The sequence below is a fragment of the Lactuca saligna genome, chromosome 5 (genome assembly GCF_052625555.1).
Source record: "Lactuca saligna cultivar CGN05327 chromosome 5, ASM5262555v1, whole genome shotgun sequence".
Taxonomy (NCBI): Eukaryota; Viridiplantae; Streptophyta; class Magnoliopsida; order Asterales; family Asteraceae; genus Lactuca; species Lactuca saligna.
This window is the reverse complement of record NC_136421.1, coordinates 191,639,109-191,711,197: the sequence shown is the minus strand read 5'-3', so window position 1 is coordinate 191,711,197 and position 72,089 is coordinate 191,639,109. Positions and strand designations below refer to the sequence as shown.

Here is a 72,089-nt window from a genome sequence, read left to right as displayed (position 1 = left end):
TTTATGGTTATTATATGCATATATTCATAAATGAAAAAAAACCAAAAAAACATAAATAAATAAATAACCCTAAATGTCTTTTGTGATTGAGCAACTGCAATTCTTACTGGACATGTACGTAAATTTTGAGGAACTCGTTTTCCACATCCTGAACACATTCTATGTTCTTTTTTAGAATTTTTCATATACTAATTCACCTGTACTTGGAATTCTTTTCTTGATTCAAGAAGCTTTATTGCTTTGAACTTGAGTAACATGATATTAATCTCGAATAGGAATAGAAACACCCATAAGCTTGCATACGACTTCACCATCGGTCTTGCTTTTCAATCCAGCAAATGTATAATCACTCTCACTCTCAAATTCCTTCAACAGCATCTGTTGTTTCTCAACAAACAAAGCCAATTTCTTTTTGTCATCTCTTACAATATCCAAACATGATTCAAAATTATAATATGAATCATTGAATAGCTTCACATTCTCACAATCCCCTGAATCAGATTGAAGAGAACTAAAACGATAATTTCTTGATATCACATCCTTTCTCCATCTTTTCAGAATGTACCTGTAGCACCTGGTTCCTGTTACGTAAATCTTATTTGAGTATTTTCCATTTTTAGCCTTGGACTCGGCAAGTCATAGGTCCGACTCACCGAGTAGAGACGGGACCCGGGACACGTTTAAGCTGACTACTCGGCGAGTCACCGCTGTTGGATGAAACCCTAAGTTTCAGGGGTTTGCAACCTATTTAAGCCCTCATTTCCGCCCCAAGCCAGCCCCCCTTCACCCTCAGAAGCTCTCCTTACGTTCTAGCTCTTGTTCTTGTGAGTTTGAGGCATTTTAGTGTGTGTTCTTGAAGATTTTGAGAAGGAAGTGGAGTAGATCAAGAGGAAGGGAAGGAAGCCAAGCATCTTAGTGTTCTCTCAATGATTTCTTTGAGGTAAAACTCGTTTTCCCCCTGTTTCTATGCTTGTTACTCCATTAAAGTCTTTCTTGAGCCCTTCCCCAAGCTTGTATGTGCATTATAATTCATAATAAGCTGATTGGCCTCTACTGCCTTTATGGACCCATGCTCCAGCAGCAGTAGATAGTCAATTCCCACACAAACTAGCAGCTACTTCGAGGTGAGTTTTCCTACCAGTAGGAACAGGTCTATAGCACCAAGGCCGAACTATGTAGACGAGATGTTAGCACTAGAGTGTAGGTCGAGCCCGTATCTCTTGGGTTAGTTGATTATGATATATGTGTCAGTATGATAGAGTTGTCTATACTTGTTGTCTGTGTGATACCTGTATGTTATGGGTTAGTGGTTGAGTGTGGGCAAGGCCGGTATCTCTCCGAGGGTGGATTGTGGGCTAGGCCTGTATCTCCCAGGTAGTAGAGTGTGGGCGAGGCCCGTATCTCCCAGCTAGCGAAGTGTGGGCAACGCCCGTATCTTCATGAGTGTGGGCGAGGCCCGTAACTCCTAGCTGAATGTTGTATGTTATATGCTTGCATGGTATGTGGTATTATGGGGGAGCTCACTAAGCTTCGTGCTTACGGTTTTCAGTTTTGGTTTCAGGTACCTCTTCAGCTAAGGGAAAAGAGTCGGCGCGGTAGCAGCATATCACACATACGCTTTTGTTTTTTCCGCACTATGGATTTTCTAGGATGTACTCTGAATTCTTATTATGATGTCACCGGTTTTCAGACGTGGATTATTATCATGAATGTTTTATAATGATGTTTTATGTTTTAACCTAAATTAAAATTGAAATTTTTAACCGGTAATTTTGGGGTGTTACAAGTTGGTATCAGAGCCCTGGTTTGAGGGATTCGGACACACCTTCAGGGGTGTCTGAACTCAAATCGAAGGATTAAAAGATTTTCTAAAAGAAAATGTTTTCTAAAAATTGAGAAAAGAGTTTGAGAAAGAACGAAGTGTGTGATGTGCGCGACCGGCTGAGCTCAAGTAAGTATTCCCCAAAATACCCATACAAGTTTATGTTATGTTTATCAGCTTTTTTAGAACAACATGCTAGAATAGGAATAAGGATCTAGGAGTGATGCCTTATGTGCTTGCTTTATATGTCTCAGTTGTATGAGAATTGCATGCTAGTATTGAGTAGACAGCAAGTAGGATAGCCTGATTAGGTTATGCCTGATGGTATGAGCTTAGCATTGTATGCTAGTACAATTCTTGTAAGCAGATAGAGTTGATTAAGATTGTTACCCTTGTCTGAATGTTGATTGCTTTGTGCTATGTGGGACTCTGAATAATGGGAGTTATCCATTAGGAGAATACGTCACATCACATGTGATCAGGGTTGAATAATCTTAGAGTGTCGGATTTGATCCTACTGCGTAGCTCTTGTTGGAGTCCAACCGTTGTAGGGACGAGTCAGGTACTCGAAGGATTATATGAGCCTCATCACATGTGATGGTATTCGGGTAGTGGCTAATTGGCATTACAAGGAGGCCTGCAGCAGCTGAGGACTGGATAGGGAAGAATCAGAGATTTCCCTAGGGCAAGCCTAGGATGAGTATAGCAGTGCTCAGTGGTAGTGAAAGGGACCTGGTGGAGTCGAGGCAGTCCTTGAAGAATGTACGGATAGATGTGTAGTATGGGCCCGTACTACTAAAAGCGGAGGATCCGTACCCGAACCAAGGAAGGCCAAGATAAGACCAGGGAACTTGTGGTATTTGTAATCCCTCAAGAAGTATCAGTATCACTAACGATTGTTATTTATGTATTGCAGAATGGTGGTACTATGATCGAGGCCGATAGATGGCGGTTCAGGAGAGGGGTCATGTTCGGGATCAGGTTTCGAGCCAGTGGATGAGGGACTACGCGAGTTCATCGCGTCAGAGATCACCAGGGGTATCCTTGAGTCGACCCCCATTATCTTCGGGTCGATCAAGGAAGGGATAATTAAGATGATGGAAGATCGCCTTCGGGAATTCAGGAGTGATATGGCATCTAGCCAGTCAGGATCTCGCACACTGTCCTTCAAGGACTTCAGGGGCAGTGGTGCACCGGATTTTCACGGGCGAAAGACCCCATAGCTGCTAGACGATGGATTGCCGACATTGAGTCTACACAGATGATTAGCTTCTGCCCTGAGGGATCGAAGGTGAGGTTCGCAGCGGGGTGTTTACGAGATCGAGCTAGGGATTGGTGGGAGTCCGTGGGGGACTCATTGGGAGCCTCGGCTATCGAGGCTATGACCTGGTTAGACTTTGCGACCAGGTTCAGGGCGGTGTTCGCGCCAGTCATCGAGCTTCAGCAGCTGGCCAGGGAGTTCTTGGATATGAGGCAGACGATGGAGACTGTGGCAGAGATCACCGCCAAGTTCCAGGAGAGGGCTTTGTTGGTGCCCCAGTATGCGGGTGATGAGGATATGAGGAGGACTCGTTATCATGACATGCTACGGGCTGACATCCGGGAGCATGTTAGCTTTTCAGCTTGCCCTACCCTGGACTCCATGATTGCCAGGGTGAGAGAAAGGGAGATCGATTTAGAGCACATCCGGAAAAGGAAAGCAGAGGTTGGGCAGGCGGTTGGGGCTTCGGGGAAGAAGCCCAAGGGATCAGATGGGAGGCCGAAAGGCCAAGGGGGACCGGGCAGCTGCGGGAAATGCGGCAGGACACATGATGGAGCATGTCGGATGGGATCAGCAGGCTGCTACAAGTGCGGCAAGGCAGGGCACTTTAGCAGGGATTGTACTATTCCTATTTCGGCTATACAGACATCTGAGTTGTTGTGTTTCCATTGCAACCAGAGGGGCCACAAGAAGGCTAATTGCCCCCAGTTGACAGTTTCAGCATCAGTGAAGGCGTCAGCTCCAGCGACCCTGCGGATCATGGATGGTCAGCAGGGCAAGGCAGAGGCTCCAGTGGTGAGGAGCCGGGCATTTCAGCTGACTACCGAGGAGGCACGCGCCGCACCCGATGTGGTGACGGGTATGATTTTTCCCTCTATTTTATTTTTATGATGTTATGATATTGATATGTGCTCTGTGTGTATATGTATGCATTAGGATCGTTCCATGTGAACGGCATCCCAGTTCAGGTGTTGTTCGACTCGGGTGCATCACGATCATTTGTTTCACTTGCGCTTAGAAAGAAGTTTCTTGAGTCATCGGGCGAGTTAGATTGCCCTTTAGACGTAGAGATTGCTGATGATCAATCGGTGTGAGCATCGATGGTATTTCGAGATTACGTATTGCGTTTGTTTGAGGAGCGCTACTTGGTAGACTTGGTTCTCATTCCGTTGCGTGGGAACAAGGTGATTATAGGCATGGATTGGTTGAGCCCTAACGGGGCGGTGATAGATTGTGCACAGCAACTAGTGCGAGTCAGAACCCCAGGTGGGGAAGAGTTAGTGATTCATGGCGAGAGGCCACAGTGTGGACCCACAGTTTGCTCAGCAGCGAGGGCTAGACGATACCTTCAGCAGGGATGCGCAGGTTATGTCGCGTACGTGATGGATACCCAGGAGGCGGGTAAGGCGATGGTGAGCGAGGTTCCAGTGGTGCGATATTTCGCAGATGTCTTTCCGGAGGCGCTTCCTGGGATACCTCTGGAGCGACAGGTGGAGTTCAGGATTGACCTCGTTCCTGGTGCGGCTCCGATAGCCAAGGCACCATATCGGTTGGCTCCTCCTGAGATGCAGGAGTTGTCTACATAACTGCATGAGTTGTTAGACAAGGGATTCATTCGACCGAGTAGTTCGCCTTGGGGAGCCCCGATTCTGTTCGTGAAAAAGAAGGACGGGTCGCATCGGATGTGTATAGATTACCGAAGCTGAACAAGGTAACGGTGAAGAACCATTACCCACTCCCGAGGATTGATGATCTCTTTGACCAGCTTCAAGGGTTCTCCAAGATTGATTTGCGTTCGGGTTATCATCAGATGAGGGTCAGGGAGGAGGATACGCAGAAGACCGCGTTTCGGATGCGCTATGGCCATTATGAGTTCGTGGTGATACCGTTTGGGCTCACCAATGCTCCTGCCGCATTCATTGACCTCATGAACCGCGTATGCAGACCGATGCTGGATTGGTCTGTGATAGTCTTTATCGATGACATCTTGGTTTATTCCAAGACGCAGGAAGAGCATGAGGAGCACCTGAGAGAGGTATTGGAGACCCTGAGGAGGGAGAGCTTGTATGCCAAGTTCTCCAAGTGTGAGTTTTGGTTGCGCGAGGTGCAATTTCTCGGACACCTTGTCAACCAAAACGGGATTCTTGTCGATCCGGCCAAGGTCGAGGTCGTGATGAGATGGGAGGTTCCGAAGTCTCCATCTGAGATTCGGAGTTTCCTAGGATTGGCAGACTATTATCGGAGGTTCATTCAGGATTTCTCCAAGATAGCCGTACCCCTGACACGGTTGACGAAGAAAGTCGTGGTCTTTCCATAGGGACCCGAGCAGTAGGTTGCGTTTGAGACACTGAGACAGAGATTGTGTGATGCGCCGATCTTAGCCCTGCCAGAGGGCGTAGAGGATTTTGTGGTTTATTGGGACGCGTCCATTTTAGGGTTGGGCGCAGTACTGATGCAGAGGGGGCATGTCATTGCCTACGCTTCAAGGCAGCTCAAGTCTCACGAGCGAACTACCCGACACATGATCTGGAATTGGGGGCGGTGGTTTTTCCCCTTAAGATTTGGCGGCATTACCTCTACGGGGTTCGATGTACCATCTACACGGACCACAAGAGTTTGAGGTACCTCATGGATCAGCCGAATCTGAACATGAGGCAGCGTTGGTGGTTGGACGTGGTGAAGGATTATGATTGTGAGATCCTTTACCACCCGGGGAAGGCCAACGTGGTGTCTGATGCGCTTAGCCGCAAGGCGGCACCGATTAGGGATATTTGCATGAGGATGATCGTAGTGACTCCCCTGTTGGAGCAGATACGGGAGACTCCACAGGAGGCTATCAAGGAGGAACATCGAAAGAGAGAGCATGTGGTGGGTCAGGTTTCCTCCTTTGATTACGATAGCCGATGACTATTGACACTACACCGTAGGGTGTGGGTGCCGTATCACGGGGGTGTGCACCAGATCTTGATGGAGGAGGCGCACAAGTCCCGATTCTCTATTCATCCCGGGGCGACGAAGATGTATAGGGATCTTCGTCCAGATTATTGGTGGCCCTGCATGAAGCGGGATGCGGCATGGTACATCGAGCGGTGCCTGACCTGCAGGAAGGTCAAGGCCGAACATCAGAGACCGCATGGCAAGATGCAGCCGTTGGACATCCCGTTGTGGAAATGGGAAGATATCACGATGGATTTTATCACGAAGCTTCCCAGGACCGCGCGGGGAGTGGATTCGATCTGGGTCATCGTGGATCGATTGACCAAGAGTGCTCACTTTATCCCGATTCAGGAGAGCATATCGGCCGAGAAATTGGCCGGCATCTATATCAGGGAGATCGTGGCGCGGCACGGGGTGCCAGTATCGGTTATCTCGGACAGGGATGTGCATTTTACTTCCAGGTTTTGGAAGAGATTTCATGACGATTTGGGCACTCATTTACATTTTAGCACCCCCTTTCACCCACAGACGGATGGTCAGAGCGAGCGGACCATCCATACTTTGGAGGATATGTTGCGGGCATGCGTGTTGGATTTCGGTGGTAGCTGGGATACCTATCTTCCCTTGGACGAGTTCTCATACAACAATAGCTACCACGCGAGTATTGACCGTCCCCCATTTGAGATGTTGTACGGTCGGAGGTGCAGGACCCCGATATGTTGGGGTGAAGTTGGCCAGAGATTCATGGGGAGCACCGAAGTGGTGCTCAAGACGACCGAGAGGATCCAGCAGGATTCAGACTGCTCAAAGTCGACAGAAAAGTTACGCCGACAAGCGTTGATCCGACTTGGAGTTCCAAGTCGGGGACATGGTTCTCCTGAAGGTGTCGCCCTGGAAAGACGTCATTCGATTCAGGAAGCGGGGCAAGTTGGGCCCGAGATTCATCGAACCGTTCAAGGTTGTAGCCCAGGTGGGCAAGGTGGCGTATAAGCTGGATCTGCCAGTCGAGCTCAGCCAGATCCACAGCACCTTCCATGTCTCTCAGATGCAGAAGTGCCTAGTGGACGATTCAGCAGTAGTGCCGTTAGAGGATATACAGGTTGATAACAGCCTGAATTACATTGAGCGCCCAGTCGCAATCCTTGACCGGAAGTCGAAGGATTTAAGGAACAAGAGGGTGGAGCTAGTGAAGGTGCAATGGCAGCACCGCAAGGGTTCGGAATAGACTTGGGAGCTGGTTGAAGAGATGATGGAGCATTACCCCGAGCTGTTTCAGGATCGAGCAACAGACTTCGAGGACGCAGTCTAAAATAAGTGGGGGAGATTTATAGCACCTGCTTCCTGGTACGTAAATCTTATTTGAGTATTTTCCATTTTTAGCCTTGGACTCGGTGAGTCATAGGTCCGACTCACCGAGTAGAGACGGGACCCGGGACATGTTTAAGTTGGCGACTCGGCGAGTCACCGTTGTTGAATGAAACCCAAAGTTTCAGGCGTTTGCACCCTATTTAAGCCCTCATTTCCGCCCCAAGCTAGCCCCCTTTCACCCTCAGAAGCTCTCCTTACGTTCTAGCTCTTGTTCTTGTGAGTTTGAGGCATTTTAGTGTGTGTTCTTGAAGATTTTGAGAAGGAAGGGAGTAGATCAAGAGGAAGGGAAGGAAGCCAAGCATCTTAGTGTTCTCTCAGTGATTTCTTTGAGGTAAAACTTGTTTTCCCCCTGTTTCTATGCTTGTCAGTCCATTAAAGTCTTTCTTGAGCCCTTCCCCAAGCTTGTATGTGCATTATAATTCGTAATAAGCTGATTGGCCTCTAGATCTAGGCATGGTTGAGCTCCAGCAGCTCAGATCTACTACCTTTATGGACCCATGTTGCATGAAGACCTTAGACCTACTCTTTTGGTGCATTTTGAACCCTAAAACCCTCATGGATGAATATTTACACGTAAAGTTGAAACTTTACGTGTTATTCATGCTCTAGGAACCTAGATCTAGGAATGGCATGGACTGGATTCGAGCAAAATCGCGTATATGGCTCTTGCATGAAGCAGACTCGGCGAGTCGCTCATCTGACTCGGCGAGTCTAGTCGCGAGTCTCCGAGTTGTCCCCTTTTTCGTTGTGCCGAGTTGTGTAGTGAGTCCAGGGTGGACTCGGTGAGTTGGAAGCCAAAACTCACCCATACGGGAACTCGGCGAGTCGATGCCCAGACTCGGCGAGTTCAAGGCAATCTTCTGAGAATCAAGGACAGACTCAGCGAGTTGTTCATACAACTCGGCGAGTCACAGCATAAATTGTTCATCGGATGAAGATGAACTCGGCGAGTTGTTCATACAACTCGACGAGTAGGATGAAGGACTTGGACATCAGTTTAGAAGGAGAACTCGTCGAGTCAACGCCCAACTCGACGAGTTGAGACGGGTTGCAGAACAATTGTTTGGACAAGGACTCGGCAAGTTGTAGAGCTAACTCGACGAGTCGGGTTGACTGAAAGTTGACTCTGGCTTTGACTTTTAACTTGATCAAGGGTAAAATGGTCAATTTACCTGAGGGTCAGTTAGCGGTGTTTGATTGAGAGCAGCAGCACACAGTCAATTCCCACACAGACCAGCAGCTACTTTGAGGTGAGTTTTCCTACCAGTAGGAACGGGTCTACGGCACCAAGGCCGACCTGTGTAGATGAGATGTTAGCACTAGAGTGTGGGTCGAGCCCGTATCTCTTGGGTTAGTTGATTATGATATATGTATCAGTATGAGAGAGTTGTCTATACTTGTTGTCTGTGTGATACCTGTATGTTATGGGTTAGCGGTTGAGTGTGGGCAAGGCCCGTATCTCTCCGAGGGTGGAGTGTGGGCTAGGCCCGTATCTCCTAGGTAGTAGAGTGTGGGCGAGGCCCGTATCTCCCGGCTAGCGAAGTGTGGGCAGGGCCTATATCTTCATGAGTGTGGGTGAGGCCCGTAACTCCTAGCTGAATGTTGTATGTTATATGCTTACATGGTATGTGGTATTATGGGGGAGCTCACTAAGCTTCGTGCTTACGGTTTTTAGTTTTGGTTTCAGGTACCTCTTCAGCTAAGGGAAAAGAGCCGGCGCGGTAGCAGCATATCACACATACGCTTTTGTTTTTTCCGCACTATGGATTTTCTGGGATGTACTTTGAATTCTTATTATGATGTCACCGGTTTTCATACATGGATTATTATCATGAATGTTTTATAATGATGTTTTATGTTTTAACCTAAATTAAAAATGAAATTTTTAACCGGTAATTTTGGGGTGTTACAGTACCTTTCAGGAATTTCTTTCACACCACATCTCATCATTATTGTAAAAGCATGTCTGCATAAAACACCCATACGCTTGAAATGTTCACAACTCCAATTTATTTTTTTCTCTTCAGCTTTTATTCCAACCTGATAAAAAACATAATACAAATGAAAAAAACAGTTTAAACAAAAATTAAACATTTACATTCATATATGAATACTCATATATGAACAATCATATATAAGTATTCATATATGAATATATATATATATATATATATATATATATATATATATATATATATATATATATAAACATTACATCTTTCATAAAAAAATAACTATTAAATTACCTTAAATTCATTTTTAGATTCGCTTTTAGTGTTGTTGTGTTGCACAATATAAACTTCCCACCCATCTTCAATACCAACATACGAGTATGTATAGAAAAAACTTGCTTTATATATATCCTTTTGCACCTCAAAAAATAATGTACTTGTATAAACCTTTGATGCTTGTAGTTCTATTTCTCGAGGTGTTTGCATTTTATATGATGCTTTCTTTGATGCCTTATCAAGCTCTCGTTGAGTATTCCTTTGCTTTTGAATGGCAGTGTCGTAATTCATCATGAAATTCAAAAGTGAATTACCACTTTCTTAGTAGGTATTAAAGAATGAATTCATACTCTCTAACCTCGACGTAGTCTTCATCAACCCACACATTGCAATATCATTAAAATATCCAGGTATCCATGAATCATGTTTTGTAAACATGTCTTTAAACCATCTCGTGTCTTCCAGATTGAATTCCTTCATAAGAAAACCCCATTTCACCTCAAATACATCAGGTTTCATATTAATGTCCCAAACAAACTTCGAGAATCTTTTCCTAAAGTTTGTGTTCGTAAATAAATCAGCTGATATTTGTATTAAAACAAACATAATATAAACTTCTATATTTATTCATAAACGAATAAATATGAATAAGTAAAATATCAATAAATATTCATAAATGAATAAGCTAATATTTGAAAAAAATAGTATATTTATTTATGAATAACTAAATACTATGTATGTAATACCCCGAGTTCAGAAGTGCGAGTTCAGGGTTCTTAGTGTAAATAAGAAAGGCCGACTCGGCGAGTCGATGGATAGACTCAGCGAGTCGAGTCGCGATTCCGGTCACACATTAAGTGACCAACTCGGCGAGTCAGAGGATGGACTCGGCGAGTTGGTGCTGAAGAGAGAAAACCATAATCCCGAGGGTTGTGCCCTATATAAAGAACATAACACCTCTTCCCCGGCCTCTTTACCTTCCCTTTGAGTTCCAGAAGCCCTAGATTCATGTGAGCTTTCCTTTGTGAGAAATTAGAGCCTTGGAGGAGGGAATCTTGGAGGGGAATTGAAGAGAAAGAAGATTTGGAGCAAGGGGATTTACAGATATTTGGTTCATTCTTCAGTGGGAGCTTGCATTGGAGGTAATAGATATGTTCTTAAGCTTTTGTGCATCTAGATTTATCAATTGTGGGGTTTTTGGGGCATAAATGAGGTCCATCTCGAGTTTGGTGTAAGATTTGAGGTTGCTACCTCAGATCTAGGCTTGTAATGACCCTAAGATCCATAAAGTCTATGATCAAGAGATGTAGGTGAAGCTCTTTTGTCCCAAGCCTTAGCCCAAGGGTGTATTATGCTTAGATCTCTTTGGATTCACGTAAAGTTTGCAACTTTACATGAGGAATAGCTTGTAGAAGGATAGATCTATGGATTGGAGCCCCTGCATGGCTTGGAAAGCCATTATATGGATTAAGAGCTAGAGGTACTCGGCGAGTCACATAGGTGAACTCAGCAAGTTGGATGAAGATAGGCAGGAACTCGACGAGTTGCAAGAACACGACGAGTCTGATGAATGTTGCCTTGGACTCGGCGAGTCTGTTCTTGGACTTGGCGAGCCTGGTAGAGGAATCCTTACCTTTTCTGGTTAAGTCGTGAATCGGTGAGTCGAAGAATGACTCGGTAAGTTGAGCATGAAGGGACTTAGAGTTCGTGGGACTCGGCGAGTCTTGGGGCGACTCGGCGAGTTGGGTCACGATATGGGAGTTTTCAGAGCCTAGGGACTCGACGAGTCAGCAGGCTGACTCGGCGAGTAGAGTCAGTCAGGAAGTTTGACTTTGACTGAGGACTTTGAATTTGACCAAGAGTTGACCAGTTGACTTCCAAGGGTATTTTGGTAATTATTGGTATTTATTGAGTTCAGACATTTGGTATTAATCAGTGGTGGAGTTCGTGTCGGAGGTTGGAGCAGCGTGATCTTATCTCTTCAGTCAACAGTTGCAAGGTGAGTTATCATCACTATATCGACAGGGTCTAAGGCACCAAGGTCGGCCCTTTATCGGATGGAAATCCGGGTAGTTGTTATTTGCTATGTTATTGCTTTGCTATATGCTTGCATCTTGGTAGTTAGGATGGTATATGTTAGAGACCTGGTTAAGGATGATGCTATATTAGTGACCGGTTAGGTCGGTATCTTGTTTAGAGTATGCTATGTATGTGATCTGCTAGATCGGTTGATTGGTGATTAATTGTTACATGGTTATATATTTATGTGTACATGGTTGGTTGACTGGGGTTGGGTTGAGGCGGGTCCTGCTTTGTGTTGTAGGCCAACATACACAGGGCGGACGGATATTCCCAGCGAGCGGTCCGGAAAGGCTGTAGGCCCCACGAGGGCGGACCAAACGTGCCGAGGCTCGGAGAGTGGACCAGGCCGACTGAATTCCCGGTGTGGGGGGACCAATCATACTATAGACTCAGAGAGTGGACCAGGTTAGTTGAAGGCCTGGTGCAGGCGGACCAACCACACTGCATACTCGATGGATATGGCTAGACTCGGAGGGTGGACCAGGTGGACTGAAGGCCCAGTGCGGCGGACCAGTCACACAGTAGACCCGAAGTGCATGGTTGTTCTGCTTATGATATGTTATGTGCATGGTATATGTGGTTGGTATTTTGGGGGTATCTCACTAAGCTTTCGGGCTTACAGTTGTGGTTTAATGTTTCAGGTACTTCAGGAGACCGTAGCAAGGCAAAGGCGTGATCGTACCACTCCTCATGTTCTTGTTTTATGATATGGTTCTGGGAATACTCTGATAATAAATGTATTGAAAACCTTTTTGTAATGAATTAATGAAATTGGGTTGTTTTTGAAAAGTTTAAAATTGGTTGAAATTTTTTGGACGTTACAATGTAACATATTTGAAATATATTAAAATAATACCTTGTTTTTCAACTTCTTCATTATATGCCCCATACATAATCGGTACTTTGAATTAGGAAAAGCATTCTCAATAGCTTGTTTTATTGTTGCATCTTGATCAGTTAAAACACGTGTTGGTTATTTCCCATGAGTTTTAAGAAACGCTTTAAGCAACCAAGAGTAGGACTCAATGCTTTCATTGCTTAGCGAACCCACTCCAACAGTAACTGATTTTTTATGATGGTCAATAGCAGTAAATGGAACAAAAACCATTTGATACCTAACACACACAAAAAAAATGTTCATTTTTTGATGTATTCATAAGTAAAAATAAAAATATTCATCTATCAATACAATTACAGTATATTATTAGAATAATTTCAACAATAAAAACTGAACATGAAACGTAAAAGTTAAAATATTCATATATGAATAATCAATAAAAAAATTAGATAGAATAACTTACTTGTTTGTTCGGAAAGTCGCATCAAACATCACCAAATTCAGCATAATACGCCTTCTCCATTTCATCAGCCCAAAACATACAGTCCAAAACATCATCTTGATAGTTAAACTCAAATGAGTAATTTAGATAGTGAGCTCGACGGTAATTCATTGTGTTTACTATCATTTAGGTATCTTTATAACCTATAACCTTGTTGATATCTCTCCTTAAATTTTTATAGTCAACTACTTTGGGCTTTACAAACTCATACCAACCTCTCAGACTTGTTCTCAACTTATGAGCCATAGTTGGTCCTATTTTTGATGTGGAAGCACACACTATAAACTCTTTTTCTGAATATGACATTTGTCTCGCTTTTTTTAAATCACTTCTCTTCTCAAGTGGATGGTTGTGAAATTCATTAAACTGAAAAACTTTATAATCTGGAGTTCCATACACAGATTCAAATATAATATTTGCTTGACAACCAAAACTCTTGAATTTGAATTTTGGTTTCCTCCTGACACCACTTGTACCCAATGTGTCACAAGATTTCTTTTTCAGTTTGCCACCATGATTACATATAGAGTCAACTACATAAACTGTCCCTGTGGTTTGGTTAAAATTGCACGTTTGGTCCCTAACTTTGTTTTGCACTCGGATCGTCCCTATGGTTTGATTTTGTTGGTTTTTCGTCCTTGTATTTTGATTTTGTTGCATTTTTCGTCCCTTACATAAATAAAGTTATGGACCAAAGATGCAACTTTTACCAAACCATAGGGATGAAAAACGCAACAAAATCAAACCATAGGGACGACCGAGTGTAAAAAAAAAGTTAGGGACCAAACGTGCAATTTTGACCAAACCACAGGGATGATTTCAGTAATTTACTCTTACATATAACATGTTTGTTCTTTATAATCTTGTTAGCAAACCTTAACTGCGTGCTCAGTCTCACATCAAAACCACCAATTTCAGCATACTCGGAATACATTTGATGGCCAACTTTAATGATTTGAATATTAAACATTTAAATGGAATAAGTTGAACAGGTACATCTGGCTTACAGATATGTTCTCCAATTATATCACCACAATATTGTGCATCATCTACTGAACTCGAAGATTCACCACCTAAAAAATATTAAATTTAAATCAATATAATAATGCATGAATAAAACAATTATATATGAATACATGAAATTCATATGAATAAAACAAAAAAAACAATGTTTATTAATCGATTAATAAAACATTCATATATGAATACATAAAATTCATGAGGATTCAAAATATATAAAATAAACATAACTTATTTATATATAAATAAAACGAAAATACAATTATCACACGTTTATTCATATATGAATAAGACAACAAATTATTCATATCAACATATTCATATGTCAATAAATGATAATCAACAAAATTAAAAAAAAAAACAAAAAAAAACAAAAAAAAAATAATAATTCAATAACCTATACCTTCAAAAAATTAGTTCTCAAGATCTTCTTCTTCACTCTCACACATAGAAGAATACAAATCACCATCAATAAACTAGAATTCAACATAATAAACCAAATGATCTGTATAATCAAGGTTCTAAATAACGTAAGGCGTGACTTGGCGACAAAGTCAAGCCTCAAACTTTTCCGAGCCTTGTCGAGTCATGACGTTTGTAAGGCGTGACTTAAGGCGTCAATTTTCTATATAATTAATATTTTTAAATGTATTTTCATCTATTATTCATTTTAATACACATATATGAGTTAACCACTTGGGTTGTGGTGACTTGGTAAGGCATGTGGAAGATATGGTGGATAACCTATTAACCCATGTTCAAATCCTGGCACCACTCAGCCCTTGTGGCCATGGAGGTTCGCCTGCAGTGACTCCAAGGCATGAAGCAAAGCTTTATGTTTGCAGCGGGGGATTAGTCGGTGCGCGAAAGCTGGCCCGGAAACCCTCGTTAGGGAAGCTTCCTTTCAAAAAAAAATACACATATATGAGTTAAGACGGCGTTTTGGCAAAGCTTAGCGGCATGTACAAGCCTTGGAAGAAACTTAAATCAGCTCGATCAGATGATGTAATTAAGCAATCACTCTTAGTTCAGAGCGTAAAAACTACAACGATATATCCGAATGAAAATTAAATCAACTCCGATTTGAAATAAATATCTCAAACTACATAACAAAAATCCGATGAAACAACGCCAATACATATTCGAAACTTGATAATCTTGATAATGAACTCCAATGAAACAACTCCAAAATAAAAATAATACACGTAATTCAAAACAAATTATATAAAGCAATAATCTTGATAATGAACTCCGATATATCCGATTCAAACGATATATATACCTGATCAAATCGGAAACTGAATACGAAGAAGAAAACTGAAACACAGATGCGAAACTTCACGATTAATGGAAAAAATACATATAATTGTTAACGAGTTATATAAACAAAAAATCTTGATAATGAATTCATCATATCCGATTCAAACGAGCTAAAGATATCATCAAATTTGAAACTGATAACAACGAACAGATAAGTTCTATATAAAAACGTTGCTAATTTACAAAGATGTCCTTAATGAAAAATGGACACACGCATTTTTTAAGGCGAAGATGTTAGATAAATGATTGGTTGAGAATGATTCTTCCATTCTCAACTTTTTTTATTTTCTCAATTGAACTTACCTATATATATATATATATATATATATATATATATATATATATATATATATATATATATATATATGAGCTTAGGGAATATGTGTCTGTCATGTACCTAATGTTAGGTATAGAACCATCAAAGTTTGAGAATGATATATATATATATATATATATATATATATATATATATATATATATATATATATATATATATATATATATATATATATATATATATATATATATATATATATATATATATATATATATATATATATATATATCAGTTTCTCATATCTTATTGGAAATAAGATGTGTTATTTTTTATTTCATAGGTAAAGAGGCCACATGCTTAATTTATAGTGGAAATATAATCAAGGATTCAAAGTTTGAAGTTCATTAAACCTTCAAAGACGGTCTACTTTTGGGTCATAATCAAAGTTTAAAAGTTTGAAAAGTCAAAACTGAAAAGTTTAATACTATTGTGGGTCTAGTTCTAAAGTACATTGCTATTATGGGTATTGGTGAAGCAGTTTCTCTCACCCGTTGATTCCATCTGTTTTAGGTTCTGAATTAAAGGTTAAATTTTAAAAATCAAAACATTTATTGAAACGCCAATGTTGTTGAAACTTACTGATTTGATTGTAGATATATTGAACAAATCATAGCTTAATGTATATGTTTGATTCAAGTATCTAAAATATGACTTAAAAGACCTACTGTTTGAAAAGCTAGTAGTGTTCATTTCTATTTCTATGCCCAAATGTTATATGTTATGCTGATGTATATGGATACATGAATTCAAAAGCTACTTTTAATATTTAAGAGTGGTATATATTGAAACATATAGCACCCATATTGTTCATATTCACAACTTTTATAAGTGCTATTATTCTCCAAAAGGTACCTCTAACGTTTAAATTTTACCTTATCCCAAGAGATAATATATATATTCCCTTAATATCTCAAATATGTCATCTTTGTGTCATGTGTGTTTGATTCAAATTGTTTGGTTTCATAAAGTTATGTATCTATTTTTCCTTGATTAAAAGAAAGTTGTGACCTTTGTAATTGTTTGATTTGCCTTTCGTGATTTAAGCAATACTTGAATTTACATTGTGGTAAGGTTGTGAAAATCATTTGGTAACTCAGCAGTCAACTGACGTTAAGTGAGTAATCGGGGATTAACTGAGAACCCTAAATTATTAATAAAATTACTTACAAAAAATTAATATATCCAAAAAAAATAACTATTTGAAATTTTTAAATTTTAAATTTTAAAAATTTTAGTATAATATTTTAAATTTTGAAAACTTAAAATTTTGGTGTAATATTTGAAAATTAAAATTTTTGATTTTTTTAAATATTTTCCGCCTATGACCGTTAAGCCCGACTTTGATCGATTTTGACCAATTTCCACCAAGCACTCTAATCGTAATCGGTTCAAGACCGTCAATTGATTAATCGCCCTTGGTGGCCGATTTCTGCAACACTTAACTGTGGTGTTCCTTTTTTTAGTTTAATATTCAAATACCACCTTCCAACAGTTTTTCTAAGTAGATGCTTTGCATTGAATATACACAAAGACATTGTTTTAAGTCACTCTGAAGTATTGTATTATAAATTATAAAATACCGAACTATTATATTATGAATTATGTTGTATTGGTTCGAACATAACGGTCTTATTAACTTAGTATGTTCTAAAAAACTATTCAACCGGCCCTGAAAAAACTTAAAAGGAAGAGCTCATTGACGATACAATAGCTTTTCTAAATTGCCTTTTATGTATTCGTTTAAAAGAGTTGTCTAATAACAATTTGTTGAAAAATGCAAACATCAATTGGTTGAAAATACATATGGGTTGAATAGTTTCTTACTTAACAAACTCTAAAAATCTTACATTTAAAAATGCTACTCCACTTGCTTTTTCAGTTTTCATGAACCTCCAAAAAAAACCTCCTATTTTAGATACTATTATTAGAACCCAAAAAAGAACTATAATAAACATATATTTTCCGACTCTTTCATTAAACTCATGAATTTTTTTAAGAAAAATTTTGTCAACATATTTTACATAAATAAATATGAAATATTATATTACAACCTTTATCGTTTCCATTATAAAATGATAAAAATATGCGATGACTAATCATTAATCAATGAAAATTAACAAAAGAAAACTAAGCATGTAAACTGTGAAATGAAAGTTAACAAGAAAAGAAACACTAAACAGACTCCTTCAAGAATATTTCGTCCACTCCATTAAAAAACATTCTAATCGACTACGCAAAACCACAAACTCAAATCTAAAAAAGCACAACTCACGTTACTAAAACCTATTTATTTCCATATCATTTACAAATGATCAAAACCGAATTAAAAAAACAAAATTCAGATATCAAACTCCAAAACTAAATCGGAAATTCCATCTTCACATTCGACTCCATACTCTCCACCCCTTCACAACGCATCCAATCTTTCGCACAAAAAAGCGCCTCCACCATCTCCGGACTCAACTCGCACCGATACCGGTCCATTTCCTTCGCACCCTTCTCAAACACCGATTCCGGGCCCACACTCGACACCGGAATCATCAAAATATCATGAGCCATCTTCGATAAAGTCGGGTACTTACTCTTATTCAATTTCCACCACCCCATAACATCAAACTCATGAATCCTTGGCAAAAGCGACTCCTCCAAATACTGATCCAATTCCGACTTCGCTTGCTGACTCGTACTCTCCATTATAAAAACATCAAAATCCGTAAGCCCAACCCCGTTCCCTAAACCTCCCACACCCGCACCATCTTCTTGTTTCACAACTCCGGAATCACCGATTCCGGAGTCACCATTTAGTAAAGTGAGTGGCAAAGGAAGTCCGGAATACTTTGAAAAAAGCTCATGAATCCCTTCATCCACAGTCTTTACATAAGAAACCGCCTGTTCCCCATAAATCTTTGTGAAACTGAATTCAACTAACTTCATCTTAAACCTCGGATCCATAACCACTGCAATCGCTAAAACCAAACAACAATTATTCCAATATTTATCGAAATTTTCTTGAATCGGTTTTGTCATGTTGCTAATGACATCATCTTCACTCGTGGAGGCCCGGGCAAGCTCTAACTGAATCTTCCATGCTTCATGAAAGAACATATTAGTCGTAGGTATACTCGATGATGTCAGCAGATTTGCAGTATTATAAAATAGCTTTAAATACGTGCAAAGATTATCGATAACTTTCCAATCTTCATGAGTTGGGATTTTATTGTAATCGGGCTCTAAAGTATCCAAACAAGAAAACACTTCTTTCAACTCCGATGCCGAAACCAACATTTCATAAGTTGAATTCCATTGTGTTTGATCATCGAGTGATAAAGATTTAGTACTCATTACTTGAAGTTGTTGTTTTAAAGCAACAAACTTTTCTTCTAATGATTCCGATGTTTTCACATACTTCACACACTCTCTAACTTTCTTCACGGTTTCTTGGCCCGCGTTTATCGCGCCTTGCACGATAAACGTTAAAGAACGGGCCAAGCAGTCTGTGAGGAGTAATTGACCGTTAAGGACATTCGGGTTCTTTTCAGAGAGTAAATTCCGAAGACTATCGAGGCCAGAATCACTAACGCGCTGGCTTATAGTGATGGAGAATAGTTTCCCTTGGATGTTCCAATCGGAAAGACAAGCGGAAACGGCTTGGGAGAAGGCGGAATCGGAATCAGGGTACGGTTCCATTACAACGTTTAGTAGCTTCCGATGCATTTTCCAGTCGCTATCGATGAATTGTCCGGTTACGAAAACGTAACCGGTTGTATGTGAAGAGTTCCATAAGTCAAGTGTGAGTGAAATATTCCCAGGCATTCCTTCAATCAGATTCCAAATCCTTTCCTTTTCTTTCAAATAAGTCGCCCCACAATCCCCTTGAATTCTACCAAAATTACCAATTTCAAAACCAGGATTTAAGTTATGAACAAAAGCCATGAACCCTGGATGTTCCACCATCTCAAGTGGGTAGTCATGGAGTATGATCATCCGGGCCATTTCCTGGCGGCACGTGGCGGGGTTGAAGGCGGTGGAAGTGGTGGTTCTGTACCGGCGTTTTGGTCTGTCCAATTTGGGAATCCTGGGGGTCTTTGGAGTCAACGTGTCCAATGAGTCATGGTTTTGGTTACGGAGGCACCTGGTGACGTGGCGTTTGAGGTGACTGGTGCCTGAAACTTTTGGGCCATTAACGTATGATAGTAAATGTTTGCATTGTTTACAGCAGGCTTTTCTAATCTCTTCACTCACGTTTACAATTGTGAAATGTTCCCAAACTATTGATTTCTTTTTTCTTCTTTTAGTAGGTTGTTCTGTTTCCATGTCAATATCATCCAATGGTATGTCAAAATATTCTGGTTGGAATTGTATGTTGACCAATGGGTCACTTTCCATTGGTGTAGTCTCCATGAGGTCCTGGTTTAAAGCAGAAGATGAAACAGATACAGAAAGATTAAAAACAAGTTAGACTTAAAAGTGGTGAAAAACTTAGAAACGTTAAGTAGATTGAACATCTTCCGTATGGTGTTTCGAATTGGAATTTAGAAATAAGTTTTTATCTATCCTAATCTTTTCGTCATTCTAAGCAATCTGATTTCTATTCATCATCAAAACTTGGGTACATAAGAAATCCAAATCGGCAAAATCCGAGCGATATGACTAAACAAATCAAGACACCTCATAATCGAAAATTTTAGATGAACATGGATTATTGACATGAATCGATGAACCCAAACAGAAAATAATTAGAAACATGAACAAGAAACACGAGTTCTGTAATAAACAAAAGGCATAATCGCGAACGACATTAACAAATAGTATACGAGACTAAAGTGTTTGAGAGTATATTAGATATAATATATACCGTGATGGCTGAGGTCGACGAAACACCCATCATCAAGATCGATAAAATCCAAGATGAAGCCTGCAATCGTGATCCAGAATCTTTTGGGCTTGAAGTCTTGAACCCAAGATACGAATTTGAGAATTGGAGTATTGGACTATGAATTAGGGTTTGTTGATTTAAAGAAAAACTAAAAAGGAACAAAGAAGATTTGTAAAGCAAAAGAAAATTATAATGGATATGGACTTATGCGATCCCATTAAATTGGCAACGTAAGAGGTGCTCTGGCCGGATTTTTTTTTTTTTTTTTTTTTTTTTGGAATCCGGATAGTTCTAGATCAACAATCAAATTTATAATACGAGCCCAACTAATTTATTGGTTTTTTCTTTAAATGATCTCTAAACTTAATTTTTTGCTTTTTAGGGTCACAAAGTGTGTGCTGACCAATTTAAATGGTCCCCTTCACTGTTGAAAATCAGTTGCTTATGCCACCTCTACATTTGAACCTAATGTGTCATACACATCAGCATCGTAATTTCAGGTTTCCTTGATGAGATGAGTTTTTTCACTAAAAAAAAAATAACACTAAAATTCAACTTACATCCTCATCCATCTTGTTCTTCTTCAACAAAGTTTTTTTTGTTGTTCCCCATTCACAGAATCCAACCACCCATCTTCCTCAAACAACTTAAGATTGGAACCTCATCGGGACTCTACAGGTGCACTCTATGGCTATAAATTTTGATTTTTTTGGGTTTTGTCGGCGTTCCATCTCATCGACTCTGCCATTGCAAGTGATTGTTTGGTGATTGTTCATGGTCTGATTAGATCTCTAAAAAACAAATCTGAGTGGTGGCTATGGAGATGGAGTCTTTGGGGATCAAACGAGAGAATCGATTCAACGAGTATCAACTTCTTAACCTCTTACATTGAATAAATGAAATGGGTATTAACTTACAAGCGAGGTCAACGAGTCCTTCCATTCCGGAGATACCAACCATTCCGACGACTACGATTTCTTCTCTGATGGAACCTGATGCATTAGTCGATGTACTTTCCTTCATTATCATTGTATTGTCATGTGGATCCCCATTATTAATAGCAACATATTATGAGAGTGTGTTGTTAGTATAGAAATTTTGATAATGGAGATTATGTTTGTTGGTGGCTAGATTGTCTTTTGAGGGTGTAAGTTTGTTGATTGATGAAGTGGTGGAGGTTGAAGTTTGGTAAGGGCGGTTGAAATCGATGAAGTGATTTCTGGTCACTGTAGCAACATAGTCTTTTGGTATGGTAAGGATATTTATAAGGATGTGTCCTAATGAACTTGAATCCTATTTGAAATTGGTATGGTTCATGTGATCTAGTAGTGAAGGAGAAAGTGAGAATTAGATGAGGGAGAGTCATCGCCTTTAGAACAATGGTTTGGTTCTGAACGATCCATCGACTTCTTTACTTTTGTACTCATGGATCTGAACTGAAACAAAGAAGGCGATGAAGATGAAACTAAGCAGGCGATGAGCGGTCAACAAAGGGAAGAGTTTCAACTGGGTCAATGGACCTCTGATTCGGAGATTCAGATGAAGCCTCCGATTTAGGTGAACTCGATACCTGTGAATGCATGATTTATATTCTGGCTGCACAATACAGATTCACTAAAACAGGAGGAATTTAGATGTGGTTGTTGATGAGGTTTCATCAGGAAGAAAGGGAGTGGAACGGGTAGCTGACGTGAGGAAAATAAATGGTGTTGGCTATTGTTTTTTATTCTCTCTTAACGATTTGTCTTCTTCGTGTTGATGATACGAGAGAGAGTGTGTGTGTGAGAGAGAGAGAGTTTGAATTCCTTTTTTTTATTACTCCGAAAGTAAAAATGTCATTTAATCCACATTTAACCGGTGAAACCCAGAAAAATGAAATTCAATACCTTTTTTAACAAGTCAATTCTAAGTTGAAGGACCTATACTACCAAATAAATATGTAAAGGACCTTTTAAAACAAAACCGAAAGTTGGTTAGACTACGATGACATTTACCAATTTATAATTTTTGGGTCAAAAATACATATACTAATGTTAAAATGTTGGTGTATTTAATGTCAAAAAAAAAAAAAAAAAAAAAAAAAAAAAAAAAAAAAAATCTGGGTCAAAAATACATATATTAATGTTAAAATAATTTAAACCATTGTGGCATGTTCCCCTCCAAATAAGGGTGTCAAAAAAACCCGAACCGATTAATCCGATCCGACCCTAACCCGAATAAGGTAATTCGGGTCGGGTTCAATAGGGTTAGAATTCCAAATCGGGTTATTCGGGTTGACCCGAAACCCGATTTTTTTGTAAAAATCAACCCTAAACCCGCCCGAATAACCGGTTAGGAATTCACAACATTTACATATTCCACTGCTCTTTACTTGAACTATACAAAAAGACTACAAATCCTTTGAAAATGTAAATTTTTGTAACTCTAGAAGCATACGAGGGTCAAGTAACTCCCATTTGTAAAGTTGATGTAACAGCCCGGAATTTCAGGTATTGCTTTAAAACTATTTTGGGGCATTTTAGGAAGGGACTCGGCGAGTTGGTGCCTGACTCGCCGAGTAGGACCACAGGCTTGGTCGCGGGTTCGCGACTGGACTCGACGAGTCCAGATATGGACTCGGCGAGTCGACGCTGTTCAGCAGAAACCCTAGCCGTTTGGTTTGGATCGTATATAACGCCTCTTAGGCTGTCATTGTTCGTCTTTTGGCCGATTGAGAAGAACCCTAATCGTTTGTAGACATCTAGAGCATGAGGGAAAGCTATTGGAACTTTGAGGAATTTGTTAGGCAAGAAGAAGAAGAGTTTTGGCCAAAGGAATATCAAGGAGGATCGAGTCCTGAGGTTTGGAGACACAGAGAGTGCGTTTTCAGGTAATACTCGGACCATTTCTGTTATTTTGATGTGTACATGAATCTAGGGTTTATGAAACCCATTTGGTGATTAGATAGATTATAATGTTGTTACCCAAACGTTTATACCCCAGTAATAGGATGTTTAGAGGTCCAGAAAGTCCCATGATTGCGTATTTCGGGACCATGCGTATTTGAGGAAGCAGTTGATCGACTGCATGGCATGGACTCGCCGAGTCCAATGATCAGACTCGGCGAGTAGCTTGAAGATCCACTGGGACTCGCCGAGTTGTTCTTTAGACTCGGCGAGTAGCTTGAAGATTCACTAGGACTCGCCGAGTTGTTCTTCAGACTCGGCGAGTGGAGTCGGGGTAGCCCCGCGATTCTTCCACGAGGATCTCGTCGAGTCAAGAGGGATACTCGACGAGTAGAAAGGGGAACAACAAGGAAAGTTGGGGAGGACGTCTAGACTCGCCGAGTCGCCTTTGCACTCGACGAGTCCGGTCAAGTTGACCGTTGACCTGCATGTAAATTCTTAGGGTCAGTTGTCTTGAATGATAAGAGTATTAATAAGGGTATATGGTATTATAGGGAGTCTGCAGATCGGCGGATCGAGTGCGAGTAGTTTCAAGAGTTGATAGCTTACATTACCACGAGGTGAGTCTTCTCACTATACTTCACCCGGAAGGGTTTGACTGTGAGACCGGAAGGTCGTATATGATATGTGTTATTTATGCTTTAAATAGAAAGGTAGTTGCTATGCATGATATGTATGTTTATACGGGCCGGAAGGCGATATGTTATGTGACAGAAAGGTCAGGTATGATGTATGATATATGTGCTATGTGTGTTATATTAAATGTATTATATGTTGTAAATGTTATGGGCCGGAAGGCAATATACTATGGGCCGGAAGGCAATATGATACGGGCCGGAAGGCAATATGATACGGGCCGGAAGGCGGTTATGTTACGGGCCGGAAGGCGAAGTGTTGTGGACCAGAAGGTCAGGGCCTGGAAAGGCGTATATGAGTAAGTCGTATACTGGGGAACTCACTAAGCATTTATGCTTACAAGTTGTTATGTATGTGTTTCAGGTACTAACGAGGACCGTGGGAAGGCGCCGGCATGAGGCATACACACTGCTGCTATTTAAGATCTTGGGGATTTTTATATATGTATTTGATATGGAACATGGAATAAATACTTTTGGTTGAATGAAATCACTTTATTTTAAATGAAAATTTTATTTGAAAATTTGCGTTGTTACAATTGGTATCAGAGCCTGGGTTTGAGGGATTCGGGTGTACCTTCGGGTGTAACTGAACTCAAACCGAGGATTTGAGGAAAAATCTTTTAAAAATAATAAAGATATAAATTTTTATAAATGGTAAAGTGGTAAACAAGAACGGAGCAGTGTGTACGATCAGCCAGCGCCCGAACGGTAAAGATCCCCAGAATACCTTACAATGTTATGTTATGCACTGAATTATGAATTGTTATGCATGCTAGAAGACTAGGTATACATGATAGGACTAGAATGGCCTGTTTTGTGATGCCTTAGTCTAGGAAGATTGCTTATGTGAGATATTTGGTAGCGTGCAAGTAGATAGTGCATATTAGAAGTAGAGTACTCATTATTCGGGTATGGGGAGGAAGATTTGGGACGAATACTGATACGGTGTGGTCGGTAGTATTGGGTCCGTACTACCGAAGGCACCGGGTCGGTGGAAAACCCAAGTAAGAATCCCTGGATATCGGAGACCGAGTAGGGTTGCGTTATCGGGTACAATTGTACTTGATGGAGTCTCTGATAATTTTATGTTGTATTTCAGAGACATCATGGTTACCACACATCATGGGGCGAGTTCGAGCACTGTGAGTGACGAGGATATTCGTCAGATGATCCAGGAGGAGGTAGCTGCAGCGATCCGGGCCGAGATCCCGGAGATGTTTGGGTCTATTAAGACCACGCTGATGGAGACATTCAAGGAGCGGTACGCCGCACTGACTGAGGCTGCAGTTGCTGCCGCTACCGCAGCCGTGGCCGCTGCCAGGCCGCAAGGGGGCGATTCGTTGCTGTTCCGAGAATTCAGCAACACGAAACCCCCTGAGTTCGATGGGACGCAGGATCCGATTACGGCGATGAGGTGGATCGCCGACATTGAGGGGTGCTTCTACACTTGTTCATGACCGGAGCACCTGAGGGTACGGTTCGCCTTGAACCAGCTCCGTCTGGGAGCGAAGGATTAGTGGAAGTTCGTGACGGCGAACTTCACTCTGGCGGAGATTACAGCGGTGACGTGGGAGAGGTTTACTGAGATGTTCAGGGACGAGTATGTTCCCCCAGTGGAGAGGGAACGATTGATTCAGGAGTTCTTGACCCTTAAGCAGGGTACTGATTCCGTTGCGGTGGTCACACGGAAGTTTCACGAGAGGGCGATGTTCTGCCCAGAGCTGGTGTCTACGGAGCAGTCACGGATGAGCCGGTATTTAGGCATTTTGAGGAGGGATATCCGGGAGTTTGTGTCAAACTCCACCTATCGTACTTTCACTGAGCTTCAGGCGAACGCCAGGAAGCGCGAGATTGAGTTGGAGACCCAGGCCAGGGAGGAGGACGAGTCTCGGCAGGTGGATCGGCGGTCGGCTCAGTCTCAGCCGGCAGCCAAGCGGATCAAGTCCGCTGATGGGAGGATGGGAGGTCCGAAGGGCTGCACTTGCGGAAAGTGCGGCAAGGGTCATGAGGGGCACATTAGGTACATTGAAGTAATCCGCCACGTCATTTACTTCATCTAAGTGCTTATAGGCGTCTTCATGATCTCTCCCGTGAAATGGTATCTCCTTGAGTTGAGCGAGAATATGGCCCTTTAGTTCAAACGTAGCGGTAGCGGGGATTGCGGGTTGCACAAGTCCCCGGCAACGGCGCCAAAAACTTGATGTGTGTAAAACTCACTTAGTTTTAATCCTACTTTAATTATCAAATAACACACAAAAGGCAGTGAACCTATCAATTGTGGTATAGCTAAATAAGCAGGGTATCGAACACAGGGAACGGCAAATTAAATTAAAAACTAATTCTATCTAAGTTACTTTAGCAAATAAGGGTTTTTTCTCTAGTTTTACAAGACTAGAAACTTACTAACTAAAACTAATGCAAGACTAGAAAAGAACAAATTAACTAGATTCAATAATGGGAAAGAAACTTCTGTTTAGTTCAACTCGGTTAACTTTATGGTTGATTTTAAGGTAATAGTGCAATGGATTAATTCTTTCGTTGGTTACCGATTCGAGTGATTAAGTTGTGTTCACTACCCTAATCCTTAGCAAATAAACTAATTCAAACAGTGGCCAATTGCTTAATTTGATTATATTTACTAGATTAATTATTCGGGTCAAGTTAGACTTTCAATAGCTAATTAATTCGTTATTCTTAATTAACCTCTTGTTCGATGGTCATCTTACAAGCTTGCACATGAGTTTACTCAATTTCCTTATTAATCCTAGTTTCATATTCATTAATCCTAGACATATGATATAGTGGTCACATACCACATGAGGTTGATAATCAATAGATGTTCATGCTAATTAATTATCTTCCTATTAACAGAAAATTAATTATCATTCATACACAAGGTTCTTTAGCAAGCTAAAATAACAATTAATCACCAACTTGGAATTAATCCTACCAATCAATCAAACCATATTGTCAACTTTGTATCCCCAAAAAGAAGTCTAAGGAAATTAGTTCATAACTAAGGTAAATAACAGCAAACAAATAAGTTCAAGTTGCTTAATCATGTTGACAAAACAAAAGAATTAAATAGAATGGTGAAATTACTCCTTAATTACTCCCGGGATTGGATTCTAGCTTCCTTGGTCGATTTCTAGGGTTCTTCTGGCTTCTTATTCGCAGCTAAGCACTTCTGAAACTTCCCAGAGTTCTCTTTTCTCGCATTTTAGAGTTATCTTTATATATGCGTTCCGACTCGTCGAGTCATATGGTGACTCGTCGAGTCCCTCTCACAATAATCGTAATCCGATAACTATCTTGACTTCCGAATGCTTATCTTCCTGAATCCGCGACCGGACTCGTCGAGTCAAGGGGCAACTCGACGAGTAGAAGCCTTTTATGGGTGTTTTCTTTCTTCTTTCCACTCTTAAGCTCCTAACCGCTTCTCTTGCTTCCTTTCGCTTCCGAGCTTCATCTTTGGACTGAAAAACATAATTTAACACTTTTAAGTACCTTTTGTCCATAATATGCAACAATTTAGCTAATATATGAATAATAAACTACACTTAATACACACTAAATATGCACACATCAAAATACCCCACACTTGTCTTTTGCTTGCCCTCAAGCAAAACTGAATTTTAACACCTTAGAATCACATATAATAACTCCAATCCAACCTAGCCATTATGCCAAGACCGCAACGCATGCATTTGTGTCTAAAATTCCTAAAAAACCCCCATACTTCAAATACTCACAATCCTCATAAACATTCGCCCACTCACCCCGAACTATGCTCATTTTATGCAACCCTCCGAATCCATCCTCAGAAAACCTCTTTACCCTCAAGGTATTTTTAATTGAGCAACCCAAGCATACATAATCTAGACAATTACAATTTATGATACCACATTGGCGCTCTTTGGAATTCTTCACTTCTTTGATAATTTGATCTTGGATAACTTTGAATTCACCACCTTTGTTGTTTGATTTTTGGTATCTTCAACTTTTTGAATTCTTCGGATTTTTCAATCTTCATATTTGATATTTGACTTTGATGCTCCAAAAATTCTTCAAACTTTTTCTTGTAATTCTTTTTTTTACATGTATACCTCACTTTTTTTTTTCACTCAAAACCTACATGCTTAAGCAAGGGCGCTCAATCTCAACCTTTATTGGCTAATGATAAAAATCTTCCTGGATACATTTCAGGTTTAGGCTGCTAAACATATTGCATCCCTCAGGCTGAGCAAGGTCGTGTTTTTGTCTCATGATTTCACTGAAATAAGGAAGCCACAAATGCACTAGAACGTATATAGGCTCAACTAAACATTTGGGTTGTCATGCAATTATTAACACAATTCTAACATGGAATCCTAATTTTTTACCAAAATTGTCTAAATTAAATCCTAAATAATCCTTTTGATATGCAAATTTTAAAATTTGACTATTATGTAACCAACCCCCTACCCCACACTTATGTGATGCAATACCCTCATTGCATATTATGCATAAAAACAGAAAAATAAAGAGGGAATTGGAACAAACTCCCCTGGGATAGCAGTGGATAGGTTGATCACTCTCATCTAAGCTCCATCTTCAATAAACTTCATACATGGGAACAATCTCATCCATGTATCGTGTGGGTCGCTCTAATATGCGAAAATCGGCATAAGATCTTCAAGAATGGATATGGAATTAGAAGGATGCAAGTGGTATAAGTATTAGCATCAAATCAGCAGTCGTTCGGCTCAAAAAATGACTGACTCGTCGAGTCTGATGATGGACTCGCCGAGTAGCAGCGCGTCTTCTAAAAATTTCTGGAAATACAAAGCGACCCGTCGAGTCAGCTAAGTGCACTCGACGAGTTGGCCACTGAATGAAAAATCTTGGTATGTGGCAACTGTTTTAGCATCTAACAACTTCGTTAACCCTTCCTCAAATGCGGACTCAATCGCTCATACCCCTAAGACCGAACTTGACACTTTGACGTTAAAAAAAACTCGCTTCCTTGACTCGCTCTCACACGCAAAAACATCCATGCTTTACTTCTCTATACCATCCTAAGCAAGCAATCAAAATGCAATCCTGAAAATAACTAAAGCAAACAACTATCAAACAAAATAATATCTCAAAGCATACACACCAAAAACAAAACAAAATAAAAATTAAAATTGTTCGATTAAAAACACAAAAACACGAATATCAATCCTCATCTTCCTCCTCATCATCGTTGGCTCCACTTCCCCCAGCTCCGCTTTGTCGTGCACTAATCCTCTCGTCCCACGATGGAATGTATGGATAATTCCCACCATCAATATGTGGAATATTGAAGTGGTCAAAAAGTCGTATGTGGGATTGGTTGCTAAAATTTAGCCCCCTCGCCATTTGGTCTTGCATCCGCCTCATCTCTATATTGTACCAATCCATTGGTACGTCTTCAGTCTCTACCGGAATCACTGGCGGCTCATCCTCCACATCCCTTTCCCTTCACGATCTCACCCTCCTTCCCGGTGCTTCGGGACCTACAACTGGGTCATCATTTGGGATGGCATAATGGCCACCACCATAGTCCTCAATGATTCGTGCTCTGCGGAAAAGAATGGGATTAAATGGGGGTGTCGGGATCAATGTCAGGAGGTTCCAGGCACCACGGTTCATCAACCCGAATGAATTAGCCAATCGAGTGACAAACATTCCTCCATTGATACGAGATGTTTTGCGATCTTTGACCGCACCCGCTGAGAGGTATGAAGCAATGCACCACGGGATGTTGCAAAAGACACCGGGCGTGATAATGCTCCATAGGTAGAAAACATCAAGGTTTGAAACCTTGTCATCGTCCTTCCTTTGGTTGATGGTGGAGGAAATAAGGCGGTGAATGAGGCGGTGGGTCGAGGATCGGATGCTCCCCTCTTGTGCTGACTTCGGGATATAAAATTTATTCCCTATAGTATTCCACCAACCCGTGCTAGTAACCCCATCGGGAAACACCATGTGAGTGGTTGCCAAAAAGGCCCGAAAGAGGTTCGTTGAAACCAAAGGTTGATCATAAATCCCTAGCCGGCAAGCAAGATCCACCACCGAGCATTGATGATACTCGCCCCCAAGACAAAAAGTGAAGCTCGCCGGATGATATAAATCCACTCCACCGGTAAAAGATACTATGGAGAAGAACTCCAAGCAAAGCTCCAAATATACCGGCTCTTGTATGCGGAAGACCCGGCTCCACCCATCACATATCATTGACTCGCCGTCATGTTGAAACTCCTTTAAAAGGTACGGAGCTAATTCTTCTTCATATCGAACATTTTGCAACCATTCCCAATCAATTCTGTTCGGGACATAGACCTCCTTCTTTTTGATATCGGAAAGCTTCTTCTTCCACTTCCGCATTGTTGAAGCGGATTCGATTTGTGGGAAATTTAACCATGGAAATTCCCCTTGGCTACCACTTGAAGATTGTCCTCTTCAAAACATGATTCCTGCAAAACATATAAACCAGAACCAGAAAACACATAATATAATTAAAAAAAAACGAACTGATTCTGGAAATCGACTGGACTCGTCGAGTCCATGCCCGACTCGGTGAGTCGCGCGACCTGTACGAGTCGGTCGACGGGTCTCACAAAATTGAACCATGTAACCTTTAAATTCTTGCAAGGGTTTTGTTCAGGGACTTCCTACTAAGTAATAGGGCCACAATAAACGTTCGAAACAACAATATTCATGACAAAATCGAAAACCTAGAATTTAATCACTTTTTCAAAAACGGGTTTTTTCATGAAATTGCAAGTATAGATGACCTTATAATCACATTCTATCTAAAAATTAAGAAGAAAGTTGTTACCTTTTGAGTTTAAACCTTGAGAATTTGGAAGAAAAGTTGGAGGAACTCTTGAATGCTTGAGAGAGAGTTGTAGAGAGAGGCACCCGGCGAGTGTGGTGTGGAAACTGAATTTTTAGGGTTAAAACCCTATTAGATGTAAAAGTAATTTCGAAAATGTTTATTTTTTTCTGTAAATAAAATCGACTCGTCGAGTCAAGGTCCGACTCGGCGAGTCCAATCGCGCAGTCAAACTTTTTTTCTGAATTCAGTATATACTCGTCGAGTCAGGGTCAGACTCCGCGAGTCTCTTGTAAAACATCACTAATTTTTTTAAAATTTTGTTATTTATTCAAAATCTTTTCACCCCACTCTTAAGATAGGTGCTCCCTTAAGCAGACAAGTCCGATGATTTGGAAGATTAAAATTGAAACACAAAACAAAAATAAAAAAAACTAAAGAGTAAAAGAAAGCAAACTCTAACGACGGGTTGCCTCCCGCCAAGCGCTTCTTTTTTTGAGGAGTCATTAGCTAGACTCCTTCCCATTTACGTTTTGTCATCTTCAAGCATCGGGAATGTACGCCTCACTTTTTGTGGTTTATACTTAATCTTGTAGGCGTGAATCTTCTTCTTGTAAGCCCTTTTTAATTCGTCTCTTCTCTTTTTCTCTGTATCATCCTCAGCTGGTTGGGCCTCTCTTTTCCTCTTCTTCTTTTTCAACCCATGCTTTTTCACCAATTTTTGAACCTCCTTTTCTTTAAATTTGATAACTTCATATTTCATAGCGGTCCGTGCTCTAGGTTTAGTAGTGAATTGGTGATCAGCTTCCGCTCTGCTTCTATTTATGTCCTCATCCTCTTTTGTGCTCGACTCTTCTCCAAATGGCATCGTATCAAGGCATGCCACATCGGCGTGTTGGACCTCCATCGCTTTTACTTCTTCTTGCTTGACCTCTGGATTAGCTTTAAACATCACCGACTCATCACCCACTCTTAATGTTAAGGTAGACTCACATATGTCAATCAGGGCACCTGCGGTGTTTAAGAATGTTCTTCCCAAAACAATTGGTATTTCGGGGTCTTCTTTCATCTCCACCACCACGAAGTCTACTGGGAAAATAAACTTGTCCACCTTGATAAGGAGATTTTCACATATGCCTTGTGGGTGAATTATTGTTTTATTTGCCAAATGGATTCTCATATTTACCGGCTTTGGTTCTGGTAAATTCAGCTTCTTAAAGAATGAATAGGGCATCAAATTAATGCTTGCCCCTGAATCAGCTAATGCTTGTGTAAAAACTTCATTACCAAATTGGCACGGAATTACTATGTTACCCGGATCACCCTTCTTCTCAGGCAGCTCACTCATCAATATCTCCGCGACTTCAGCAAGATCTTTCCTAGCAGCAAACAAGCCTTTAAGCAAGTTAAAATATTTAGGAGTTTGGAGCATTGTGTCCACGAATGGCATATTGACTTGTAAAGCTTTAACATGCTCCATGAAGGTTCTTTAGGCTTGAACTTTTTCTGAAAGCATGGCTCTGGATGGGTAAGGCAAAGGAGGATTGTATGGCTTCAGAAAACTAGCATTTTCTTCATTCCCGACTGGACTCGTCGAGTCCATTTTGGTGACTCGGCGAGTCGGATCGAGTTTTTCTTGTTCTGATTTTTCTTCCTTTTCTGCCTTCTCCTTGGAAAATCTTAGTGTTTCTGCCAATTCTTCTTCACCGCTGGAGGTTATTACGCTCACGTTCTCGTTTCTTGGATTGGGTTGGGTGTCGCTTGGAAGTTGGCCCGGTCTTCTTTCGTTTACTTGATGTGCAAGTTGGCCCAGCTGTTTCTCAATATTGAGAATAGAAGCTTGCTGATTCCTCAACATGTTTCTGGTTTCTTGCATTGCCACATCATGATCATTATGTCTTTTCTCGGACGCGGTTATGAATTTTGTAAGTATTTCTTCTAAATTCGTCTTCTTGTCCGTCACCGGTTCTTCCTTTTGATAATACCCTCTCTCCCTCTGTTTATATTTCTCTTCCTTAGCCTTTCTGTACTCTTCGTATGGGATCCATTCCTTCTTCGGTTTCCTCCAGTCTTCATCGTATCTATCGCCGCTGGAGTAGAATACTTGAGCCTTTTTATTTCCATTCTCGTCTCGATCACATTCCTTGGTAAGATGGGGACCGCCACAATTTTCACATCCAACTCTAATAGCATGGATCATTTGATCCATTTTTGTCATTCTTCGGTCTAGGCTATCAATTTTAGCTATCACCGCCGCCATACCATCGTTTACCGAATTTACTACTCCTCGACTCACTTCATTCCTCGGGTTGTGATATTCTCTAGAGTGCCTGGAGAATTCTTCAATTAACTCCTTTATTTCCGGAGGTGGCTTTCGGGTGAGTGGGCCTTGTGAATCGAGTAGTTGCCTAGTGGTGACATTTACTCCATCATAAAAGATAGAGACCTCTTGTTGGCTATTGAGATCGTGGTGGGGGCAAGTTCGAAGTACGCTCTTGTATCTTTCCCAAGCTTCATAAAGAGATTCACCGGGTTGTTGCTCGAAGTTGGCAATGGCTTTCTTTAGCTTGGCTATCTTGGAAGGTGGGCAGAAGTGATCTATGAATTCTTCTTTCATTTTGGCCCATGTGGTAACCGATCCGGGAGGGAGTGACTTCAACCAATCCTTTGCAGCTCCTTTAAATGTGACAGGAAGCATGCGTAGTAGCTGGACCTCGCGGGGCACATTAGGTACATTGAAGTAATCCGCCACGTCATTTACTTCATCTAAGTGCTTATAGGCGTCTTCATGATCTCTCCCGTGAAATGGTATCTCCTTGAGTTGAGCGAGAATATGGCCCTTTAGTTCAAACGTAGCGGTAGCGGGGATTGCGGGTTGCACAAGTCCCCGGCAACGGCGCCAAAAACTTGATGTGTGTAAAACTCACTTAGTTTTAATCCTACTTTAATTATCAAATAACACACAAAAGGCAGTGAACCTATCAATTGTGGTATAGCTAAATAAGCAGGGTATCGAACACAGGGAACGGCAAATTAAATTAAAAACTAATTCTATCTAAGTTACTTTAGCAAATAAGGGTTTTTTCTCTAGTTTTACAAGACTAGAAACTTACTAACTAAAACTAATGCAAGACTAGAAAAGAACAAATTAACTAGATTCAATAATGGGAAAGAAACTTCTGTTTAGTTCAACTCGGTTAACTTTATGGTTGATTTTAAGGTAATAGTGCAATGGATTAATTCTTTCGTTGGTTACCGATTCGAGTGATTAAGTTGTGTTCACTACCCTAATCCTTAGCAAATAAACTAATTCAAACAGTGGCCAATTGCTTAATTTGATTATATTTACTAGATTAATTATTCGGGTCAAGTTAGACTTTCAATAGCTAATTAATTCGTTATTCTTAATTAACCTCTTGTTCGATGGTCATCTTACAAGCTTGCACATGAGTTTACTCAATTTCCTTATTAATCCTAGTTTCATATTCATTAATCCTAGACATATGATATAGTGGTCACATACCACATGAGGTTGATAATCAATAGATGTTCATGCTAATTAATTATCTTCCTATTAACAGAAAATTAATTATCATTCATACACAAGGTTCTTTAGCAAGCTAAAATAACAATTAATCACCAACTTGGAATTAATCCTACCAATCAATCAAACCATATTGTCAACTTTGTATCCCCAAAAAGAAGTCTAAGGAAATTAGTTCATAACTAAGGTAAATAACAGCAAACAAATAAGTTCAAGTTGCTTAATCATGTTGACAAAACAAAAGAATTAAATAGAATGGTGAAATTACTCCTTAATTACTCCCGGGATTGGATTCTAGCTTCCTTGGTCGATTTCTAGGGTTCTTCTGGCTTCTTATTCGCAGCTAAGCACTTCTGAAACTTCCCAGAGTTCTCTTTTCTCGCATTTTAGAGTTATCTTTATATATGCGTTCCGACTCGTCGAGTCATATGGTGACTCGTCGAGTCCCTCTCACAATAATCGTAATCCGATAACTATCTTGACTTCCGAATGCTTATCTTCCTGAATCCGCGACCGGACTCGTCGAGTCAAGGGGCAACTCGACGAGTAGAAGCCTTTTATGGGTGTTTTCTTTCTTCTTTCCACTCTTAAGCTCCTAACCGCTTCTCTTGCTTCCTTTCGCTTCCGAGCTTCATCTTTGGACTGAAAAACATAATTTAACACTTTTAAGTACCTTTTGTCCATAATATGCAACAATTTAGCTAATATATGAATAATAAACTACACTTAATACACACTAAATATGCACATATCAATCGGTCTGTGATTGTATTTATCGACGACATCCTAGTGTATTCGCGAACTAGAGATCAGCATGAGGGACACTTGAGGGAGGTCCTTGAGGTACTGAGGTCGGAGAAGCTATATGCAAAATTCTCCAAATGTGACTTCTGGTTGCGGGAGGTCCAATTTCTTGGACATGTTGTTAATCAGGCAGGGATATTGGTCGATCCGGCCAAGGTGGAAGCAGTGATGAGTTGGGAGGCACCGAAGTCACCTTCCGAGATCAGGAGTTTCCTTGGGTTGGCGGGGTACTATCGGAGGTTTATTAGAGACTTCTCCAAGATCGTGGTACCGCTCACCAGATTGACCCGGAAGGGTGTTACATTCTCATGGGGACCCGAGCAACAGACTTCCTTCGAGACACTTCGTCAGAGACTGTGCGAAGCCCCGGTATTAGCTCTCCCGGAGGGGATGGAGGACTTTGTCGTATATTGCGACGCATCGATTTCGGGACTGGGTGCAGTGTTGATGCAGAGGGGCCATGTGATAGCTTATGCATCGAGGCAATTAAAGCCTTACGAGGCGAGATATCCCACGCATGACTTAGAGTTGGGGGCAGTAGTGTTCGCTCTCAAGATTTGGCGTCACTACCTGTATGGGGTTCGTTGTACTATATACACGGACCATAAAAGTTTGAAGTATTTGATGGATCAACCCAACCTAAATATGCGTCAGAGGAGATGGTTGGACGTGGTTAAGGATTATGACTGTGAGATCCTATACCACCCAGGCAAGGCTAATGTGGTAGCCGATGCATTGAGCCGTAGGGCGGAGAGCACTCCATTACGAGATGTATGTCTGAGACTGACGGTGATGACGCCGGTATTGGATGCTATTCGTGGGGCACAGGCCGAGGTTGTGAGATCCGAGATGCAGAAGAAGGAGCGGGTCGTTGGGTTAATTTCTGAGTTCGTTAAGGATGGACGAGGACTTCTGACGTTTCAGGGTCGGATTTGGGTACCATTCGTGGGCGGTACGCGTACTACTTTGATGGAGGAGGCTCATAGATCGAAATTCTCGATCCATCCCGGTGCTACGAAGATGTATTTGGACTTGAGGAAGGAATATTGGTGGCCTTGTATGAAGAGAGACGTCGCATGGTTCGTTGAGAGGTGTTTGACCTGCCGTAGGGTTAAGGCCGAGCACCAGAGACCGCATGGTAAGTTGCAGCCCTTGGAGGTTCCTGAGTGGAAGTGGGAACAGATTACGATGGATTTCATCACCAAATTGCCGAGAACTGCCAGGGGAGTCGATGCAATTTGGGTGATTGTGGATAGATTGACGAAGAGTGCACACTTCCTTGCCATTAGCGAGAGTTCATCAGCGGAGAAGTTAGCGGAGCTATACGTGAGAGAGGTAGTATCTCGGCATGGAGTGCCGATCTCGATTGTTTCAGACCGCGATGTACGCTTCACTTCCAGGTTCTGGAAGAAATTCCATGAGGAGCTGGGTACTAAACTGCATTTTAGTACCGCATACCATCCCCAGACAGACGGTCAGAGCGAGCGGACGATTCAGACACTGGAAGACATGCTTAGAGCGTGTGTGTTAGACTTCGGGGGTAGCTGGGATGCGCATTTACCCTTGGCTGAGTTTTCCTACAACAACAGCCATCATTCGAGCATTGGTATGCCACCTTTTGAGTTGTTGTATGGTAGGAGGTGTCGGACTCCCATTTGCTGGGGAGAGGTGGGACAGAGAGTGATGGGCAGTACAGAGATCGTACTCCAGACGACAGAGCAGATTCAGCAGGTTAGGCAGAGGTTATTGACCGCCCAGAGCCGACAGAAGAGTTATGCGGACAGACGCCGGTCCGAGCTGGAATTTCAGGTTGGCGACTTCGTTCTCCTGAAGGTTTCTCCCTGGAAGGGAGTGATCCGGTTCAGAAAGAGGGGCAAGTTGGGGCCCCGATTCATAGGTCCATTTCGTGTAATTGCAAGGGTAGGTCGGGTAGCTTATCGGTTGGAGTTGCCAGCAGAGTTGAGACAGATTCACAATACCTTTCACGTATCACAGTTGAGGAAGTGTATAGCCGACGAATCGGCAGTGGTTCTGTTAGAGGATATTCAGGTGGATGCGAGCCTGAATTACGCTGAGAGACCAGTAGCTATCAGGGATCGGAAGATCAAGGTTCTGCGGAACAAGGAGGTACCTCTGGTGTTGGTTCAGTGGCAACACCGGAAGGGATCGGAGATGACTTGGGAGCCGGAGCGTGAGATGCGGGAGCAACATCCGGAGTTATTCGCAGAGTGAGACTTCGAGGGCGAAGTCTAGTTCTAGTGGGGGAGAGTTGTAACAGCCCGGAATTTCAGGTATTGCTTTAAAACTATTTTGGGGCATTTTAGGAAGGGACTCGGCGAGTTGGTGCCTGACTCGCCGAGTAGGACCACAGGCTTGGTCGCGGGTTCGCGACTGGACTCGACGAGTCCAGATATGGACTCGGCGAGTCGACGCTGTTCAGTAGAAACCCTAGCCGTTTGGTTTGGATCGTATATAACGCCTCTTAGGCCGTCATTGCTCGTCTTTTAGCCGATTGAGAAGAACCCTAATCGTTTGTGGACGTCTAGAGCAGGAGGGAAAGCTATTGGAACTTTGAGGAATTTGTTAGGCAAGAAGAAGAAGAGTTTTGGCCAAAGGAATATCAAGGAGGATCGAGTCCTGAGGTTTGGAGACACAGAGAGTGCGTTTTCAGGTAATACTCGGACCATTTCTGTTATTTTGATGTGTACACGAATCTAGGGTTTATGAAACCCATTTGGTGATTAGATAGATTATAATGTTGTTACCCAAACGTTTATACCCCAGTAATAGGATGTTTAGAGGTCCAGAAAGTCCCATGATTGCGTATTTTGGGACCATGCGTATTTGAGGAAGCAGTTGATCGACTGCATGGCATGGACTCGCCGAGTCCAATGATCAGACTCGGCGAGTAGCTTGAAGATCCACTGGGACTCGCCGAGTTGTTCTTCAAACTCGGCGAGTAGCTTGAAGATTCACTGGGACTCGCCGAGTTGTTCTTCAGACTCGGCGAGTGGAGTCGGGGTAGCCCCGCGATTCTTCCACGAGGATCTCGTCGAGTCAAGAGGGATACTCGACGAGTAGAAAGGGGAACAACAGGGAAAGTTGGGGAGGACGTCTAGACTCGCCGAGTCGCCTTTGCACTCGACGAGTCCGGTCAAGTTGACCGTTGACCAGAGTTGACCTGCATGTAAATTCTTAGGGTCAGTTGTCTTGAATGATAAGAGTATTAATAAGGGTATATGGTATTATAGGGAGTCTGCAGATCGGCGGATCGAGTGCGAGTAGTTTCAAGAGTTGATAGCTTACATTACCACGAGGTGAGTCTTCTCACTATACTTCACCCGGAAGGGTTTGACTGTGAGACCGGAAGGTCGTATATGATATGTGTTATTTATGCTTTAAATAGAAAGGTAGTTGCTATGCATGATATGTATGTTTATACGGGCCGGAAGGCGATATGTTATGTGACAGAAAGGTCAGGTATGATGTATGATATATGTGCTATGTGTGTTATATTAAATGTATTATATGTTGTAAATGTTATGGGCCGGAAGGCAATATACTATGGGCCGGAAGGCAATATGTTATGGGCCGGAAGGCGGTTATGTTACGGGCCGGAAGGCGAAGTGTTGTGGACCGGAAGGTCAGGGCCTGGAAAGGCGTATATGAGTAAGTCGTATACTGGGGAACTCACTAAGCATTTATGCTTACAAGTTGTTATGTATGTGTTTCAGGTACTAGCGAGGACCGTGGGAAGGTGCCGACATGAGGCATACACACTGCTGCTATTTGAGATCTTGGGGATTTTTATATATGTATTTGATATGGAACATAGAATAAATACTTTTGGTTGAATGAAATCACTTTATTTTAAATGAAAATTTTATTTGAAAATTTGCGTTGTTACAGTTGAAGTCCAAAAATATATAAAACCTCCACATCTCAAAATTACTAGAGCTGCTGAGAAAGTAAAAATTTTATTTTGATAGTTATTTCTACTTTAAACTAACTATAAACATGAATAAACTATATGGTGTTGATCGCTAACTAGAGATTGAAAGTTCATCTATTTAATATTCATAATGGAAAAACTCTTTTAGCTATTGTGGTATGCATGTTTTCTCGTATGCTGTAATAACCATAAGGTCCATGATCTTTTATTTTTAATTTGTTTCAATTTGTATGCATTCTTGATGTTAAGAAAAGAGTAAAAAAACGGTTTGGATTTATATCTGATTGCACTCTTGAAAAACCATATATATTATGTTTAAATTAAGTGTTTAGTGTATTAACCCGACTAACCCGACCCTATTAACCCGAACCCGACCAACCCATATCTTAATAGGATCGGGTACCGGGTTAAATTATTTTTTTATGAAAACCCGACTAACTCGATCCGTTTAACCCGAAGCCCGATCGGGTTGACCCGATTAACAGCCCTACCTCTAAACCCTCTTCTTAAATCCGCCAATTATATAAACCAGAGGCCGAATGAAAATTTCATCATACAAAATCCGGCCACAATCGGTTCAAACTTCAAAACAGGTTTGGAAAAAAAATAACTATGTTTGATCATGTTTGTGTATTTTGTGTGAATTTGATTTAGAGTTTAACGAAATTTTTATAGTTGATAAAAAACGAACCAATAAGCAAAAAAACATAGCTATTACATAATTACAAACACTTTTTTCAAAAAGTACATGACAAAATTATAATTTAATCAGAAAACCAACAAGAAAAACCAAGGACAAATTCAAAACACAAAACCCCTTGCCAACTTTTAATTGATACTTCCACGACTCCAACTATGAGAAACTACTTTAATGCTAACATTGTTTTTATATGCATGTGTAAAATGATTTGTGTTAATAATCTTCTAACAGTAAAAACATTAAAATCATCAAAATCGTTGTAAGTTATACTTTATTATTATTATTATTTTTTAATTTTTTTTTATTTTATTTTTGTCTATTTCCGATACATGAAATACATAATCAAGAACCAATTTTTTTCGATGCATGAAATACATAATCATGAAAAAAAAAAAAAAAAAAAAAAAAAAAAAAAAAAAAAAAAACAATATATAATAGTTAACCAGAGCTCTAAAATATATAATAGTTAACAATAAAAAACAATATATAATAGTTAACCAAAGTTCTAAAATAGATTTCATACACTCTGATAGGCCACCATGTATTTGGTTAACTCTTTGTAATGTGGTTAAATCTTGTAATGATAAATACCGACTATTATGATCATTTTAGTTAACTCCTTAAAAAAACCGTAAATGATGTTTAAAGTCTTTTCACCTTTCATTATCGTTAATTTCATGAATTCTAAATTGATTGCCGCTTGTAGTTCATTTGCTCCAAAATCAATAGTCAAATAACTTTATATGGGTATACCACTTTATTTCTAATTTTAAGAATACAATGAATTTATAAAAGAATCTTAATATCATGACACTTCTGATCCACAGGCATGTGACTCAAATTCAAGTGCACAAGCCCACACCGTGAATCATATACAAATTCGACCTCAGTCGGTCCAACCATACACTTTCTTGGCTCGGTCATCGAGTACGCACCAAACCTTCCACATCCCTTAACCTTCATTTCAACAACCGCAGAAGAGCCACCACTTTCAATCAAATATTTCAAATCATCAATAGCTCCACCACCATTAAACATATCAATAAGCCCTAACGGAGCAAACCCTAACCCCAATCCCAAAACCTTAATCGGCGTAACCGTAAATACATCATATTCAAGAACATGTAACGAAACCGGTATCACATCATTGTTCGGTAATGCTATCAGATCTCCAGTGTGGTGACTGTACATTGCACAGTCACCACGCCAGTCGGGACCCAGTGCAGCCTCAGCAATGAGGTGCACGTCCCGACCACTAACCGATCCGGTTATCGGATCGGGTTGGGTTTCATGGAACGTGTTTTTGTGTTCCATGGCGTCCCATGCTGCTCCTTGACAATTATAAACACCGATAACACCAGTGTACTTATTCATGTTCCATATCTTCAACAAACTAACACCATCACGGGCTGGGTCGACAAAAAGACAATCTTTAGTGGGCCGACCCGGCAATCGGGCCCGAAGCACGGATCCATCGGGCAAAACAAGTTTTTTCAACAAATCGAAATCGTGCTTCGCGGGAGCATCACTATCAAGAAAAAATTAAAAATAAGCTATGATTGTTTCTAAAATTTAAGGGAAATTTATGGTTTTGTGATTTGTTACCTCACGTATATCGGCCCACCACTTATGGCCCTAGCGGATGCGTGGTACTCAGCTGCGGGATGAAGCGAATGGAACATGTCCCAATCGGGCTGCATAAATTCTCCAAGAAATACACTGTTGTACGCCACGGATGCAATGTGGATCGTGTGTGACACCGGGTCACGCGGGTAGAAATCATCCGAAGCCCGGACCACAGCCGTCTGTTGCGATCTGTACATGTACATGACTTAATCTGGTAAGCTACATATACGAGTGTTTTTTATTTAATACAGAAAGAACGACTTAAACAGTATCAGACAATACTTTAGTATCAGAATATACTTACGAGTAAAGCGAATCGGTGTTGTGACTCATGCAGTCAATGCAACCATTATCGGGAAAATTCCGAGCGATAGAGGCATCGAGCGCGTGATGATATTGCCTCGTTATGGCAACCCGACCACCTAAACCGGTACCAAGTGTCTCCAATATGGATTGTACATCAACTTTGACACCATCAACACCAGCATTCGCTAAATACGCATGTAAATTATCGTAAAATTTGAACACTTTTTTCGGGTTCATTACGCCCAAACCTTGTATAGCCAACGAATCGGATTTCCATAATGGATCATTTTCAAGAACATGTTTAGACGCTTTTGGAGATTTCATCACCGGCCCGTATTCCTCCATCGGGCCAGCCTCAGGGCTAACCCCACCCCAATATCCTACAATCGCGTGCCACACGTACACGTATTTCAACCCGTATGTGTTTTTCGCGATATCGACTATGTTCTTGATCCCGATTTTCGGGTTATTTTTGGATTGGAATTTTTCGTTTTCTTTAATCTCGGTTAGCCTCATCAACGGTTGTGATTCTCCGATCTTTTTCTTGTCCGATCCAACGGACTGCCATCCATCGTCTATGATCACAAACTTTGCGGGGGTCCCACCATCGGCTAAGCTTTTTAGCCCGGACTCGACGCCCTCTTGAGTCACGTCTTGGTAAAACGCATCCCAAGTGCACCACCCGAACCAATCGAGAATCCCAGGGAGTTTCTTGTCTTTTCGTTGCTTGAACGAATTCAGATGCAATTTAACTGTGTTAATTGCATCTGTAATTGTACTAAAAGGGTCCGTTCCTACTCCCACGTAAACCGTGCGGGTAAAAATAGATCCTTTTACGTCCGAATCACCACTTTCGATAGAAAGCTCGAGCTCGTCTCCAGAATTGCCATGGAGACAAGCTCGAAATGACCCTTCAATCAAGGGTAAGAAAACAATGTAAATGGGTTCGGTTTGGGTTTCTCCGATTGTTTCCATTAATAGAAATTGTGTTTCCGATGGGATTTCACTCCCTTTACTTCCCATCTTCTGGGCCATCCACCATAGCTTGAACCGGAAGCATGCCATGAACCGGACATCGTGAAGTTTCCCCAGTGACACCACGTGATGACTACTTTCTTCTTCAAAATCCGACCCGAGGAAAACCCCATCTGTGTGACCCGATTCCGACGCGGATGAGATACTAACGTTTTCCGACACGCCCGTCAAGATGGTTCGGTCCTTTACCACCAATCTCCGCCGTGAAATTTGAACCACTGGACCAATTGTCATTTCTGCTTGTTCTTGATGTGTTTTATCCCTTTTTTCGGGGTAATCCAACACTGATTCTCTGTTCTGTTAACAATCGAAATAAAAAAAAAAAATCGACTTCGAAACCAGCTTTACGAATGGGGAAAAAAGAGAGATTGTGGAATTGAAAAGTACCTTAAATGAAGACGAGATGAATGCTCTTCGATTTCGAGAACGGATTGTGATTTTAGAGGATAGATGAGAGAAGAACGTGATTGATGAGATAGAAGGTGGGTTGAGATGGGTATTTATTGGGGGAGATAAAGATGTGTCATGAGGGATTAGCTTGAGAGATCGAGTCGCCATGGCTGCAATTTTTTTGGTTTTCTATTTCTGCAGTTTCTTCTCTCTCTTGTAGGATCTGAGTTGTTATTTGTCGATTTGGGAATGTTCGTATCGAACCTTAAACTTCTAAGGATTGTTATTTGACGCCCTTGTACTTGTGATAAAGTGCTTCCATTTTATCTTTGACTTTGGAAAGTCATAAACTCTATTTAATTTAGCCTGTTATATGTAAAGTGTGAGTAAAAAAATTTCAAGAAATTAATGCATAAGTAGAATTATACGTGCACATGAGTATACAAGTACTAAAGGTCTTAAAATTTTAGTTTTTACATTCTCACATCTAGTATTCATGGATACTAGCTAATGCTAAGATTTTTTTTAATCATCAACGTCCAAAATACTAACATTTAGTTTCTAAAGAAGTTATTCATGAGCCTATAAAAAAGTTGTTCAACTGTTTTTGTGTGGGAAACGTTTATGATATGCACTTTATAGACATAAATTATTACTTAAAAGTTGAAACTAAACAATCTTGAAAACTAGAAGATCATAAGGATAAATATAAAATCATATTTGACTAGCAATGAAGATAAATAACTTAAAAGGGAAATTACTTTAAAAAATGAGATAAGTTTTGTTAGAATATAAACTATAAAAATAAAGAAAAATTCAACCTCGTGCATATATAGATATATACTTAACAATTCTATCTCTACTATATTACCATTTGTGCTTTATACTGCATATTGATTTCAGGTTTACTTCGAGTCATTTGAGCTTTTATTTTATGATAAAAAAAAATAGAAAATGTTTCACATATTTACTAACATCTAGAGAGCATTCACAGCTCGAGAGCATTCACACTATATAAATAATGGAATGGTTGAATGATGTGTAGTGACTTGTTGAGATTCAATTTATTAAACTCAATCATAATAGAATGTTAGGTTGATGTACAATTTATATGGATTTTAATAGTTATTGAATTGTTGATCTAGAAAATATAACTTTTTAAATTTTAAAATATGTTATATTTAACTTTTATATAGTTCAGCATTAAACTTTAATGTATTGTAAGAAAATAATATTAAAGTATTTTATAAAATTCAATTCATTTTGAATGTCCGAGTACATTGAAATTTATCTAGAGTTGAGGCAAACTTGAAAAAAGAATTCGAGGTGCAATGTGAGACTTGACTAAAGAAGAAGGGGGTAAGATGGATATTATAATAAAAAGGTTAGATAAAAATGACACGTTGGATCTACGTTTCTTTTTATAATAAAAAGGTTAGATATAAATGACACGTTGGATCTACGTTTCTCCAATCCAAAGTCGTCTACATATCGCACACTGTTTTGGAGTTTCCTTAAAATAATAATAATATAATACAATTCTAAAGTTTTTGAAGTTACGTGCTATCATAATAGTTGATGAAAATGACTTATTATGGGATGCTGAAATTCTATGAGCATCTTTTATATATTTCCGAATTTATTTAAATATAATAATAATAATATAATATTAATAGTTAGTATTTAATAGTTTTTAGAATCTTTATTAACTTTAATTGTTAATATTAATCAATAATTAATGAACAAAAACCTTAAAAAGGAAACTTCCTTCTATTTTGAAAGTGATGGTACACGAGGTCTTATTTTATCTTTCAACTAGATGTATTTTGTGGGTACAGAAATATAAAATCAAGTGGATAAAATATCATCGAGTAAAAGTTAAAATGTGTTGGAATTCATATTTATATTTTTAAAAAACTTGTAAAGACCTAACTTACTATTAGTACATGTATAGATCATGTATACTTCTTTTTGACATTTGAATGCACGCTTCTTTGTAAAAAAAAAATTTATTCAATGCCTTATCTAGCATATCTCCATTTCCATTTAGAATGGCAAATCATTTTTTTCTTGTTACCCAAGAATCTTCTACATATAATTGACCATGTATGGAAGCCTGCTTTTGTTGATTATCATTACAAAGCATATGGTAAAAGGTAATTGCCTCCTCTAGAGTTTTAAAAAAATGGCCATTTTGATTCATAGATTGTTTACGATATGAGGAATAACCACTTTGTTTATCACTTCGATCTGTTTCTATTGAACATTTTTCAATATTAGTGCAACATCATGAATTAGAGCCTAAAAGTTTTAAACATTTTTAATAGAAAAATAAAACTTTGAGATAATAAATAATTTAGACCCATATGACTAGTTAGGACTTTATTGGCATGAATTAGGCATGAATTAGATGGGGAAGGGTCATATTTGAAACATGGAAAGTAATTAGTTAATCATCTAAGTGAATGGTGGTTATAGGGTGAGACTTTCATTTATGTTTCGAAAATTGAAAAGAAAATTTTCATTTTCGAAATAGATTAATCAATTAAAATCTTTATATCAGGAATCATTAAGTAACATTTGTTTGTTAAAACAATACATTATCATAGTTAAATTGCAAAACCACGGAAAAGAATACATATGATGTGTGTGTACAGTCCTGCCGATCTCTTCTCAAGAACAACCTGTAAAATATTTTATTCATAACTGTAAGTATAAAGTTTAGTGAGTTCCCAGTATACCACATATTACATCATATATACAATACATCCACACAAAGTTCTTGTCTCTCTAGCATCGACCTGCCAAATCTCCTATCAACATGCATATAACATACATAGCAATCATACATAATAAAACATCCCAAAACTACAACCCAAAAATTTTTGTTTTGAACATTACCAAAACCATGAAGTTAATCATCATATAAATAAACCACAAATCACATGTCTCAAATGTAAAAGTGGATGTATCAAATCAACTGATGTCAAAACACATCAAAACATCTGAATAAAAACTCCCAAGATAAACTAAAGTTGTGGTGTGTACTATGCCATCATCACAAGCTCTTCCCTTTACTTGCAAAGTACCTGCAACCAAAAACTAAAACTGTAAGCACAAAACTTAGTAAGCTCCCCCAATCTACCACATACCATGCAATAAAATATAAAACAACTACTGGGCCTTGCCCACTGCATCGGACCGAAGTTCGGAAACTACATCGGACCGAAGTCCGGAACTAACCAGGGCCTTGCCCTCTGCATCGGACTGAAGTCCGAAAACTGCAGCGGACCGAAGTCCGGAACTAACCAGGGCCTGGCCCTCTGCATCGGACCGAAGTCTGGAGACTAACTGAACGTAGCATGACATAACATAACTAATAGCATGAACACATATTGCATTGGATCGAAGTCTATAACACATAATAAAAAGACATGCTTGAATCACAAAGACATCAAACACACTAAGCTACTGCATCGAGCCAAAGTCCAGAACTATTGATAACTAAACGGTCCGGCATTGTGGTCATAGACCCGTTCCTACTGAAAGGAAAACTCACCTCGTAACACTGACTGCTGAGATGCTAAATATGAAGTTGGCTGACTGCTGCTCCGGAACTCCCCGACTACAAATTCCATAGACACTAAATCAGATACTGATAACTGTCCTCAGGGTAAAATGACTAATTTACCCCTGGTCAAAGTCAACCTCCTAGTCAAAGTTAACTTTCAGTTGATTGGACTCGCCGAGTTGGGCCGCCAACTCGCCGAGTCTCTAACACATTTTCTAATCCTCTACTCGCTTCAACTCGTTGATTTGGCAACAACTTGATGAGTTCTTCTTCCGGGTTAACGTCGAATCTATCTTCATCCTGCTCGTCGAGTTGTATGAACAACTCGTTGAGTCCCCTTTATCATAAGAACACATCCAGGCTGTGACTCACCGAGTTGTATGAACAACTCGTCGAGTCTGTTCTTGAGGCAAGAAGATTGCCTTGGACTCGCCGAGTCACAGCGTGGACTCGTCAAGACTCCTGCATGCCACTACTATACAGTCGCTTCTAGTCGGTCTCAGTGCATCCAATTCATAGATCTGGGCTTCTAGGGTTGGTTTGGCATGTAAAGTTTCCAACTTTACGTGTATGCACATGTGAATGGGGCTAAAACACCAAAATCCTCCAACGCTAAGCACTTAGGGTTTGGAACAAGGCTATATTCGCATAAAGGTAGCTATATTGAGTTTCTAGAGCTTAATAAAATCCAAATCTATGGTCTCCATCCTAAGGAGAGTTCAAATCACGAGTTTGAATCACATAAGGCTCCAAAAGGGACATAAACAAGCATAAAAGAGGGTTTAATGGGAGAATAAGCAAGGTAATAACTTTATTACCTGAATATGAAGCAAATGGAAGCTAGTTCTTGGATCTCCTTCATCTTCTATTGATCCTCTTTCCTTCTTTCTCTTTTACAACTCCCAAGCTATCACAAAACACTCAAGCTCAACAATGGGGACTAGGGTTTTATGGAGAAATGCTCTAAAGGTGTTGGAGGCTGAGGTGGGAGGCTATAATGACGTTTAAATAGGGTGCAAACCATGGGATTTAAGGTTTCATCCAGACTAGCGGACTCGCCGAGTTCGGGATACAGACTCATCGAGTCTCCTACTAAAGAAGCGTGCAAATCCCGCCTCTACTCGACGAGTTGGGCTACAGAATCGTCGAGTACCTCTTAAGAAAGGAAAAATACTTTATTTAAATTACATACCAGAAATGGGGTGTTACAAATCTCTTACACTTATATTAGACTTCATCCTCGAAGTCTGCTGCTACCGACCCTGAAAATAACTCCGGATAGTGCTCCCTCATTTCCTCCTCAATCTCCCACGTCCACTATGAACCCTTCCGGTTTGCCACTGCACCTTCACTAACTAGACCACCTTGTTTCTCAAGGTCTTCGTCTTCCGATCTAAGATTGCAATTGGCCTCTCGATATAATTCGGGTTTCTATCAACCTGAATATCCTATAATGGTATTGTTGCTGACTCATCCACCAAACACTTCCGCAACTGAGAGACGTGGAAAGTGTTGTGGATCTGGCTAAGCTCTGTTGGAAGATCCAAATGATAGGCAACCCATCCCACTCGGGCCAAAACCCTAAAGGGACCAATGAACCTGGGGCCCAGCTTTCCCCTCTTCTGAAACATGATGACACCCTTCCAAGGTGACACTTTCAGGAGGACCATATCGCCCACCTGAAACTCAAAGTCCGAACGCCTCCTGTCGGTGTAACTCTTCTGCCGACTCTGGGTAGTCTGCAGTATTCTACAGACCTGCTGAATCAACTTTATGGTCTTGAGCACAACCTCAGTGCTCCCGATGACCCGTTGACCGACCTTACCCCAACAAATCGGGGTCCTACACTTCCTCCCATAAAGCATTTCGAAAGGAGGGCGGTAAATACTGGCATGGTAACTTTTGTTATACAAAAATTCCACTAATGGAACATACGTATCCCAACTGCTACCAAAATCTAGCACACATGCCCGAAGCATGTCCTCGAGAGTCTGAATTGTTCTCTCGCTATGCCCGTCCATCTAAGGGTGGAAAGCGGTGTTGAAGTAAAGACGAGTCCCCATTTCGTCATGAAACCGCTTCTAACACCTGGAAGTGAACCAGACGTCTCGATCTAATACTACTGATACAGGCACTCTATGCCGTGCCACTACCTCGCGCACATAAATATCAGTTAGCTTCTCGGCCGATATACCCTCCAAATTAGGGTTCATCTTCAAAAGAAATCGTCTCCTCAAATTTATCCGAATTTGAATAAAAACAATGAGGGTTTTCATGACCCAGCTCCATGAGTTGAAAAGCCTCTTATCAAGTTGTGCTAATATCAACTCAAAATTAGAAAAATCATCCCTTTAATCGACGTTATTACAACTCCAAGAACACTCACCTACTGATCCTTCCCTCCTTCAATCACTGATCGATTCATCTCACGTTCTTCTATCATCGACGGCGAACGATATTTCAGACGATGACAAGGAAATGTAAGATCTTTATCATAATTTATTGTTGTCTTGATGTTCTTTATTTCTCACTTGCTATGTGTGGGTGTGTGGGTGAATTTGTCTAATTGCAGTGCTACACAGACCTTGAAGTGTATGGGATTCATGATTTACCATCCCTCAATTGTTACTGGTATTTTGGGTATGTCGACTAATCAGTAAATTAGTCTTATCAAGTAGTTATTATCTACTAGTTTAATTTCACTTTATAACATTTTATTTCATATGAAACAAGGAAGTATAATTGGTTTCAAGAGGTTACTACACATGGATGTGAACTGAACATCTTGTTTTGTGGGTATGATAGGGGAAGATGTTGATATGGTTCTAAGTTCTTTGCAGAAGGTCATTTTTGTTGGATTAATGTCTAAGTCCATAACTATAATTGGTAAGACTTGACCCGACCCGGCATGGTCCATTTGGGTTGCATACCATCATGCACTTGGATAGACTATAATGAGAGAAATAAGACACTTATGGTTATTAATATATTATAAGTTCTAGTATATTAATAATAAGAATAATAAGATTATTTAATTAGTATTGATCAAGAATTAATCTAGGATTAATTAAGTGATCAAAAGAAGACTAATTAAATATATGGGTTGATTGTGTAAATCATCTATACTTGTATAGTGGGCTAATGCTCCATGGATTATCTAGTTGGGCCAAAACCCATATGATGCTCCATGGATGCTCCATGGTATATTTGAACCCATGGATCCAAGGAAATGGAAAGTCATGACAATTAGAGTTTACCCTAATTGTATAACTATATAAGCATCTTATTCTTGAGGAAAATCGGCCACTAGTGAGACTAAGAAAGGGCTAGCCGATTTCATGAAGTGTAGAATTCTCTCTAATATATTCTAAGTGTTTTGATGATTGTGAACCATTTGAGGTGTCACACTTGGGGCACTAGGCACTCAAGCTTCATGAAGACAAGCACCATCAAAGAGGTATGTATTCTATCTTGTTATATTGATAGTTTTGTATGCTAGTTTAGAACAATACCTTGGATGTTCATATTTGCATGTATAATAGAGAAAACATAGATCCAAGGTATTTAGGGTTGCATGTACACTTAGGAGTGTTAGAATGCTCATAACCCAACAGTGGTATCAGAGACTAGGCTTGTTTTCTTGTTATACCTGCAATAGAAGCTGAAAAAATCGAAATTGGTGCTGTCAGCCCAGCAGACTCGCCGAGTCCATGAAGGGACTCGACGAGTCCAAGGCAAAATGCATCCAACTCGCCGAGTTGTGTTCATGCACTCGACGAGTTGGACCCCAGACAGCATATTTTCGAGTTTTTTGGCTAGAAATGGACTAGGAACATTACCCTAAGTTGTTTTTGAACTTATAAACTTGTTTTTGTTGTGGTAATGTTCATGCTAATCCAATTTCAAAGATACTTGTCAATAGATTCATGTTTTGTATTAGTTTAAAGGTTAGACTAATTACATGAAAAAGTTTGATTTGAATTATCTTGTTCTTATGAGTTGCTTAGATTAATAGAAAAGTTGAGTGAAAAAGTTGTTTTCAATCCAAATTAATCTAAGAGTTGATTCTAAAATGTGTTTTTGTAACTTGTCCTCAAGTTATATGAAAAGTCACATTTAAGTCTCATAAAACTCATAAAATTGGCCAAGGTTACAAAAATGAAGAGTCTAGTTCTAATTAATTGGAGTTATGACTCCATAATTTGTCCTCAAGTTATGGAGGACCAAGAGTCTCTTCATTAAATAAAATATATATATATATATATATATATATATATATATATATATATATATATATAATGTAACCTTAATTAATTCCATAAGTTATAAAAATAAAGAAAAGTTAATTCTTTTATTAGTTTAAAATCTTCCATAAGTTATGGAACTTGAAGAGTTTTTTGGATTAAAACTACTTTAAACACATAAGTTATGGAATTAATTAGTTTTGAATAGTTTCAAAACTTTCCCTCAAGTTTTGGAATTTGTAAAGTTTTCTCTTATGAATACTTTAATTCCAAGTTAGCCCTTAGAATTTTAAAAGTTAAAATTCAACTCTTATACTTTATAATATTATAAGTTAATAATATATATATATATGTATAAGAGTAAAGTCGGTCTTACCGCTAGTACGCCTCATTCACGAAGCCGGTCTATAAGGTGGGTATAAGGTTGTTGCCTATAAAATGGCAACTTAATGGGTGTCCACTCTCACCCACTGCTTGCTTGACTGGTGGAGGGTCGTTAGCCGAACGGGTTTGACATGACTTGTCACACCCCCAAACCAAGGATGGCGGAAACGTCTGGGGGTGGAGGACTTCATGTACAGTATCACAACAACGTGTATAATAGTGCTCAAAGTAGAAACAACCACCATATATATAATTGCAAAAGTTACACCAAAGTATATGTTTATATGTTTCAAAAGCAATTACATTATGATGACAAAATAAATTGTTGACGGTTTAACGTCCCATCCTCAAAGCGATGAAGTTTTCCTGTTTTACTGATTTCCTGAGAATACAAGTAGTTTTAAAAAGTGTCAACACAAAGGTTGGTGAGTTCATAAGAGTTTTGTTTGAAGTAGAAACCGCTTTTCCTTATAAAATCGATATAGTTTGATTTCCAGAAAATCCAATATTTTCTTAGTTAAGTATGAATAGAAATATTCCTATATGATGCATTAATGAACCCTAGAATGACCCGTAGAGTTCCTCTATAATCGTCTAGTGTATATAAGTTATATAAGATTTAAATTAGATAAAACGTTGAATATAGTGGGTCTGCCCTAGGTCCACAACCCAACGAGGAACAGGAGATGAGGCGGGCACCACCCATTCTAGGCCAATCAAGACTAAATTCTTATATGACTCAAACATATACGCTCAGCGACTATAGTTGAAGTCTAACAATTTTAGATGAAGAATAGTTTGATTTCTAGAAAATCCAATATTTTCTTAGTTAAGTGTGAATAGAAATATTCCTACATGATGCATTAATGAACCCTAGAGTAACCCGTAGAGTTCCTCTATAATCGTCCAGCGTATAAAAGTTATATAAGGTTTAAATTAGATAAAACGTTGAATATAGTGGGTCTGCCCTAGGTCCACAACCCAACGAGGAACAGGAGATGAGGCGGGCACCATCAATTCTAGGCCAATCAAGACTAAATTCTTATATGAATCAAACACATACGCTCAGCGACTATAGTTGAAGTCTAACCATTCTAGAGGAAGTATAATTTTAATATCATAATAACTTTGTATAGAGACCCGGCACTTTGTATTTGTACCCCTTTTTGTATAGAGACCCGGTACTTTGTATTTGTACCCCTTTTTGTATAGAGACCCGGTACTTTGCATTTGTACCCCTTTTTGTATAGAGACCCGGTACTTTGTATTTGTACCCCTTTTTGTATAGAGACCCGGTACTTTGCATTTGTACCCCTTTTTGTATAGAGACCCGGTACTTTGTATTTGTACCCCTTTTTGTATAGAGACCCGGTACTTTGTATTTGTACCCCTTTTTGTATAGAGTATGTTGAGTGATGTATCACAAACTATACCTATTATAGTTTATCTAAAATGTATCTAATATGTATGAATTCTTTTATGGAAATGTATTAGTGTTGTGAATTTATCAACTATACTTTTATAGTTACATAATACGTGTTCTAAATGAATGAATAATATTTAATATGAATGACTTAGTTTCAGTTCATAATGATAAACTAGCAAAGAAACACATTCAAAAATTAGAACTTATGATTACACACTTTGCTCAACATAATACAAAGTGTTATGATATTTACATGCTGTTGGCAAAATTTAGCAATTCTGCCATGTTTTGGAAAAATCATAGAAAAATCATACGAAGTCGAAAACTAGATCCGTAAATTCTGAGAGTTCGCAAAATGTGTCTAGTTTGCTCATAATTTTTATCACAATTTATAATGACCTCTAACTTGGGTGAAAAAGTCCATAATCACAGACTGGTCCGGATTATTGTTTGAAATGATAGTCAGTTTTGTAAAAATCACCATAAATTGTAGAAAAATCGTATGGAGATGTGCAAGTAGTCATTTTAAAGCTAAAAACTTGAACTATTTTCACCTTGTAAAGTTTTGAAAACAAAAATGTTTAAGATGCCCAAAACAGTCCGTGAATGGAGTTGAACTTTTCTGATGAAGGCTGTTAGAAATATTTAGTTATGTTCTTGATGTTTTAACTTGTATCCCCCCCCCCCCCTGAAAACTTGAGAAAACATGAAAATGTAGGGGTATGGACTCACCTTAAGTGATTTCAGTAGGTAAGTGTTGAAGAAGAGAAGTGTTCAACCCAAGAACACTTGAAGAATCACTTGAAGATTCGAAGCTCTAACGCTAATATGATGGAGTTTGTGTAAGATATTCATGATTTGAGTAGAATGAAGTGAAATAATCATAAGGAGGATGAATTATACTTACTAAGAGTGGAAGAACACGTGAAGATCAGCCTTGAATCTCGAGTTTGGAGTGGGAAAAGTTTGAGAGAAAGTGGTGTTTGATACTTAGTGAAATGAGGGCAAATGAGAGAAAATGAGGAGAGAGGATGTTTGTTCCAGCTCTAAAAACGTGGGAATGAGTGTAAATTGAGTGGAAATGACATTGATGTGACCTAGGTAAGGTGGGGAGGTGTGGTTAGTCAAAGAGTGGGTGTGGGGTCGTTGCTTGTGACATTGGATAAGGCAAAGTCAACACTCCACCTTTAATAATTCACCCATTTGATTTTTATTATTTAAATAATGATTTTCATCAAAATATGTTTAAATTATGAATATTTAGAGTTTATTATGTTAAAATATAATTTCTGGAGAAAATCCCGCTTTAAAATCATGAAAAACGGGCTTAAAATGTTAAAAATATCAAAAATGGGCTAAAAGTGGCAAATATGCGAAATTCTGGCCGAGGCTCGGCCTTCTGGTGCTGAACCGAGAGAGAGAGAGAGGCAGAAACCGAGAGGGAGGAAGAGAGAAGGAAGGAACCGAGAGGGTGAGAGAGAGAACAGAGGGAAACGAAAGGGGCGAGTCAGACGCACGACGTGATGGGCGAGGGTTCGGTCCGAAGGGTCAGTAGCGAGGGTGGGGTTCGGTTCGGGAATAAGAGGCGAGGATGTCAGAATCGAACGGACTGTAGTGAACAGTACCTTCGGTTCGGTTGATGAACAGTACCTTCGGTTCGGTTGATGAACAGTACTTTCGGTTCGTTTTGGGTTCCTTGCTCTCGGGTTCGGTTCCTTGCTCTCGGGTTCGGTTCTTTGTTCTCGGGTTCGGTTCTTTGTTCTCGGGTTCGGTTCCTCCTGGGCGAGGTTCGGCCCTGAGAGGACCTTCGGCTCAGGAGGGTTCGGCTCCTCCTTGCTCTTGGTCCCTAAGAGGACCTTCGGTTCCTAATGTCCATTTTTCTCGTTTTCGCCCCGTTTTGAGCCGTTTTTTACTCGGTTAAGGGTCGGAATGACCCGAATGATTCCAAAAAGTTAAGGGAAACTTTTGGGAGAGATTTGAGAGAGATTTCTCACACTTGGAGAGATTTGGGAGAGATTTGACATTCTTGGAGAGATTTCTCATACAGAGAGATATTTGAGAGAGAGATTTCACATACTTGGAGAGATTTGGGAGAGATTTGACATTCTTGGAGAGATTTCTCATACAGAGAGATATTTGAGAGAGATTTCACATACTTGGAGAGATTTGGGAGAGATTTGACATTCTTGGAGAGATTTCTCATACAAGGAGATATTTGAGAGAGGTTTCACATACTTGGAGAGATTAGGGAGAGATTTTGACATAGAGAGGGATAGAGTGAAAACAATTGAGAGAGGTTCCGTGTGGGACAGTTGTGAGTGTCCGGCACCGCAATGCATGGTTCGTAAACCCTGTTAAGCCTTGTTTAAGGATCTTACACACTCCCGATGAGTATGCATCATTGTTTTATCGGTTTGGCTCGCCACGTACTACAGTTTTTTTAGGTTAAAGAGATCTAGTTGTACGTACTTTTCGATTTATGTTCTCTTATTAGAATAGTGAGTTGTTTAGTAAATACTGAACGTAAGTCCAAGTACACAAGGGTTAGTTGAGCTGACCGGTTTGACTTGTTGACTTTATTTGACTTTGAATTGACTAGAATTTGACGGTTGTCACATGACTATAATTCTCCCTTCATTAAAAGTATTAATGATAAATACTAAGTAACTAAACTCTAAATAATACCCAATCTTAGTTACTTAGGAAAATGTGAATAAGGTGCTAATCCATGAAATTACACTTTGCACTTTGTTTAAGTCGGTTAGTGGAGCGTGTGTGGTTAACCGGCACACTAACTCGTATTTAACAAGGTAGGCAAAGGGTAACTTAATGTTTATCATAGTATCGATGGAGCGTGTGTGGTTAACCGGCACATCGATTGAGGGGTAAACACTTAAGGGTACCAAGTAATTTGCATGGTTACTTCACACCTTGTTTTGTGATCATCGGCATCCCAGTCACAAAACCTGAAGGGCACACTCGAGATTGAAACATGCCATTGAACAGTTCAATGAATCTCAAAAGATCTAGGAGTTTCAAATCCAATTAAAACCTAATAATACATTTCATTTATCTTGGTGGAAATTGGTGAATCGTCATTCACCTACCTTCAAATTGTTTTATAGCTTGGATTACGACATACCTCTTCTAAGTTATAAAATAGTTTGTTGGGTCCTAGCCTTAATATTTCATATTGGGTGTCATATTAAGGACCTTAGATCAACTATCTTGAATATCTCCCAAAATATGTCTGGTTTAGACATTTATGATCTTCCCAAATCTCTTGAAACAAGCATTCCTAATGAAGATGATGTCCCATGGATATCATACTTCTTTCTCCTCCTCCAATTATTCTCCCTACCCCACAAGTTCTTTAAAAGTTTAAAGTCACTCGAGCCCTATTGGCAAGTAAAGGTCTTGGTGTGATCACATCTTGGAGATATAGTCACATATTGACAAGCCGGGAGAGTTGGGTGTCAAAGTCTTGAGAAAGTTGGTGGTTCAACTACTTTCTAAGTCACATAGTGAGTTATTTTTGGAACACCTATGAAACAAACTATGACAAGACCCTTAATGATCTTATCTATTTATTAAGATCAACTTCCTGAAACTTTATGGACATTGACAATAGTGACATTGGATATCTAGTAAAGTATTCTCTTCCCAATAGAAAGGGATCGGCCATAGTCAACTCAGTTGAACAAATGGTAAAGAGAAAAGCTAAGTCTGTGATAGTCCCGTGTACCATTATCAAAGGGTCCATATGTTTATATTGCCAAAGGAAGGGTCATTAGTTGCGAAGCTGCCAAATTTACCTAAGGATGTTAAAGTCAATAAGTTTGACTCTACTTCAGGTAAAGTCCACTAATCTAACTCTGTTAAGTTTCTATTCTGAGATTCCTGATACATGATGTGACTGGGTCACATGGTAATGTTTTAAGAATCAAAGAAAAGTAAAGGAACTTAAAGAAAGAATATGTTGAATCTGATCGCGTAGATGGATTTCTATCGCGTAGTTTGAAGATCGGATTCTTGAGCTACTTCTTAGGAGTTATGAGATATTGCTTAGGAATAGATAACAACAAGTTTTCATATGGGTTGTAAGGATAAGTTTTTCCGTATAGTTTTAAAATAAAAGAAATTTTTTGATTTTATTTATTTTAAATATCCTTACAATGGCATTTGAGGAAAAATTGTTGCTTATATGATTCCATTAATAGCAAGAGTGGAAATATGAAATTGATTCCTTCATTTGTGGTAATGTCTAAATTTACCAAATAAGGAAAGATTCTCATCACCAAGTCTCAATTGGACCGAAACTTGGAATCATGCAAGTTGTATAGCATGATGAATGAGAACTTTCAAGTATTGGAAAAATTAAGACTAATTGCTTGTTCACATGGATGTGTGAGTCAAGTAATGGACTAAGGGATCGAGTACATAGTCATGTGCACTAATTAAGTCCACCACAAAAGAGATAAGGCTATTCGTCAGAGTTTACTAAAGCTCAGTAAATATGATTATACCTACAAGCTTAAGTGTAACTCTGAGACATTGGAAAAGGTTTCAATGCATAGCAGAGCGGATAAGAAGAATCAAATTAGGCAGAAGGATAAAAGTTTCTCAAATCTGAAAAGATGGGAGAGTACTTTAGTATCAGTTTTGTGATCATCTTAATGATTAAGAAGCCATATCAAAATTAGTTCTCTAAGGAAGTCTTAGTGCATTCTTATGACTAAGAAGAAGGGATCCTGAATTGTTGAAATGGTTAAATCAAGAAGATGAGTCATACTTCGTTCCAATACAAGTCTTAGAGTCATACTCCAAGGTTGTAATTTGAGTGATATGTCTTTAAGAAGGTTTAAAACAAGTGTCAAATGTAAGAGTAAAAGTGTCCTACTCTTGTTCATTTGAAGTTGGTAAGTTGTGATGTTTTGGATAAAACAAAGACCAACTTAGGCCAACTATGTGAAGTGTTTGTCTTGGTTAGAATCCACATTATCTCTTGGATGTTTGACAAGGGAGTCTTATAGGTCAATAGGACAGTGTGAGTCTTAAAGGTCTTGAAAGTCTCAAGAACTAATCAAGAATAAAACCTGAAGTTCTTCACTAGCACACGACTTGAGGTTTATAACCTATCGTGTTGACATATTCTGTGCCCATTTCAATCAAAGTTGGCTTTGCATATGAGTTCTTAGAATTCTCAATTGGTTGCACAACAACTTGGAAGCAATGGCAGGCCCTTGAGCTGCCAGGTGGCAAGAAATTAAGATTGAGTTCAATCCATAAGGTTTGGATTTGTCATTATCCTTGTCTTGTGACTATGGTTTTAACAATTCACATGGATAAGAACTCATACACCATTAAATCTAAGTGTCATAAGGTTTCTCTCCGATTCATGAAAATGATGGTGAGGAAACACTTTCACTAAGTAGGTTTTAGTTAGATAGCAATTGTGATATTTGCATTCTCAAAGTCGTTAGTGGAGCGTGTGTGGTTTACCGGCACACTAACCTGGACTTGTGAGAAGTGGCAAAAAGGTCTAACCATTATGGTTACGACATCCCTCTTCATAATTGTTTAGACACACATGTGAGCTATCTAAGAGAGGTGTATGATATTGATAAAGTCTTATCAAGGAAATCTAGTATCAGAAATCTGAACTTTGGTAAGAAAGTCAATAAAGTATTGATTTCTAGAAGTCCAGCTGATTTCTGAGTACATGTCAAAGCTAGTAGGAGCATAAGTGTTATGCTAATAATCATCATGTTAGTTAGAGCATGATAATTATGATAAAGATTGCAAGTTAGCAATGTTAATTATAGAAAACAAAAGGTTTCAATTGGGAAAAAGTTGTTTTGCTATAATTAAGGGAGAGGAAATTATACTTCATCTCAAATCTATAAGCTTAGATCGTGAGGTTTTAATCATTTAGTCAAGAATATATATGAATTTCATGTTGGAATGGCTCAACATAAGGAAATTCTGTATATGGGTCCATTATTTGCGTTCTAAAATTCGATTATGATTACGGCATCCCTTTTCATAATCTGAATTATGAGAACTTGGCAAATAGAAATGGAAATGTTATAGCAAAAGACTGGTTTAGTCTTTATGTGAGACATCATGAATTGTGTCCCATATGCTTCGGATATAGGATCGATTACATGTGCTATATTTATCCTTTCTAAAAGTTTCCAAATGCCTGGGGCATTAAGAAGGGAAAAGGTTTAGAACTGGATATGACTAAAAGGATTAAACAATTGTCGAGGACAATCTAAGGTTTACCAAAGATTGTTTGCTCAAGGACAGTTGGAAGTATAGTGATAATTCTGGAAGGACCATATTGACATAATCTGTAAGGAGGCAACTCTTGTTCAGAAGTGATAGTCGAAATGGAATCTGGAAATGTTTCAAAGTTAGAATTTTCAATCTGTGTAAGATTAAGGAAACTTAATGCAAGAAGGATGGTTCCAAGGAGTTGATCTCCTTTGGAATGCTCTGTAATGATTGTTGCCAAGTCTTTGTGAATTTGTGCATAATCGTTACAAGAGGATCAATGCATATAAGTTTAGAATCTAACAGATTTCAGTAAATGGCATGAATTTGGAATTCTTGCATTTGCAGTAAGGATTTGGGAGTGTGAAAAGAGAATCATTGAAGATTATGTTCAATTGATCTAGTTCACAAAGTAAAGATCATAGACAAACATAGTATGCATACTTGGTGTATGGCATGACTAGTGTTTAGAAAAACATAGTGTACATGCTTGGAGCATGGGACAACTATTGTTTTAAATTCAAGAATAATGTTGATAGCTGAAACAGTATACAATGAATAATGTGTAATCATATGGTGATAAATAAAAGGTGTTTTATTTATATTCATAAGTTCTGAGACCATATTGGATTCAATTATTATTGTGTTGCACTTTGCATGTTGTGACTTCCTGAATAAACTAGGTTATTCTTCCGGAATGACTAAGTTATTCAAACCATCCACAGTCGGTCATATGTTGGAAGTAGATATGAATTAAGACTGTCATGGGTTGGCTTGTAGAGGTCTAAGGTGTTGGACAAATGGCTACAACACTCATGAGTGCTCATAAGTTCTGAGTATTGGATTCAACCCGCGCTCATTGGAATCACTTCATGGATTTTATCACGAGTGATCATGAGATGATAATATCTTATATTCTTCAAACCTAGAGATATGAGTTGTTACTATGAGTTGGTTGTACATTGATTGCACGAAACTGCATTTGGTAACTCGGTGCTATAAAACGTGCCTTTGTGTATGATTCAACAAGTAGTAGAACAAGCCATATGAGTCGAAGTTTATCCATTCCTTTTACCTTCGGGATAAAAGCGATATCTGTGGGCCCCTCGATGATTTGATGATGACAAATGGAAGTGCTCGGCCGGGCCAGGACTGATTTGATTTGTTCAATTAGTCAGTCGTCATAAATCGGAAATCGGGAAACAACAAATGGACAGAGAGAATGATTATAATCCATGTCTCAGTCCATATGATATCTAGAATGGAGGAATATATGATCCCTTATGTAATGGACAAGTCATTGACAAGATCAGAGTTCATCTACAAGGTCAGAGTTCGACAGAAGCTTTTGAGAGCTACGATTGCCAGTTGGTTCCTGAAGTCATACGCAATAATAGTTTTAGACTTATCCAAGTGGGAGACTGTTGGATTAATGTCTAAGTCCATAACTATAATTGGTAAGACTTGACCCGACCCGGCATGGTCCATTTGGGTTGCATACCATCATGCACTTGGATAGACTATAATGAGAGAAATAAGACACTTATGGTTATTAATATATTATAAGTTCTAGTATATTAATAATAAGAATAATAAGATTATTTAATTAGTATTGATCAAGAATTAATCTAGGATTAATTAAGTGATCAAAAGAAGACTAATTAAATATATGGGTTGATTGTGTAAATCATCCATACTTGTATAGTGGGCTAATGCTCCATGGATTATCTAGTTGGGCCAAAACCCATATGATGCTCCATGGATGCTCCATGGTATATTTGAACCCATGGATCCAAGGAAATGGAAAGTCATGACAATTAGAGTTTACCCTAATTGTATAACTATATAAGCATCTTATTCTTGAGGAAAATCGGCCACTAGTGAGACTAAGAAAGGGCTAGCCGATTTCATGAAGTGTAGAATTCTCTCTAAGATATTCTAAGTGTTTTGATGATTGTGAACCATTTGAGGTGTCACACTTGGGGCACTAGGCACTCAAGCTTCATGAAGACAAGCACCATCAAAGAGGTATGTATTCTATCTTGTTATATTGATAGTTTTGTATGCTAGTTTAGAACAATACCTTGGATGTTCATATTTGCATGTATAATAGAGAAAACATAGATCCAAGGTATTTAGGGTTGCATGTACACTTAGGAGTGTTAGAATGCTCATAACCCAACAGTTTTATCAACATACATTAAAGTTGAAATTTCTTTTAGCTTGAGATCATTTTTGACACTTAAGTTTGGTTTGTTACACAATATAAAACAATCTGTCTTGCTTTTGGCATGATTTATCGTCTGTGCAAAAGACACAAAAGCCCTCCTTGTCCACATCATAGCCCTAGAAAGCTAATCCAATATATTGTTCAATTGCAGTTTGTTTGTAATTTAGGAGTATGGTGCATATCAATTCAACAATTCAATACATCCTTTTTAAATGCTCATATCGACTCTTTGGTTAGAGAAATAGTTCATGCCCTTGATTATCCTACCAGTTCTTTATCAACAACTTTTGGGCTCTGCAAGTATGGACAATGTGGAAACATCTTGTTGTGTTAACTTTTCATGTAACATCCCGACTTCCAGGTATAATTTTTGAAAGCTTGACTTCATTTTATTGAGGGAACTTGACGAGTTGGAGGCCCCAACTCGCTGTGTCGAACCTAGTTATCCCGCGTGGTTCTGACACCTACTCGACGAGTAGAGGTTATGCATGGAAACCCTAATTTTTAGGGTTTTCACCCTAGTTAAAGGATCTTAAGTCCTTTCCTCCAGCCCTTTACCACCTTTTGACGGCCATAAGAAACCCTAATCAGTATAAACCTTGTTCTTGAGTGTTTGAGAGGCTAAAGTGTGTTTTGGTGCTTTTGATTGAAGAAGCTTGGAATTTTAGAAGCTTGGAACGAGAAGGAGAGGGTAGATCCAGTACCTACATTGTCTTGGTTGGCATTTTAAGTAAAAAGCCTTTACCTTGGTCTTCCTTTTGTTAGATCTCTTCTTAAGAGAGAATATGGGAATTTTGGTGCAAAAATGGAGTTACTTTCGGATTTAGGCTTGTCATAAGGGAATAGTTTCAGATCTGGACTCCTCTAGGTCCCAAATTCATAAAGTTATCAACTTTATCTCGTATTGACCTCTCACCATGCCCCACACCTCATTCTAGACTTGGTTTTTGGTGTTCTAAGCTTTTAAGACCTTATATGCACGTAAAGTTTGCAACTTTACATGGAATATGTGCCTTATGAAGCTAGATCTACAATTTGGAGCTTTGGGGTAGCTTAAAATGTCTTAAAGGGAAATGGACTGAAGGGACTCAACGAGTTGCATGGTCAACTCGACAAGTCCGATGAAGATTGGTCATTATTGGGTTCTGCATGGACTCGACAAGTCAGTGAGACGACTCGACGAGTCAGTTAGGGTTTTTCTCGACATTTGGATATTCATGGACTCGACGAGTTGTTTGGAAACTCGGCGAGTCAACTAGGGTTTTCATGATTTCTTGGGTTTTGGAAGGACTTGACGAGTCAGTAAACTGCACTCGACGAGTTAGGTAAACATGGACCAATGACCTTGACCGTTGACTTTGACTTTGACTAAGGGTTGACCAATTTGACTTATGGGGGTATTTTAGTAATTTGGGAATTTATGGGAGTAGAACATTGGTGGGTGTAGGTGTTGGAGTTGGAGTTGTATTTGGAGGCGTTTGACATTGTTATTCTGAGCTACTTATGAGGTGACTTGTCCTCACTATACTAACAGGATCGAAGGCACCAATACCGGCCCTTTTCGGATTTGTATCCCAGTTTATTACATGATATGCTCATTGATTTACATATTGGTAGTTAGGATGGTGATATGCTTAGTGACCTGGTTAGGTCGGTATCCTAGTATATAGGATAATGTTATGTAGTGACCGGTTAGGTCCATATCCTGGTATATAGGATAATGATATGTTAGTGATCGGTTAGGTAGGTATCCTAGTTATAGGATGTTTCTATGATTGGTGATATGTTAGATCGGTTTTACTATTATATACATGCTAACGTATGATATTTATGTGCACATTATTGTTTGATTGGGGTTGGGTTGAGGTGGTCCTGCTTTGTGCTGAAGGTCGACGTATCCTGGGCAGACCGGATAGAATGCAGACTCGGAAGGGCATATCAGTTAGGTTGATGGCCCGACGATTGGTCTGCATATGCTGAAGGCCCTGAGAGACGGTCCAGACATGTCGGAGGCTCGAAGACCGGTCCAGATAGACTTAAGGCCTACGAGGCGGTCCAGTTAGGCTGAAGGCTCATTATACATGTTGTTTGTTTATATGATATGATTATGATTGTATGGAGTTGGTATTTTGGGGATACTCACTAAGTTATGGTCTTACAGTTGTTGATTTTGTTTCAGGTACTTCCGATGATCGCGGTATGGCAAAGGCTTGATTGTGCACCTCCTTATGTTTTATGAGTTGATTATAGGATACTCTGACACTATACTATTTTGAAAACAAGCTTTGTAATAATTATTGGTTTTGATATGTTTTAAAAAGTTTAAATTTGTCATGATTTTATGGGTGTTACATTTCATGCCCTATTTTTTGTAGTTTTCTCTAGCACTACTAGTGTAGGCCGTGGTGAAGCTTGTGACACAATTGAATGAAAAGATGAGAGAAACATCAAACTTATGGGGTCCTCCAATATACAAAAGACTTTTTAGTTCAGATAAAAGGGAGAAAGATATGTCAGAAAGATGTTTATTAAAAATCAAATCTACAATATGCCCCTCCATCATCTCTTTCCAAGGTATATAAAAATGATTTGAAAATGTTTTTATGTTCTTTGGTTTTATAACAAATGTGTATTGTATCATATAAACAGGTGGTTATTGTTGACGTTAAGAGAAAACTACTTCTTGCAATGGAAGAGCTGTTGAAAGAGGGCATGAAGATTCAAGTAATTTAATCATGGGGATGGTTTATTTTCTTAATAGGGTCTTATGTCATTAAAAATAGGCATTTAATTAGCTAGTTGGTATAAATTCCTCAATAAAGGGTTATGGGTTGATTTGGTACCAGGTGTGACTCCGATAGCCAATACATCTTATCGGTTGGCACCACCTGAGATGCAGGAGGTGTCTATACATCTACAAGAGCTATTAGACAAAGGGTTTATCAGGCCGAGTAGTTCAACTTGGGGAGCACCGATACTATTTGTGAAGAAGAAGATGGTTCCTACATGATGTGCATCGACTATCAATAACTGAATAAGTTAACGATGAAGAACTATTATCCACGTCTGAGGATCAATGACTTCTTCGATCAAGTCCAAGGTGAATCTTGGTTTTCCAAGATTGGTCTGCATTCAGGCTACCCATCAGACGATATTTCGTGATGAGGATGTTCATAAGATAACTTTCAGAACTAGGTATGGTCATTATGAGTTTAGTGATGCCTTTTAGGCTCACTAATGCACAGATGGTGTTCATGGACCTCATGAACAGGGTTTGTAGATCGATGTTGTATTGGTCGATGATTGTCTTCATTGATGATATATTGGTCTATTATAAGACCAAGGAGCAACATGATGTTCACCTACAGGAGGTTTTGGAGACTTTGAGGAGGGAGGGGCTTTATGTCAAATTCTCCAAATGTGAGTTCTGGTTGTACGAGATGCAGTTCTTGGGACACATCATGAACTAGAAGGGTATATTGGTTGATCCAGCCAAGATCCAGATCGTGATGCAATGGGAGGTTTTGAGGTCTCCATCCAGGATTTGAGTTTCCTTGGCTTAGCAGGGTATTATCAGAGGTTCATTGAGAGTTTCTTCATGATCGCGATACCATTGACCAGTTTAAAGAAGAAGACAATTACCTTTCGTTGGGGGCCTGAACAACATACATCATTTGAGACTTTGATGCATATATTGTGCAAGGCTCCGATCTTGACTCTGCCCGAGGGTGTTGATGACTTATTGGTTTATTTTTATGCTCCTATCACAAGATTGGATGAAGTTGTTATGTAACATGGTCACATGATCACTTATGCGTCGAGGTAGTTGAAGCCTCACGAGGTGAATTATCCTACACATGATCTGGAGCCGGGGGGTTGTGGTTTTAGCCCTCAATATTTGGTGAAAATACCTTTATGGGGTCTATTGTACCATTTATACAGATCACAAGAGCTTGAGGTACTTGATGGATCAACCAACTTTGAATGTGAGACAATGTAGTGGCTGGATGTAGTAAAGGGCTATGACTGTAAGATTGTATACCACCTCAGGAAGGATAACATGGTGGCCGATACGTTGAGTCACGAGGTGACTAGTGCACCTATTTCTATTTGTGAATTATAGTGGTTACCCCATTACTGAACCGAATTCGCAAGGATCGGGTCGATACCATAAAGGAGGAGCACCACAAGAGTGAGTGCATTGTGAGGCAGGTGTTCTCTTTTGATTACGACAGTAGGGGATTGTTGATCTTGCATCAGAGGGTTTAGGTTTCGTATTCAGGTGGTGCATGACATGTACTGGTGGAAGAGGCACACAAGTCGAAGTTCTCTATCCATTCGGTTGTAACAAAGATGTACAGAGACCTTAGACCCAATTATTGGTGGCCCTGCATGAAGCAGGATGAGGCCTGGTACATGGAAAGGTGCTTGACTTGTAGGAAAGGCAAGGCCAAGCACCAACGACCATTCGACAATATGGAGTCGTTAGGTATTCCCCTTTGGAAATGGGAGAACATCACGATGGATTTCATCACAAAGTTACCGCGGACAACGTGATGGGTGGATTTGATTTGGGTTGTCATGGATCGATTAACCAAGAGTGTTCATTTTATCCCCATCCAGGAGAACATCTCTACGACAAAGTTGGCGGATATTTATATCTGAAAGGTTGTCGCATACCATGGAGTCCTGGTATCGGTGCTTTCGCAAAGGGATGTTCGATTCACTTCCAGATTCTGGAAGAAGTTCCATGAGGAGTTGGGTACTCGACTACAGTTTAGCATAACTTTCCACCCCCGGATCGATGGTCAGAGTGCAAGGACTATCCAGACGTTGGAGGATATACTTCGAGCATGTGTAATAGACTTTGGTGGGAACTGGGATACGTATCTACCATTGGTTGAGTTCTCCTAAAACAATATTTATCACGCCAACATGACCGACCTCCTTTTGAGATGTTGTATAGGGGAAGTTTTGAACCCCGGTTTGTTGAGGCGAGGTTGGACAACGGGTCATGGGGTGTAACGAAGTGGTATTCAAAACCACTAAGCTGATTTAGCAGGTATGTGGGGGACTCTAGATCGTACAGAGCCTTCAAAAGAGCTATGCTGACAAACGCCGTTCGGACCTTGAGTTTCAGGTCGAGGATTTTGTGCTCCTGAAGGTATCGCATTGGAAAGACGTCATCCGGTTCAGGAAGCAGGGCAACCCGATCCCCAGATTCATTGGTCCTTTCAGGATCCTCTCCCAGTTGGGAAAGGATGCATATCAGTTGGATTTACCAGCTGAGATGATCCAGATCCACGACACGTTCCATGTCTCTCAGTTGCGAAAGTGTCCGGCCGATGATTTTATAGCAGTACCATTGGATGATATTCATGTGGATAAGCGCCTGAAATATGTGGACAGACTAGTGATGATTCTTGACAGGAAGACCAAGACCTTGTGTAACAAGGTAGTGGAGTTGGTGAAGGTGAAATGACAACACAAAAAGGGTTTTGAATGGACATAGGAACCTTAGGAGGAGATGAGAGATCATTACCCCGAGTTGTTTACAGCAACAGACTTTGAGGACGAAGTCTGATTCAAGTGAGGGAGATTTCTAACACTCGGTTCTCAGGTACATTTCTTCATGTTTTAAAAAATTATTTATTTTATAAAATTGTGGCTTTACATGGGGCGTAGCTAGACAAGTTACACATGGTGTAACTGTAACTACGTAAATTTCAAAAACAATTTTTTGCATTTTATAAAAAACTAATTCATTTGTAAATCATAAAAACATCATTGTTTGAAACTCAATTATAACATATATCAATCCCAAGATCCCATAGCATAAAAATCCCGTGTGTGTACTGATCAAGCCGGCGCCTTCCCGCGATCCTCACTAGTATCTGAAACACATAACACAAAACACTGTAAGCACAAAGCTTAGTGAGTTCCCCAAAATACCACATATAACACATATTAGCCACTCGAGGCTATAACTCTGTGGGTCCATGCACCCAAACTCTATGAATCCTCAGGTTCTGACTCTGCAAGCATGCACAACATAAATCACATAGAAGAATGCAGTGCAACAAACAATATATATAAAACACTGTATCACATAACTCTATTTACCTACTCAAGGTAAAGTATAGTGAGAAGACTCACCTTGCGTATCTTGGTAACTCGTAAATCGCTGAAATCACTAGTGCTCGATCTCCCGAGCTGTAGCCCTCCTATACACAAATATATCTCTAATTACCACTTTCCCAACTAGGGTTGACTAACTCTATCAAGTCAACACCAGCCAACTTTGGTCGATGGTCAATGGTCAACCCAACTCGCCGAGTCTGGCGTGGACTCGCTGATTCCCTACAAGGACCCGATTCCTCTGAATCCCTCCCGACTCACCGAGTCACTCACCCAACTCGATTACCCAACCCCTGGTTTGAAAACACGGAACAACCCGCTCCAACTCGTCGAGTCTGCCAATGGACTCGGCGAGTGCATTCCATGCATAAGCCCAAACGACCTTCTGAGGTCAGATCTGTTCCACTAGCTCATAGATTCAGTCTTTCCAAACTTATTTATCACGTAAAGTTTATGTTTTGGCGCTCATATCACACCTATTGACTCATAAATGGTGTTTTAACCTCACACACGATGATCCCAAAACAAAAACTCCATAGACTCATATAAAGCTTGGACAAAGAGGCACTCTAGACCTCCATGGGTCCAAATCCAGAACCTAACTTGCTTAAGGGACCATGGGAGCACTAGATCTAGTCACAAAAGGGCTCAATAAGCCCTAACTCAACATGAACATCACCTCAACAGAAAATGGTTCGAAAATAGTACCTCAAACGTGATGTTCTGGACCTCAGATCTTCAGGAAGTTAACCCTCTTGCTTCCTCTTGGCTATAGCTTCCTTTCCCTTGCTAGACAACACCTCCAAGGTCGACAATGGCTCCTTCTCTCACTCCAAACGCTCAAGTTCACTAGGGTTTCACTCTGGGTGCTGGTGAGCACAAATGACGGCCATAAGGCCCTTTAAATAGGCCCCAAACCCGAGAAATTAGGGCTTCATTAAACAGCACGGACTCGCCAAGTCTACCAATGCGACTCGTCGAGTCCGGTCATTAATCCGGGTGAGAAATCGCGTCTCTACTCGGCGAGTCTACGCACCAACTCATCGAGTTCTTCCACAAAACTCAAAATAAAATGAATAAATATAATACCTGAAATTCCGGATGTTACAATTCTCTCCGACTTGAATCTGACTTCGCCCTCGAAGTCTCATCCCTGAAATAGCTCCGGATGCTGCTCCCGCATCTGATGCTCTGGCTCCCAGGTCAACTCGGATCCTTTCCGATGTTGCCACTGAACCTGTACCAGGGGCACCTCCTTGTTCCTCAAAACCTTGATCTTCCGATCCACAATCACAACTGGTCTCTCCGCGTAGTTCAGGCTCGCATCCACCTGAATGTCCTCTAGCGGCACTACCGCCGACTCGTCGGCTATACACTTACTCAACTGGGATACGTGGAAGGTATTATGAATCCGCTCCAACTCCGCAGGTAGCTCCAAGCGGTACGCTACCCTGCCCACCCTCGTGATCACTCTGAACGGCCCAATATACCGGGGCCCTAACTTGCCCCTCTTCCTGAATCGAATCACTCCTTTCCAAGGAGATACCTTCAGGAGAACATAGTCACCGACCTGGAACTCAAGCTCAGATCGTCGTCTATCTGGATAACTCTTCTGGCCGCTCTGAGCGGTCAACAATCTCTGCCTGACCCGCTGTATCTGCTCTGTCGTCTGTAAACAAAGATGAATTTGTGAATGAGAAATACAAGCTTCCTATCTTCATAGGAATCAATGGGAGAATGGAAGCACAATCTCTATGCTACCCATCACTCGTTTCCCTACCTCTCCCCAACAAATAGGAGTCCGACACCTCCTCCCATACAACAGCTCAAAAGGCGGCATACCAATGCTCGAATGATGGTTGTTATTGTAGGAGAAATCTGCTAAGGGCAAATACATGTCCCAACTTCCGCCAAAATCCAACACACATGCTCGGAGCATGTCCTCGAGCGTTTGAATTGTCCGCTCGCTCTGTCCGTCAGTCTGTGGGTGGTATGTGGTACTAAAATGCAGCCTCGTACCCAACTCTTCATGAAATTTCTTCCAAAATCTGGAAGTGAAACGCACATCTCGATCTAACACAATCGAGATCGGCACCCCATGTCGCGATACCACCTCTCTCACATATATCTCTGCCAACTTCTCCGCAGAAGAACTCTCACCAATGGCGAGAAAGTGAGCGCTCTTTGTCAAACGGTCTACTATCACCCAAATTGCATCGACACCCCTCGTTGTTCTCGGAAATTTGGTGATATAATCCATGGATAACTGTTCCCATTTCCACTCTGGGGCTTCCATTGGCTGCAACTTACCATGCGGTCTCTGATGTTCGGCCTTAACCTTACGACAGGTTAGGCACCTCTCAACAAACCATGCTACATCTCTCTTCATACAGGGCCAACAATACTCCTTTTTAAGATCTAGAAACATCTTAGTGGCTCCGGGATGGATCGAGAATCTCGATTTATGTGCCTCCTCCATCAAGATGGTACACGTTCCTCCAACAAACGGTACCCAAATCCGACCCTGGAAGGTCATAAGCCCTCTACTATCGGTCACGAACTCCGTCACCTTCTCGATAACTCGCTCTCTCTTGCAGTTCTCCAGTCTCACTGCCTCTGCCTGAGCCCCTCTGATGGTGTCCAATACCGGAGTCATCACTGTCAATCTCATACAAATATCCCGAATTGGGGCGCTCTCTGCTCTACGACTCAGGGCGTCAGCCACCACATTAGCCTTGCCTGTGTGGTACAGGATCTCGCAATCATAATCCTTTACCACGTCCAACCATCTCCTCTAACGCATGTTCAGGTTTTGCTGATCCATCAAATACTTCAAACTCTTGTGATTTGTGTATATCGTACACCGAACCCCATATAGGTAATGGCGCCAAATTTTGAGGGCGAACACCACAACCCCCAACTCTAGATCATGGGTGAGATATCTTGCCTCATGGGGCTTTAGCTGCCTCGATGCGTATGCGATCACATGCCCCCTCTGCATCAACACTACGCCCAACCCAGATATGGATGCGTCACAATACACCACGCAGTCCTCCATCCCCTCTGGAAGAATCAACACCGGGGCTTCGCATAATCTCTGGCGAAGAGTCTCAAATGAGGCCTGCTGCTCTGGGCCCCAACAGAACACCACACCCTTCCGGGTCAACCTGGTGAGAGGAACAACAATCTTGGAGAAATCCCTGATGAACCTCCGATAATAGTCGGCCAACCCTAGAAAACTCCTGATCTCAGAAGGAGATTTCGGCACATCCTAACTCATTACCTCCTCGATCTTGGCCGGATCAACCAAAATTCCCTCTTGGTTAACGAGGTGACCAAGGAACTGCACCTCTCGTAACCAAGAATCACACTTGGAGAATTTGGCGTAAAGCCTCTCCAATCTCAACACGCTGAGGATCTCCCGCAAATGCTCCTCATGATGCTCCCTGGACTTTAAATACACCAAAATATCATCAGTGAACACAATCACTGATCGATCCAACATCGGTCTGCAGACCCTGTTCATGAGATCCATGAATGTTGCATGTGCATTGGTGAGCCCGAATGGCATCACCAAGAACTCGTAATGCCCATAACGAGTCCTGAACGCAGTCTTCTGGATATCCTCCTCGTGCACCCTCATCTGATGATATCCAGATCTTAGATCAATCTTGGAAAACCAAGATGCTCCCTGCAACTGATTGAACAAATCATCGATCCTCGGCAAAGGATAACGGTTCTTGACTGTTAACTTGTTTAGATCTCGATAATCTATGCACATTCGGTGCGAACCATCTTTTTTCTTCACAAAAAGGATCGGTTCTCCCCACGACGAGCTACTCGGCCGAATAAACCCCTTCCCCAACAGCTCCTGAAGCTGCGAGGATAACTCCTGCATCTCTGGAGGTGCAAGGCGATAGGGCGCCTTGGTAATAGGAGCTACCCCCATAATCAAATCAATGCGAAACTCAACCTGTCTCTCGGGAGGCACACCCGATAACTCCTCGGGGAAGACATCCGGGAATTCACGCACTATCGGGACCTCCTCAACCGTACTCGGTCTCTCTGCACCAACTCTCGTATCCACCACATATGCTACAAAACCACTACAACCCTGTTGTAGGCTCTGTCTCGCTCTAGCAGCCGAACAAAATGCTGAATCGGGACGGGTACCCTCGCCGTACACCGTAAGAACTCCCCCACTTGGGTCTCGTATGGCCACCAGCTGTCGCTCGCAGTCGATAACTGCTCCAAATCTGCTCAACCAATCCATGCCTACGATGACACAGACGTCCCCCATCGAAATCGGGACCCAATCAATAGGAAACTCTACACCAACTTGTAACGACGTAAATTTCCAAAACAATTTTTCGCATTTTATAAAAACATAATTCATTTGTAAATCATAAAAACATCATTGTTTGAAACTCAATTTATAACATATA

At 40.2% G+C, this 72,089-nt stretch overlaps 3 protein-coding genes across 3 annotated transcripts; all 3 read right to left on the bottom strand.

Annotated features, from left to right (window-relative positions):
- Nucleotides 1-261: 261 nt before the first annotated feature.
- LOC145046079 (protein FAR1-RELATED SEQUENCE 6-like) lies at nt 262-9,907 on the bottom strand. Its single transcript, XM_078994370.1, has 3 exons — nt 9,635-9,907; nt 9,304-9,428; nt 262-565 (listed from the first exon to the last, which is right to left on the bottom strand). Exons 1-3 carry the CDS (start codon nt 9,905-9,907, stop codon nt 262-264), a joined length of 702 nt encoding a protein of 233 aa, XP_078850496.1.
- Nucleotides 9,908-17,921: 8,014 nt separating this feature from the next.
- Nucleotides 17,922-20,749, bottom strand: LOC145045172 (zinc finger BED domain-containing protein DAYSLEEPER-like). The gene is made up of 2 exons (XM_078993514.1): nt 20,571-20,749; nt 17,922-20,122 (listed from the first exon to the last, which is right to left on the bottom strand). Exons 1-2 carry the CDS (start codon nt 20,601-20,603, stop codon nt 18,074-18,076), a joined length of 2,082 nt encoding a protein of 693 aa, XP_078849640.1. The 5' UTR covers nt 20,604-20,749; the 3' UTR covers nt 17,922-18,073.
- Nucleotides 20,750-40,741: 19,992 nt separating this feature from the next.
- Nucleotides 40,742-43,577, bottom strand: DIN10 (Raffinose synthase family protein). Its single transcript, XM_078957991.1, has 4 exons — nt 43,370-43,577; nt 41,946-43,279; nt 41,621-41,830; nt 40,742-41,543 (listed from the first exon to the last, which is right to left on the bottom strand). Exons 1-4 carry the CDS (start codon nt 43,538-43,540, stop codon nt 40,802-40,804), a joined length of 2,457 nt encoding a protein of 818 aa, XP_078814117.1. The 5' UTR covers nt 43,541-43,577; the 3' UTR covers nt 40,742-40,801.
- Between the last annotated feature and the right edge of the window lie 28,512 nt (nt 43,578-72,089).

Bases quoted from the DNA above. Each gene is read 5' to 3' on its own strand.
- LOC145046079 (XM_078994370.1), bottom strand. From the start codon at position 9,907: ATGAATTACGACACTGCCATTCAAAAGCAAAGGAATACTCAACGAGAG. The intron at 9,429-9,634 runs GTAATTTAATAG...GTTTTTTATCAG, and splicing joins AATCTAAAAATGAATTTAAG to GTTGGAATAAAAGCTGAAGA. The intron at 566-9,303 runs GTACTGTAACAC...CAGGTGCTACAG, and splicing joins GTGAAAGAAATTCCTGAAAG to GTACATTCTGAAAAGATGGA.
- LOC145045172 (XM_078993514.1), bottom strand. From the start codon at position 20,603: ATGATGGGTGTTTCGTCGACCTCAGCCATCACG. The intron at 20,123-20,570 runs GTATATATTATA...GCTTTAAACCAG, and splicing joins CGTCGACCTCAGCCATCACG to GACCTCATGGAGACTACACC.
- DIN10 (XM_078957991.1), bottom strand. From the start codon at position 43,540: ATGGCGACTCGATCTCTCAAGCTAATCCCTCATGACACATCTTTATCT. The intron at 41,831-41,945 runs GTAAGTATATTC...GTACATGTACAG, and splicing joins AACACCGATTCGCTTTACTC to ATCGCAACAGACGGCTGTGG. The intron at 41,544-41,620 runs GTAACAAATCAC...TTTTCTTGATAG, and splicing joins GGTGGGCCGATATACGTGAG to TGATGCTCCCGCGAAGCACG.